Raw genomic sequence first — 60,948 nt, forward strand, 5'->3', positions numbered from 1 at the left:
TCCATGGTAGAATGATCACCTTCCGGGCAGAGTCTCTGGTTCAATTTCCGTCTGTCAGTGGAGGCTTGTGCGTTACTGTGACGCTGAGCAGGTTTCAGTGGAGCTTCCAAATTAAGACTGACGAGGAAGAAAGGACTGGTGATCTACTTCCAAAAACCAGCCTATGGGTCACAGCAGTCCAATCCACACCAATCATGGGAATGGCACAGGACTGAGTAACATTTTGGTCTGCTGTGCATGGGGTTCCCATGAGTCAAGGGCTACTAGATGGCAGCTAACAACAACAACAAGAACTTCATAACAACCTTTCTGAGCCTCAGCTTCTTAACCTTTAAAATGGATTGTTTGTGAGGATTAAAAAATATCACAATATACCTGGGCATAGACTGCTATACTGCCTGTTGTTGTTGTTGTTTGTTGTTAGATGCCACTGAGTCGGTTCCAGCTCACAGCAACCCTGTGTACAACAGAACGAAACGTTGACCAGTCCTGCACCATACTTACAATCGTTGTTAAGCTTGAGCCCATTGCTGCAGCCATTGTGCCACTCCATCTTGTTGAGGGTCTTCCTCTTTTTCACTTGCCCTCTACTGTACCAAGCATGATGTCCTTCTCCAGGGACTGATCCCTCCTGATAACATGTCCGAAGTATGTGAGATGTAGTATGCTTGGCATAGGGTAAATTCAATAAATGCCTTCTCCCCACTTTTATCTTACTGCTTCGGATCATGTGTCAGTCCTCTCTGTGGTCACACTTATAATGTAGTTGGACCATTGCTGCTTCCCACTGACCCACACACACAAATAAGAGATAAGACACTGGCTGAAGAGACAGACAAGTTTAATTTGGAAACCAAATATCTGCAAAACATGTGATCTAGGTGAAGCTAAAATCACCCTGTCCTCTAAGATTGGTATGAAACTTAATCAGTTAATGGCTGAGCCCCTAGCTATCATTCCGTGGGAAATCCAATGCTCTAACTAAGGTTTCTGCAAATTTTGGGGGTCTTGTGTTTTCCTGGTCATTTCTGGCTTCTAGTCCATGCCAAACTCACTGAGGACTCACCTCCTCTTCTTGCCCCTTCCCAAGTGAAGCTCAGCCCCTGCTCATAGAAAAAAAAAAAAAAATTTTTTTTGTTGTTTAAATAATAACCCTCAAACACTCATGTAAATATTTGAGCACATGACACACTTCACTAAAGATTTGACAATGGAGAGAGACTTAACTTCACAATAACAAAAGCAACTGAATATAAAATATTAGGCATCCTGTATTTCCCTCACCTGGCGTACAGAAAGATTTCTGTACTTTCTACTGGACTCTGGGCCTTCTTGGGCACATGAGAAACACACTGATGTGCTCTGCTAAGCGGAGAGATGTCCCTCAGGGCCTTGCTTTTTGCAGAGAATCTACCAGAGCATGTGTTATGGATTGAATTCTGTCCCCCAAAAACTTGTGTTGTAAATCCTAACCTCTATGCCTGTGATTATAACCCCATTTGGGAATGGGTTGACTTTGGTATGTTGATGACACAGGATTAGGGTAGGATGTGTCTTGAGTCAGTTAAACAAGGAAGCAAACAGGAAGAGACTGGAGAAGATCCACATGGAGATGTCCAAGGAATTAGGAAACAGAAGCTGCAAGACCTTATCCTTAGAGCCAACAGTGAGAGAAGCCTTCACCTAGAGCCAGTACCCTGAATTTGGACTTCTAAACTCCTAAACTCTGAGAAAATAAATTTCTATTTGTTAAAACCATCCACTTTGGTATTTCTGTTACAGCAGCACTGGATAACTAAAACAGGCTGTGAAATTTTAATCTTCCCTTCTCTGCACTGCCCACCCCCAGCTGTCTCTGTATGGAGAAGGAAGTAGTATATTTATCTTCCCACTGATGCATAACGTTCTTCCTCAAACCTGAACTGAAAACTTAACTTTTAAATAAACCTTTTTTCATCTGGTTACACGCAAAAACAGCAAATAGCAGAGCTTATTCTTAGCTTAGAACAAAGAACTTCAAATTAAAGTGAATGCCCTGTTTTTCCACATAAAAAAAACTTCCTACGCTTAACCACCCAAAAATGCATACTCAAACAGATGTTTGTATACCACTGTGCAGTATGATCCGTGTTAATTAGACATATACTTATTTCCTTGAAAGGACTCGACATCCAAATCTTCCACATTGAGCTTTGATGGATTTAACCAGTCTCAAATAAAAATCGCCCAAAATTCCAGTTGCAATTAAAAAAATTTACCCTGTAAAGTAAAACAATTGGAAGTTCCCATATTCAGAGACACTGGGAGAATACATAAAAATTTTATTTTGTAACCTTTACAAACCTCTCTAATTTATCCCTATTTCTCCTAAAGAGGGGGTTTCTAGTGCCCTTTTCTCTCCAAAGTTAGCTCCAAAAATCAACCCAGATCATGCTCCATTGCCATGTACACCCACAGAATGCAGAAGTAGTCAGTGACTTAAATCCAGTGGTGGACTCTGACTTATTTATTTGTCTCCTTGAAATCCATTGCATAAAATCTTTGAGATCAGAAATCATGTCCCCTGAAGAGGAGCGATCTAGTGACCGACCGATCTTCCCCCTTCTCCTCCTGGCAACCATACAAAGTAATAAGAAGAAGAAGAATTTTTTTAAAAACCTGCAAGATATTTTTCAGTAAAACCAAACATCAGAGAAAACCTGCAAATTCTGAATTCTTTGGAAATCATGCATAAGAAGTCGCGATGCTGTGGGAAAAGACAAAGAGTGTGGAAGGAGCCTAGCAATAACACAAGTGAGAAATCTCCAGCAAATATGCCCAGGAGAGGGTCCTAAAAGAGATATGGTCAGGTTTGAGATTGGGTTAAACAAAAGACAAGACCTTCGAAGTGCTTGGGAGTACCCAGAGAGGGAAGAACTCAGCAAACACCAATAAAATACACCTTCTAAAAGTTTTTTTTTTTTTTCTATAAGTTAGTACACCACCTGGGGAGGCAGGGATGGTCCCTTGGAGACAGTGGCCTACAAAAAATTGGGAGAAGTCCAGGGCTGAGTGTATAAATTCTCCTGGGCTAGGATAGCATCTGAGAGGCAAGAGAGCCATGACCATGCAGAGACACCATATTTTAACAGTCTGAGTCTGTTGTTGCAACAACGGAGAAGGGAGCCGTTGAGCTGTGAAGGCTGGAAAGCTGGCCTAGCCCCTCCGCCATCCATGGGAATCTCTTGAAAAGGCCCAAGAAAACTAAATTCATTACAATATAAGGAAAAAGGAAAGGAATATGCTCATCATACACCAAAAATATGAGCTGGAAAAATTGCAGTACAACTTTCTTACAGACAAGTAAAACTTAACAAAAAATATTGCTACAGAAATGTCTATCGAATGACTGACTGAGGAAAAATCAATTGAAGTTGTATTCAATTATGTGACGCTAGCCGTTGTGGAGCATCTAACTCTGCACAATCATAGTACAGAAACAATTTTGCTCTGAAGAAAACATTGTTTTTAGTTGCTGACACCTGGATTCCTATTCATGGTGACCTCATGTGTGTCAGAGTAAAACTATGCTCCACAGGGTTTTCAAGGAGCTTTCAGAGGCAGATCACCAGGCCTGTCTTCTGAGGTACATCTAGGTAGGTTGGAACCACCAACCATTCTGTTATTATTTGAGCACTTAACTGTTTGTGTCAACCAGAGATTCCTGAGAAATATAAGAGCCTGGAAATAATTCCATGAGTTGTACGAATTTTCTCATCATTTTTTTTTTAATTTTTGTTGTGCTTTTAGTGAAAGTTTACGAATCAAGTCGGTCTCTCATACAACAATTTGTGTACACCTTGCTATAGTTGCTCTCCCCCGCCCCCTGAATGAGACAACACACTCTTTCTCTCCACTGTCTATTTTAGTGTCCATTCGGCCAGCTTCTGACCCCCTCTGCCTTCTCATCTCCCCTCCAGGCAGGAGCTGCACACATAGTCTCATGTGTCTACTTGATCCAAGAAGCTCATTCCTCACCAGTATCATTTTCTATCCCATAGTCCAGTCCAATCCCTGTCTGAAGAGTTGGCTTTGGGAATGGTTCCTGTCTTGGGCTAACAGAAGTTCTGGGGACCCTGATCTCTGGGGTCCTTCTAGTCTCCCTTAAGTCTGGTCATTTTGCAAGAATTTGAGGTCTGCATCCCACTGCTCTCCTGCTCCCTCAGGGGTTCTCTGTTGTGTTCCCTGTCAGGGCAGTCATCTATTGTAGCCTGGCACCATCTACTACTTCTGGTCTCAGGCTGATGTAGTCTCTGATTTATGTGGCCCTTTCTGCCTCTTGGGCTCATAATTAGCTTGTGTCTTTGGTGTCCTTCATTTTCCTTTACTCCAGGTGGGTTGAGACCAATTGATGCATCTTAGATGACTGCTTCCTAGTGTTTAAGACTCCAGATATCACTCTCCAAAGTGGGATGCAGAATGTTTTCTGAATAGGTTTTATTATGCCAACTGACCTAGATGTCCCCTGAAACCATGGTCCCCAAACCCCCGCCCCTGCTACGCTGGCCTTCCAAGTGTTCAGTTTATTCAGAAAACTTTTTGCTTTTGGATTAGTCCATTTGTGCTGACCTCTCCTGTATTGTGTGTTGTCTTTCCCTTTACCTAAAATAGTTCTTGTTGACTATCTAATTAGTGAATACCTCTCTCCGTGTCTCCCTCCCCGCTCTCGTAACCATCAAAGAAAATTTTCTTCTCTGTTTGAACTATTTCTCGAGTTCTTATAATAGTGATCTCATACAATATTTGTCCTCTTGCAACTGACTAATTTAAATCAGAGTAATGACTTCCAGATTCCTCCATGTTATGAAATGCTTCACGGATTCATCATTGTTCTTTATCAATGAGTAGTATTCCACTATGTGAATATACCATAATTTATTCATCCATTCATCCGTTGGTGGGCACCTTGGTTGCTTCCATCTTTTTGCTATTGTAAGCAGTGCTGCAATGAACATGGGTGTGCATATATCTATTTGTGTGAGGGCTCTTATTTTTCTAGGATATATTCCAAAGAGTGGGGTTGCTGGATCATATGGTAGTTCTATTTCCAGCTTTTTAAGGAAGCACCAAATCGATTTCCAAAGTAGTACCATTTTACATTCCCACCAGCAGTGTATAAGTGTTCCAGTCTCTCCACAACCTTTATTATTTTGTGTTTTTTGAATTAATGCCAGCCTTATTGGTGTGAGATGGAATCTCATTGTAGTTTTGATTCGCATTTCTCTAATGGCTAATGATCATGAGATTTTCCTCATGTATCTGTTAGCTACCTGAATGTCTTCTTTAGTGAAGTGTCTGTTCATATCCTTTTGCCCATTTTTTAATTGCTTATTTGTCTTTTTGTAGTTGAATTTTTCCAGTATCATGTAGATATTAGAGATCAGACACTGATCTGAAATGTCATAGCTAAAAACTTTTTCTCAGTCTGTAGGTAATCTTTTTAATCTTTTGGTGAAGTCTTTGGATGAGAATAAATGTTTGATTTTAGAAGCTACCAGTTATCTAGTTTCTGTTGTGGTTTTTGTGCACTGTTAGTAATGTTTTGTATACTGTTAATGCCATATATTAGGGCTCCTAATGTTGTCCCTATTTTTTCTGCCATGATCTTTATCATTTTAGATTTTATATTTAGTTTCTCAATCCATTTTGAGTTAGCTTTTGTGCGTGGTGAGAGGTATGGGTCTTGTTTCATTTTTTTGTGGATGGATACCCCATTATGCCAGCACCATTTTTTGTATAGACTGTCTTTTCCCCATTTAACAGATTTTGGGCCTTTGTCAAACATCAGCTGCTCATATGTGGTTGGATTTATGTCTGTTTTCTCAGTTCTGTTCCACTGGTCCACGTATCTGTTGTTGTACCAGTACCAGGCTGTTTTTGAATACTTCGGCATTATAATAGTTTCTAAAATCAGGTAGAGTGAGGCCTCCCACTTTGTTCTTCTTTTTCGGTAATGCTTTACTTATCCGGGGCCTCTTTCCCTTTCATATGAAGTTGGTGATTGGTTTCTCCACCTCATTAAAAAATGTCATAGGGATTTGGATTGGAATTCCATTGTATCCATAGATTTCTTTTGGTAGAATATACACTTTTACCATGTTGTCTTCCTATCCGTGTGCAAGGTACGTTTTTCCACTTATGTAGGTCTCCTTTGGTTTCTTGCGGTAGTATCTTGTAGTTTTCTTTGTATAGGTCTTTTGCGACTCTGGTAAGATTTATTCCTAAGTATTTTATCTTCTTGGGAGCTACTGTAAATGGTATTGATTTGGTGATTTCCTTTTCAATGTTCTTTTTTTGGTGTAGAGGAATCCCACTGATTTTTGTATGCTTATCTTGTATCCTGATACTCTGCTGAACTCTTCTAATAGTTTCAGTAGTTTTCTTGAGGATTCTTTAGGGTTTTCAATGTATAAGATCATATCATCTGCAAATAGAGATACTTTTACTTCTTCCTTACCAATCTGGATGCCCTTTATTTCTTTATCTGGCCTAATTACTCTGGCTAGGACTTCCAGCACAATGTTGAATATAACAAATGCCTTCCATCATTTCAAACCTGCTCCTCAGCCCTTCTATGACACTGTCCATTTCTGAAATCTTGTTCTTTATCTTTTGGGTTTCTATTTGTTGTTTTTGTATGATTTCTAGTTGTGAATTTATTTTGGCATTTTGTTCCTGTATTATTTTCCTGAATTCTTCATTTTTTTTTTTTTTTTGGCTTGTATTTTCCATGAATTTGTCAGTCTTTTCCATAAATTTGTCTCTTTTTTGCTCATTTTTCTCTGCTTTTTGCTTCAACTCTTGGAAAGCTCTGAATATTAGAGATTTGAATTCCCTGTCAGGTAGTTCTAGTGCCTTTTCTTCTACTGGAAATTCATCTGGCGTTTTACTTTGGATGCCTACTGGAACCATCCTGTCTTTTTTTTTTTTTTTAATATGTTTTGATACTGTCTGCTGTCTTCAGGACATTCAGTAGTTGTGTTCTTCATTTCTTAATTGTAGATGTGTTTGTTTTGTCCTGTTTTTTTTTTGTTGTTGTTGTTTGTTTGTTTTATTTGGTTATATCTGAGCAGATGGGCTGTGGGTTCTTTGTTGTTTGCTCATCTGTGGTCACAATACTTTTCACCTCCTTACCCAAGGAAGGGGGGCCAGCCTCACAGCTATGGTACGGCAGGGCAGACCCAGCAGAAGGTGAGGGGCTGGAATGGGTTTTTTGTGGCATGTACTAGGGCTGACAGAGTGGGCCAGGAATCAGTGCTGGGTAGGTTTCAGTAGGCCGTGCCTATGCTACTTGGTGGTGTGATGTTCAGTGCATGGTGCAGGTAGGCAGGAAGGGGGGAGAGGTTGTGATGTATGGAGCTAATATGGGTACAGGAAAGAGGAGAGAGAAACAGAAGTCAAAAACAAACAAACAAAGGGGAAAAAAGTGCAAAGAGAACTTGCCATTGGAGTGGAGAGATGGGAAACCAAGAAATGGAGAAAAGAAAAAATGAAAAAAAAGAGAAAAAGAATAACTGGACAAAAATTTGGAAAAGAAGAAAAGAAAAGCCCCCAGGGGTCCCACCAATGCAGCCTCGAAGATTAGGGAAGTCTCCCAGACTGTGCAATGTAACATGGCTAGAGGGGGGTGTAGTGTCACACAGCACCAGGTATTCAGGAGACAGGAAAAGAAGGTAAGTATAGACAGATGAGAACTGAAAAATGAAAAGACAGGAAGGGAAAAAGAGAGAAGAAAGAAAAAAGCAATCCCCCATGACTGCACAGATTGGGGGAGTGGCTCCTAAGCCATACAGTGCAGCCTGGCTAGAAGGGGGTCCCAACTGCAAGAAGAGAAAACAAACAAACAGAACAAAGCAAAACAAAACAAGCAAAAAAAAAGCCCCAGGGATCCCACCAGCATGGTGCCGTGGGCCAGGGAGGGGTTTCCCAGTCGAGCAGGGCTTCACAACCTTTCAAGAAGGAGCAAAGATGGCACACAGAGTCAGGTGTTTAAGAGAAAGGAGCGGGAGGTAGTGGGAGGCACAGAAGAAACCAAAAGAGAGGGAAAGAAGCAACACCAGCTCAGCCACTGTGAGCAGGGTGAATCCAAGTGACCCAGGGCAGAAGCAGTTGCCTCCCTGCCAAGAGACTGTGGCTGGTGGGAAGCAGAGAAGGCCAAAGGGGAAGTGGAAGAAGGGTGGGTGTTGGGAAAGCCTATATCGCTCGTTACCTGGTGCCCTGTCTCCTGCTGGGAACTTCATGAAGCTGCTTTCCCCTAGTCCCTGTCCGCTGATCTGTGATGTGGGGGAGGCAAATCCAAGCAGCATGCACACTACACTTCCAAGCCAGCTGAACCACCACAGCCAGCCAGGAAGCTCAGAGGTAAAGCAGCAGGGAAAAGACGGGGGGTGGGAATGTGTGTATCACTGGTTAGCGGGTATTCTGTCTCCTACTTGAAGCCCTGTGAAGCTGCTTTCCTGTGCTCCCTGTCAGCCGATCTCCAAAGGAGTCTGAGATGGTGAATACCTGCTGCATTAGATAATAAGGAACCTCCACACTTATCTCTCCTCACTCTCTGTCTTCTGCCAGTTTCTTATTCCAATTGGTGTTTGGCTGAGTTCTTTATCTCTTCATTTGACACTTCAGGTTCCAGAAATGATGTTTGCCTCTGTTTAACTTAGTCTTTGCTGTGGAGGGATGGTGTGGTGTTTGTCTATGTCGCCATGTTGGCTGGAAGTGCAATGGCATTTTTTAATAAGATGGAGAAACAAATCAACAACTTCGTATGGAATGGGAAGAGGCCCCAGATAAGTAAAGCATTACTGAAAAAGAAGAACTAAGGGGGAGCCTCACACTACCTGATTTTAGAACATATTATACCACCTAGGTAGTCAAAACAGACTGGTACTGGTACAGCAGATACATAGACTGATGGAACAGAATTGAGAATCCAGACATAAATGCACCCACCTATGAGCAGCTGATATTTGACAGAAAGTCCATGAATTGGGGAAAAGATAGTCTCTTTAACAAATGGTGCTGGCATAACTGGATATCCATCCACAAAAAAATGAAACAAGGAGGCAGAGCCAAGATGGTGGAATAGACAGGCACTTCCGGCAAGCCCTCTTTACAACAAATACCCGAAAAAGAAGTAAAACAAGTATATTTGTGACAAGCTGGGAGCCCTGAGCATCAAAGGCAAGCTTAGACAACAAACTGAGAGGCAGGGGGAGGAAGAGACCCTTCAGAAGTGGAGAGGAGTTACCAGACCTGAATCGCAGGGAGCCCTCAGGCACCATTCCCGGAGCAGAGCCAGAGGCAGCTGTGGCAGGCTGGTACTAGCGTTCCGCTGCAGTTTCCTCAGGGAGAAATAGCCAGCCACACAGCCGACTCACACCTCTGGAACCTGAGAAGAACGGTGGTCTCAGCAAAAGCTAAGTACTTGGATATATTTTACTGTGCCCTTCCCCACCCCGAAGCTGGCTTTAGCAGCTGAATCCCTGGGCCTGAGATAGACCCTGGTGAGCACCTAGAGCCATCCTCCAGGTCTTGGGGAAGGAAAAAATTTGCAACTGGAGGGAAAAGATAATTTGCTAGCTCCATTAACCAGGGGAGCTCAGGAAAGAAGTGGCTCCTGTCCAGGCATAAACCATCCATGGACCTTGAGCACCTTTCCCTTCTGCATGGACATGTGTGGGCCTATTTTGGGAGAATAGGCCCTTCTTGGCAAACTCCAACCATTTCAGCTGTGCGGTGGAAAGGTGGGTGTTTGACATTTGACATTGCTTTGCCTGTTAAATAAGGTCCTCACCTACCCACATCAGGGACCTACGGACTGGTAGCTCCACTCAGGTCACACAGCTACCCGCAAAAGGGATCCAAAGATAACTGATACCTCCCAGTCCTTATAACCAAAAACTTTGGGTGCCCATGGTCCGTCTGCAGAACTCACCCACCAGCACGCTCTAGGAAACAGAGACATATTTTTCCTCAGAGACACTTGGAGGTCGGTTCTCAGCCCCCTACCTTGTTCAGAGCGTGACCCCTGCTACAATTAGATACTGGTATATACGCCAATCACCCCTGCCCCTCTAAGACTGTAGGACAGAGCCTGTACCACACACTTGATATCAGCTACCTGGAAACCTGAGCTGAAGTCACACAAGAAAACTGAATGGACTCCTAGAAAGATTTACCTGATAACAGCTCTAGCCAGCTGGGGAAAGGACGCCAGAGCTCCAAGGGCAAAAATAATCAAGCTGGCTCACTCAAGCAACCCATAGGGGTACACCAAAACAAAACACAGCAAGCAGCTATGACACAGTAAGCAAGCATAAACTAATACAATAACTTATAGATGGTTCAGAGGCAACAGTCAATATGAAGTCACATAAAGAAACAGACCATGATCACCTCAACAGGCTCTTAAAACAAAGAATCCAGGGATCTTCTAGATGAAAGTGCATTCCTGGACTTACCAGATGCAGAATACAAAAGTTTAATATACAGAACCCTTCACGACATCAGGAAGGAAATGAGGCAATACACAGAACAAGCCAAGAAACACACAGATAAAGCAACTGAAGAAATTAGAAAGATTATTCAGGAACATAATGAAAAGTTTAATAAGCTGGAAAAATCCATAGACAGACAGGTATCAGAAATTCAGAAGATTAACAATAAAAGTATAGAATTAGACAACTCAATAGAAAGTCAGAGGAGCAGAATTGAGCAGGTAGAAGCTAGAATTTCTGAACTTGAAGATAAATCACTTGGCACTAATATATGTGAAGAAAAATCAGATAAAAGAATTTTAAAAAATGAAGACACCTTAAGAATCATGTGGAACTCTATCAAGAGAAATAACCTACAAGTGATTGGAGTACCAGAACAGGGAGGGATAACAGGAAATACAGAGAAAATTGTTGAAGATTTGCTGGCAGAAAACTTCCCTGATATTGTGAAAGATGAGAAGATATCTATCCAAGATGCTCATCGAACTCCACATAAGATAGATGTTAAAAGAAAGTCACCGAGACGTATTATAATCAAACTTGCCAAAACCAAAGATAAACAGAGAATTATAAGAGCAGTGAGGGATAAACAAAAAGTCACCTACAAAGGAGAGCCAATAAGAATAGGCTCGGACTACTCGGCAGAAACCATGCAGGCAAGAAGGCAATGGGATGACATATTTAAAAAATTGAAAGAAAAAAAATTGCCTGCCAAGAATCATATATCCAGCAAAACTGTCTCTTAAATATGAAGGTGAATTTAAGACATTTCCAGATAAACACAAGTTGAGGGAATTTGTGAAAACCAAACCAAAACTACAAGAAATACTAAAGGGAGTTCTTTGGTTAGAAAATCAATAATACCAGGGATCCACCCAAGACTAGAACACTGGACAGAGCAATCAGAAGTCAATCCAGACAGGGAAATCCAAAAAAAAAAAAAAGCCCAAAACAGGGTAACAGCAGTGTTATTATATAAAAGAAGACATTTGAATAATAAAGAGGAACTAAGAAATGTAATCATACACCTTCCATATGGAGAGGAAGATATGATGATACAAAGAAATAAAAGTTAGTTTTAAATTTAGAAAAATAGGGGTAAATAACAAGGTAACCACAAAGGAGACAAACTATCCTACTTACCAAAAGAAAATACAAGGGAAAAACAGAGACTCAGCAGAAGCAAAATCAACAACAACAAATATGACGAAAAGACAATATATAAAGAAAATCTACTCAGCACATAAAATCAAGTGGGAAAAAGAAACTGTCAACACACAAAAAAAGACATCAAAATGATAGCACTAAATTCATACCTATCCATAACTACCCTGAATGTAAATGGACTAAATGCACCAATAAAGAGACAGAGAGTGGCAGAATGGATTAAAAAACAAGATCCATCCATATGCTACCTACAAGAGACACACCTTAGACTTAGAGACACAAACAAACTAAAACTCAAAGGATGGAAAAAAATATATCAAGCAAACAACAATCAAAAAAGAGCAGGAGTGGCAATATTAATTTCTGACAAAATAGACTTTAAAGTTAAATCCATCAGAAAGCATAAGGAAGGACACTATGTAATGATTAAAAGGACAACACACCAAGAAGATATAACCATATTAAATATTTATGCACCCAATGACAGGGCTGCAAGATACATAAAACAAACTCTATCAGCATTAAAAAATGAGAGAGGCAGCTCCACAATAATAGTAGGAGACTTCAACACACCACTTTCGGTGAAGGACAGGACATCCAGAAAAAAACTCAATAAAGACACGAAAGATCTAAATGCCACAATTGACCCACTTGACCTCGTAGACATATACAGAACACTCCACCCAACAGCAACCAAGTATATTTTCTTTTCTAGTGCACATGGAACATTCTCTAGAATAGACCACATATTAGGTCATAAAGCAAGCCTTAGCAGAATCCAAAATATTGAAATATTATGAAGCATCTTCTCTGACCAGAAGGCCATAAAAATGGAAATCAATAAAAGGGGAAAAAAATCAAACACTTGGAAACTGAATAATACCCTGCTCAAAAAAGACTGGATTATAGAAGACATTAGGATGGAATAAAGAAATTCAGAGAATCCAATGAGAATGAAAACACTTCCTATCAGAACATTTGGGACAGCAAAAGCAGTGCTCAGAGGCTAATTTATATCGATAAATGCACACATCCAAAAAGAAGAAAGGGCCAAAATCAAAGAATTATCCCCACAACTTGAGCAAATAGAAAGAGATCAACAGAAGAAACCCACAGGCACCGGAAGAAAACAAAAAATAAAAATTAGAGCTGAACTAAATGAAATAGAAAACAGAAAAACAATGGAAAGAATTAACAAGACCAAAAGCTGGTTTTTTGAAAAAATCAACAAAATTGGTAAACCACTGGCCAAACCGACAAAAGAAAAACAGGAGAAGAAGCAAATAACCCTAATAAGAAATGAGAGGGGCGATATTACAACAGACCCAACTGAAATTAAAAGAATCATATCAGATTACTATGAAAAACTATACTCAAACAAATTTGAAAACCTAGAAGAAATGGATGAATTCCTAGAAGCACACTACCTACCTAAACTAAGACGAACAGAGGTAGAACAAATAAATAGACCCAAAACAAAGGAGATTGAAAAGGTAATCAAAAATCTCCCAACGACAACAAAAAAAAAGCCCTGGCCCAGGTGGCTTCACTGCAGAGTTCCACCAAACTTTCAGAGAAGAGTTAACACCACTACTAAAGGTATTTCAGAGCATAGAAAAGGACGGAATACTACCAAACCCATTCTATGAAGCCACCATATCCCTGATACCAAAACCAGGTAGAGATACCAAGAGAAAAGAAAAGTATAGTCCTATATTCCTCATGAGTGTAGATGAAAAAATTCTCAACAAAATTCTAGCCAATAGAATTCAACAACATATCAAAAAACTAACTCTCCATGACCAAGAAGGATTCATACCAGGTATGCAGGGATGGTTCAACATTAGAAAAACAATTAATGGAATCCACCACATAAATAAAACAAAAGACAGGAATCACATGATTTTATCAATTGTTGCAGAAAAGGCATTTGACAAAGTTCAACAACACTCATTCATGATAAAAACTCTCAGCAAAACAGGAATAGAAGGAAAATTCTTCAACATAATAAAGGGCATTCATACAAAGCCAACAGCCAACATCACCCTAAATGGAGAGAGCCTGAAAACATTCCCATTGAGATCAGGAACCAGACAAGGATGCCCTTTATCACTGCTCTTATTCAACATTGTGCTGGAAGTCCTAGCCAGAGCAATTAGGCTAGACAAAGAAAAAAAGGGAATCCAGATTGGCAAGGAAGCATCTCTATTTGTAGATGACATGATCTTATACACAGAAAACCCTAAGGAATCCTCCAGAAAACTACTGAAACCAATAGGAGTTCAGCAGAGTATCGGGATACAAGATAAACATACAAAAATCAGTTGGATTCCTCTACACCAAAAAAAAACATCGAAGAGGAAATCACCAAATCAATGCCATTTACAGTAGCCCCCAAGAAGACAAAATACTTAGGAGTAAATCTTACCAGAGATGTAAAAGACTTATACAACAAAAACTACAAAACACTTCTGCAAGAAACCAAAAGAGACTTACATAAGGGGAAAAACATACCTTGCTCGTGGATAGGAAGACTTAACATCATAAATTTGTCTATTCTACCAAAAGCTATCTATACATTTAATGCAATTCCGATCCAAATCCCAAGGACATTCTTTAATAAGACGGAGAAACAAATCACCAACTGCATATGGAAGGGAAAGAGGCCCCGGATAAATAAGGCATTACTGAAAAAGAAGCACAAAGTGGGAGGCCTTACTTTACCTGATTTTAGAACCTATTATACCGCCACAGTAGTCAAAACAGCCTGGTACTGGTACAACAACAGATACATGGACCAATGGGACAGAATTGAGAATCTAGACATAAATCCATCCACATATGAGCAGTTGATATTTGACAAAGGCCCCCAAACAGTGAAATGGGGAAAAGAAAGTCTTTTTAATAAATGGGTGCTGGCATAACTGGATATCCATCTGCAAAAAAATGAAACAAGACTCATTCCTCACTCCATGCACAAAAACTAATTCAAAATGGATCAAATACCTAAATATAAAATCTAAAACAATAAAGATCATGGAAGAAAAAATAGGGACAACATTAGGAGCCCTAATACATGACATAAACAGTATACAAAACATTATAAAGACTGTAGAAGAAAAACTAGAATACTGCGAGCTCCTAAAAATCAAACACCTATGCTCATCCAAAGACTTCACCAAAAGAGTAAAAAGACTACCTACAGACTGGGAAAAAGTTTTTAGCTATGACATTTCTGATCAGTGCCTGATCTCTAAATCTACGATACTGCAAATTAAAAAAATGGGCAAAAGATATGAATAGACACATCACTAAAGAAGACGTTCAGGTAACTAACAGATATATGACGAAATGTTCACGATCATTAGCCATTAGAGAAATGCAGATCAAAACTACAATGAGATGTCATCTCACTCCAACAAGGCTGGCGTTCTTCAAAAACACACAAAGTAATAAATGTTGGAGAGGCTGTGGAGAGATTGGAACACTTACACACTGCTGGTGGGAATGTCAAGTGGTACAACCACTTTGGAAATCGATTTGGGACTTCCTTAAAAAGCTAGAAATAGAACTACCATACGATCCAGCAATCCCACTCCTCAGAATATATCCTAGAGAAATAAGAGCCTTCACACGAACAGATATATGCACACCCATGTTTATTGCAGCACTGTTTACAGTAGCAAAAAGATGGAAGCAACCAAAGTGTCCATCAACAGATGAATGGAAAATTATGGTATATTCACACACTGGAATACTATGTATCGATAAAGAACAGTGAGGAATCTGTGAAACATTTCATAACATGGAGGAACCTGGAAGGCATTATGCTGAGTGAAATTAGTCAGTTGCAAAAGGACAAATATTGTATAAGACCACTATTATAAGAACTTGAGAAATAGTTTAAACTGAGAAGAAAACTTTCTTTTGTGGTTACGAGGGGTGGAGGGAGGGAAGGTGGGAGAGGGGCATTCACTAATTAGATAGTAGATAAGAACTACCTTAGGTGAAGAGAAAGACAGCACACAATACAGGGGAGGTCAGCACAATTGGACTAAACCAAAAGCAAAGAAGTTTCCTGAATAAACTGGCTTCGAAGGCCAGTGTAGCAGGGGCAGGGGTCTGGGGACCATGGTTTCAGGGGACATCTAAGTCAACTGGCATAATGAAATCTATTAAGAAAACATTCTGCATCCCACTTTGAAGAGTGGCGTCTGGGATTTTAAACACTAGCAAGCAGCCATCTAAGATGCATCAATTGGTCTCAACCCACCTGGATCAAAGGAGAATGAAGAACACCAAGGACACAGGGCAATTACAAGCCCAAGAGACAGAAATGGCCACATGAACCAGAAACTACATCATCCTGAGACCAGAAGAACGAGATGGTGCTCGGCTACAACCGATGACTGCCCTGACAGGGAACTCAACAGAGAACCCCTGAGGGAACAGGAAAGCAGTGGGACGTAGACCCCAAATTCTCATATGGCCAGACTTAATGGTCTGACTTAGGCTGGAAGGACCCCCATGGTCATGGCCCCCAGACCTTCTGTTGACCCAGGACAGGAACCATTCCCGAAGCCAACTCTTCAGATATGGATTGGACTGGAAAATGGGTTGGAGAGGGATGCTGGTGAGGAGTGAGCTTCTTGGATCAGGTGGACACTTGAGACTATGTTGGCATCTCCTGCCTGGAGGGGAGATGAGAGGGTGGAGGGGGTTGGAAGCTGGGGAAATGGACATGAAAAGAGAGAATGGATGGAGAGAGAGGACTGTCTCATTAGGGGGAGAGTAATTGGGAGTGTGTAGCAAGGCATATATGGGTTTTTGTGTGAGAGGCTGGCTTGATTTGTAAACTTTCACCTAAACCACAATAAAAGTTATTTAAAAAAAAATGAAACAAGACCCATACCTCACACCATGCACAAAAACTAGCTCAAAGTGAGTCAAAGAACTAAATATAAAATCTAAAATGATAAAGATCATGGAAGAAAAAAATAGGGACAACACTAGGAGCCCTAATGCATGGCATAAACAGTATACAAAACATTAGGAACAATGCACAAACACCAGAAGACAAAGTAGATAACTGGAAGCTCCTAAAAATCAAACCCTTATGCCCATCCAAAGACTTCACCTAAAGAGTAAAAGATTACCTACAGACTGGGAAAAATTTTGGCTACAACAAATCTGATCAGTGTCTAATCTCTAAAATCTTTTTTAAAAAAACCCACTGCCATTGAGTTGAATAAGATACTGCAAAAACTCAACAACAAAGAGACGAATAATCCAATTAAAAAGGATATGAACAGGCACTTCGCCAAAGAAGACATTTAGGCAGCTAAAAGATACATGAGGAAATGTTCACGATCATCAGCCATTAGAAAAATGCAAATCAAATTTAAAATGAGATACCATCTCACTCCAACATGGCTGGCATTCATCCAAAAAACACAAAATAATAAATGTTGGAGAGGTTGTAGGGAGACTAAAATGGTATAAACAGTTGGAAATCTATTTGGCACTTCCTTAAACAGCTAGAAATAGAACTACCATATGATCCAGCAACCCCACTCCTTGGAATATATCCTAGAGAAATAAAAGCCTTTACGCAAACAGATATATACACACCCATGTTCATTGCAGCACTGTTTACAATAGCAAAAAGATGCAAACAACCTAGGTGCCCATCAACGGATATATTCACACAATGAAATACTATGCCATAATAAAGAACAACCATGAATCTGTGAAACATCTCATAAGATGGATGAATCTGGAAGGCATTATGCTGAGTGAAATTAGTTGCAAAAGGACAAATATTGTATGAGACCACTATTAAAAGAACACAAGAAAAGGTTTAAACCCAGAAGAAAACATTCTTTGATGGTTACGAGGGCGGGGAGGGAGGGAAAGGGGTATTCACTAACTAGATAGTAGACAAGAATTATTTTAGGTGAAGGAAAGGACAACACACAATACAGGGGAAGTCAGCACAACTGGATTAAATCAAAAGCTAAGAAGTTTCCTGAACACAACCAAGCACTTCAAGGGACAGAGTAGCAGGGGTGGGCATCTGGAGACCATGATTTTAGGGAATATCTAGGTCATTTGGCATAACAAAGTTTATTAAGAAAATGTTCTGCATTCCACTCGGGTAAGTGGCGTCTGGGGTCTTAAAAGCTAGCCAGCAGACATCTAAGATGCATCAATTGGTCCCAACCCACTTGGAGCAAAGGAGAATGGAGAACACCAAAGACACAAAGAAAATATGAGCCCAAAAGACAAAAAGGGCCACATAAACCAGAGACTCCATCAGCCTGAGACCAGAAGAATTAAATGGTGCCCCGCTACCACCAATGACTGCCATGACAGGGGACACAACAGAGAGTCCCTGACAGAGCAGGAGAAAAGTGGGGTGCAGAACTCAAATTCTAATAAAAAGGTCAGACTCAGTGGTCTGACTGAGACTGGAGGGACCCCAGAGGACATGGCTCCTGGACTCTCTGTTAGCCCAAAACTAAAACCAGTCCTGAAGTCAACTCTTCAGAAAAAGATTAGACTGGATTATAAAACATAAAATGATACTGGTGAGGAGTGTGCTTCTTAGCTCAAGTAGACACATGAGACTAAGTGGGCAGCTCCTGTCTGGAGGCGAGATGAGAAGGCAAAGGGGTTCAGGAGTTGGTTGAATGGACACAAGAAATACAGAGTGGAGAAGAGGAGTGTGCTGTCACATTATAGGGAGAGCAACTAGGGTCACATAACAATGCATGTATAAGTTTTTGTATGAGAAACTGACTTGAATTATAAACTTTCACTTACAAAAAGGCTTAGAAAGCTTAAAAAAAAGAAAAAAACTCCTTGGACAGTCAGGCAAAAAAAAAAAATCGATTTGCTTATAAGAAAAAGAATATCAGGTTGGCATTATAATTCTCCACAGCCTCATTCATCACCAGAAGGCAGTGGAACAAAACCTTTAAAACTCTCAAGAAAAGAAATTGTAAGCCAAAAATTTTGTATCCAGCCAAGTTGTCCTTTAGGCTTAAAGACTGCAGACAAATAGTTTTGAATATTCAACATCCCAGGGCTTATTACTTATATGGAAACTCTGGTAGTGCAGTGGTTAAGAGCTATGGCTGCTAACCAAAAGGTCAACAGTTTGAATCCACCAGGCACTTCTTGGAAACCGTATTGGGCAGTTCTACTCTGTCTTATACCGTCGCTATGAGTCAGAATTGACTTGACAGCAACAGGTTTGGTTTTGGTTTTATTAGTTACAGAAATCTTTCCTAAAAAACTTATAAACATTAATTTCTACTTTCTTTTCACTTTTTTAATGTCACTTCTAACATTGAATTACATATGTGGCTCACATTTGTGCCTTGCACCATATTTCTATTTGAAAGTATTAATCTAGATATCCTATAGATTAATAAGTTCAACTGCACAAAAACAAACCAAAAAAAAATCCTGTTAGAAAAAACAAATGGAAAATATATTTTCAACTCATGTCACAGAAAATGGCTTATCATTTTGAGATAAAAAGAGTCCCAGAAATTGAAAAAAAAAAAAAAAAACAACAACCCAAAGCTTCCAATGGGCAAAGAACACAGTTCAGAGGAAACAAAATACAAATGGCCCCTAAAAGCTAAACATATTCGGTACTTCTTACAATAGCAGAAATGCAAATAAATCTACTTTGGGAATCAGTATTTTAGCTAAATAAATTCTAGGAATAACTGTACACTTTATATGTTTCTGGTGGAAAGAACAATTTGATAGTATCTACCAAAATTACAACTGCATTTATCCTTTGACCAGACAATTTTCAGATATATCTGTACGCATATTAAATGACATTTGTACAAAGTTATTTATTTCGGTAATATTTGTATTAGAAAATATTTGGAAACAGTTCAAGTGTTTATCAATACCACTTGCCATTGAGTTGATGCCAACTCATGGCAACTTCACATGTGTCAGAGTGGAACTGTGCTCCATAGGGTTTTCAATGGCTGATTTCTTGGAAGTAGATTGCCAGGTCTTTTTTTCTGAGGCAACTCTGAGTGGACTAGAACCTCCACCCTTTCAGTTAGCAGCTGAGCACATTAACCATTTGTACCACCCAGGCACTCCATTCATAAATAGGGGATTGAGAAAATAAATCATAGTACATTTACTCAATAGAATACTAAGCAAGTGTAAAAAGAATTAAGAAGCTCTTTGTATACCAACTGAGTGAAAAAAAAAGCGAAGTGGAAAACAGTGTATATTGTATACACTTTTTGTGTGAGAAAGAGGAAAATAAGGGTATATATGAGTGCATACATAGAAACACAAAAAGGATACACAGGTTCTAATAAAAGTGTTTACCGATAAAAGGCAGAGGGGCAAGGAACAGTGGCATCTGCCTCAAAGGCAAGCAGCAAGGAAGCCAGTGTGGCTGGAGTAGAGAAACAAAGGAGGAGAATAACAAGAGGTCAGTGAGATCAAAGTTAACCACATCACATGATGCCATGTAGGTCCTGACATGGACTTTGACTTTCAGAGTGAGATGAGATGCCATTAGAGGATTTGAAGCTAACATATGACATGAACTAGCTTGACTCGATGGCACTGGGTGGGAGCTTATATGTTAAAAGGAGCATTTTAGCTGATATGTTGACAATAGGTGGTAAGAGGCCAGGAGCAATAGCTGGGGTCAGTTAGAAGACTCTTAGAATAATTCAGGTGGTAAATGAGGGTGGCTTAGACTACAGTGGAAGCAGTGAAAATTCTGTGAAGTGATAGGATTCTGTACATATTTTGGAGGTTAAGTCAATAAAATTTGTTACTAGACTGTATGTTAGATGTTAGAGAAAGACAAGACTCCTGGTTGACTCCCTAGTCCTGGCACTGGCTTCGTCTTCTTCCCACTGTCCAATGACACTGATAACCCAGTGCTCCTGTGGTCTACGGACTTCTCTCTACAACTGGCCTCTGAAGACAACTGGTGAGTCTCTGGTGTTTTTTGCTCTTGATTCTATTCCCTCCTTATTCTCTTCATCCTCCTCATTGTCATCCTTCTCCTTTTCCTTCTACCTAGATGGCCTTCAGAACTACCCTTACACTCATGTCTCTACATGATCTGAGGTGATTTCACATCATCAGATCATTTTGACTTCCGTCTTAATATTAAATGACAGAGTAATATGGCCTTTTGAAAAATCAGGCATTTCTTTACAAAACTAAGATTTCAAAAATCATGGTGACCCACCACAAGTCAAACTAATTGTTTTCTTCACTGTGAAAGTGAGCAAAGAGTTTGGGGATGTAATTGTAATGTTAGCGTTACCTGAACCAGTGAAAACATCATTATTTAGAGAAAATTTTAGCAGAAAGAACCAGTCTAGATATAACTGAAAAGTAAACCTTTGGAAGTGATCGTTTTCATTCTCTAAGATAATATCTGGAAACCTATGGCTGAATTGGACCAATCATCTGAAACTGAAAGGAATTGCCAACCCCAAGGTTGTGATGCATTGTCGAATTATTCTTGACTGTGCCATTCACTTAGGTATAGTAAATCCCTTAAAATGTTAATCCCTAGAGATTTTCCTTTCAAGTAATAGTAGCCACCATTTATTTATTATGATGGGTCAATCACTGAGCTAAATCTTTTTCATACATCACAAAACTTATAAGAAATGAATCACTGTTGGAAAATCACAGATTAGAAAATGACGTTCAGACTCGTAAAATAACTTGTCCAAGGTCACCCAGCTCATAAGTGGTGAAGCCAGTGACTGTTGGACTCAAGTCAGTGCTTTTAGCCACTGTAATACCTGTCCCTTTTCCTTAAGCATCGACTCACAGAAGAAATAAAAATGGCTTTCTCAAACTAAATTTTAATTTACATTTAATATGAAAACCATTTAGTGTTAATTATCTTCCTTGTCAAAAGTAATATCATTATGTGCTGAGACAGTTTGTGCCAATTTGTGTCAAAAGGAATAAACAATGGCAACTTTGGTGAAATATTTTCTGGTCACCTGTGTTCAGAAAGAAGAATCTTTAAAGATTAACAACCAAATTAATGTACATGAGTCACAAAGCTTCAGAAGTTGTAGACAAAGAGATTATATTTAAAAGTTAACCACTGTCTGGGGGATAGAAAGCATACAAGATGTTAACTTCACATTAATTCAAACTACAAATAAATTATATGAAATTCAATAATGCTGTTGTAGTTGTATACCATCAAGTTGATTCTGACTCACAGTGATCCTATAGGTCAGAGTAGAACTTCTTCATAGGGTTTCCTAGGCTGTAATCTTTATGGGAGCAGATCACCACCAGGTCTTTACTCCCTCAAAATGGCTGGTGGGTTCAAATCACACATATTTTGGTTAGCAGCTGACTGCTTTAACCGCTTCACCACCAGGGCTCCTTAAATTCAATAATATGTATGAATAATTAATAAATGAGAGTGATTTTAAGTTTAAAAACTCCCATTTGACTCCACTGCGTGCGACTTGCTTAGTATAACCAGCTGCTGCCAGTGATCTTTATCTTTAATTTTTGAGAGGAAATTTATGCAGAGCTATAAATATTTCCTTGTAATGTTTGCATGCTGATGTTGTGATGGTTAATTTTATGAGTGAACTTGGCTAGGCTATGGTACCCAGTTGTTTGGTAAAACACTGATCTAGTAAAAAAAAAAAAAAAAAATTTTTTTTTTTTTAGTTGCCATCATAAAGTAATTACACACCAAAACCAAATCCACTGCTGTCAAGTTGATTCAGACTCATGAAGACCCTAAAGACCAAGTAGGGTTTCCAAGGGTGTAAATCTTTACAGAAGCAGACTGCTGAATCTTTCTCCCACAGAGTGCCTGGTGAGTTTGAACCATCGACCTTTTGGATAGCAGCCAGGTGCTTAACCACTGCACAATCAGGGCTCCTATCGTAAGTAATTACATGCAATTAAATCAGTTGGCCTCAAGTAAAGCAGATTACCTTCCATAACGTGGGCAAGCCTCAACCAATCAATTGAAGGCCTTATGAGCAAAAAGGCATTTCCCTAGGGTGTATTCAGCCTCCAGACTATAAATAGACATTTTGTCAGCACACTCTTACTCTTCACTCTTCTCCTTGCCTGACCTACAGATTTTGGGACACAAGCCTGTAGGAGTTTCCAGCCTGTCACCTGACCTATGGGTTTGGGACTCGCCAGTCCCCCACAGTCACATAAGTCAATTTCTTGAAGTAAATCAATCCATCTTTCTCTGTGTGTCTTTCTTTCTCTCTCTCCCTCTCTCTCTCTATGTATGTGTATAAATACATATATACAGCTCTATATATAAGGACATATCTATAGATAAATAAAGATTTATGTATAAAGATTTATCTATCTATATAGTTGTTTATATACATATGTATAGATCGATCTTCATCCCTCTCTAGGTAGATAGATCTCTATATATATATGAAGAGAGAGAGAGATCACTGAGAACCCTGAATAAGACATATGTGTATTTGGCTGACCTGATTATTCTTTTGCCACTTATGTTCCTACTTCTCAGGCATTATTTTGCAAAGATAATATGGAAACGTTGCACCAGATCATGTGCCATCTCTGAGGAGCATGGTCTACAGTGCCAAACACTGACCGTAGACCAATCAAAATAAAGACCATCAAGAGCTTATTTGATTTTGTGAGCCAGAGGTCATTGGAAACTTTAGCAAAAGCAGTATTAGAAGAATAGTGGAGGCCAGATTGGAGGAGGTTAGGCATGAGTAGGAGGAGGCTAGAAAATGGATTCAGAGAGGGGTAAACTACTCATGAAAACAAGTTTGGCTGAAAGGACCTGAGTGTGTTAAAACTGCTCTGTTGAAAAGAAGGCAGTAAAGATGGAGTGATCAAAGGAAAAGAAGTAAGAGAGGGATAACTGAGAGTTTCTGGTGTCCAAGAAGGTTACAAGGAATGTTGCTCTTAGGACACTAATGAAAATCCATTGCAGCTGGGGAAGGGTACAGGAAAAAAATGCTTTACTCCAAAAGGAGGGCAAGAAACATGTGATGGACTTTTAACTATAGCTGGGAAAGGGGTAGGAGCACTGAAATATCCCAGATCCAGAAACATAGTGCCTGCCCAAAACAGAAGCTTAATCAGAATAACAGAAAGCACCCTTCACCCTGCACTACCAAGCTGACAAGTGTTAAGCAAAAAATAAGAATGGAACACCACTGAGAGAGTTACAAAAGCATAGAGATGTGTCTTCTCTGGGATACGGCACAAGGGGAAGACTTAAAGCTGACAGTGGAACAGACATTGAGAAAACCTTTTGACAAAGCAGAATTTGAAGCCTGTGTCTCACTGAAGATAACCATAACAACAACTCTCAAACACAGCTTAATTTCTAAATAGATTAATTCAAACCCCCACACTAAAGACCTAACAGAAGAAAAGGCATGCCCAGGCATGAAGACTATTTACCTCAGTATCTATTGTCCCACACAAGTTACCCAAATTTCAACAAAAAATTATGAGGCATATGAAAAGTCGTGAAGAAACAACACACCACCAAAAAACAAAGCAATATTGGAATCATCTGAATTTAAACCACAGAAATTTAAAATAACTACATATAGGGTCACTATGAGTCAGAATCAACTCAACAGCAGTGGGGTTTTATGTATTAAGATGCTAAAAGTTCTAGTAGAAAAGGTGGATGTGGACAACATGTCCCAAGATCAGATGGGTTATTTCAGCAGAGACATAGAAACTATAGGAAAGAAAAGAGATAAGTCAGGGGAAAAAGTAAATAAATTTTGGGAATTGTTTGTAGGGATGAGGATGAAAGGTGAGGGAGAATAAGGAGTAAAATGTGATAGTATTTGCTGCAGTAGAAAACATAGGAAGGCTAGTTTTGAGGGAAATGATCCTTAGTTCAAATTTAGACAATTTGAATTCAAAGGGTCAATAGAACATTCAACTGTATATATTCAGTATCAGCTGAAAATGGAGTTTTGAAATTCAAAAGTGACACCTGGGATGGGCTCAGCTGGACACAGATGGTTGTTGGAATCATTAGGATGAATAATGTGTATTCAGAATGGAAGGGCAACAAGACCAAAAAACTGGGGGAAAGCCAACATTTAAGGGGTGAGCAGATGAAAAGGAATCCATAAAGGAGACTGAGAAGGAGCAGAAACAATGTCAACAAATTTAAGTTGTAAACGGTGTAAAATACTGCAGGAAAGTCAAGTAAGATAAGTGATCACTAGATTTGGCAATAAAGCCATCATTGATATGCTAGTGATTCTGGTAAGATGTGAGATAGAAAGTTATATTGCAGTAGGTTGGGTGAGAAAAAAAGTAGAGACAGCAAGAGAAAATAATTTTTTCAAGAAACTTTACTATATATGTGAGAAGATAAATAAGACAGTAACTAGATGGAGATACATAGTCAAAAGGGGATTTCTTTGCTGTGGGGCCCATTTGAACACATTCAAGTGCTTATAGGAAAGATCTAGGTTGAAGACACAGAAGTGAGGGAGAGCTTAACAGATGACACGGGTTCATTGAAAAGACCAGTGCCTATGGACTCTCATTCATACATTCAGTGTTTATTTAGTATCTGTTATGTACTAGAAAATATGACATCGAACAAGACATAGCCCTTGCCTTCAAGGAATTTATGTCTAGAGAGACATACAGGCCAAAAAACAAACAAATCAAAAATGCCATATAGTATGATATGAGCTATAGAGTAATTACCAAGTGCCAGAGAAAAAAAAAAAAATTTTTTTTTTTTTTTTTTTTATAGAAGTATGTAGGAAAGATAACTTACTCAGTCTTAGGAAGTCAGAGAAAATTTTCTAAAGCTAGAAAATGTAGGGGAGTAGACAGGAACCATACAATTCCTAAACAAAGCATTTAGTTTATGAAGGTCAAGAGGCTAGCGAGACCACTAATCTTTCTAGGAAATACCATGAGCTCAATGTGACTGAGCCATGGCAGGCAAGAAGTGTGTTGAGTGGTGAGAGAGGATACTGAAGAAGGATATCAGATCTTGAAGGGCCTTGTAGACCATGCTAAGGCTTTTGAATTTCAGGCAGAAAAGTAAGAAAACATTAAAGTGTTTTGCCTGAGGAATGCCATGATCAGGTTATGCTTAGAAAGCTCATTGTGGCTACATGAGCAGAACAGATTGGCAGGTAGCAAGATTCCTATTAGGATGACTAGGAACGAAGAGGGAGGTGGTGGGGTAGGAGACCTGAATAGGACTGACACTGGAAAAAGAGGATTGTCAAGCCAGTTTGATGGTGGATTCAGAGCTAAAGATCATAGATTTGTAATGGATTGATTAGTGTAATTAAGTGAATCCCTCCATTAATATTCATCAGCCTAGGTACAGGGATGTAAAAGGCCAACATTTGGATGCCATGTCTGGCTTTATGCCAGTATAGTGTGAAGGAAGTACAACGGGTCAAGGGAGATGGGGATGTTTTCAGGAGGATTTGAAATGATAGTTGGTGTTGTCTAGGCTGGAGCACAAGGTAACTGGAGACAGAGGATGGTATATTAGGAGACTGTGGAGAGTTCAAGGACTAGAGAGCGGTCTTGATAGAATTAAAGGACTGGTATAGACACAGTAGCCAAGGAGAAATTTGAAAGAATGTAAGAGTGTGGTCAAAGAGGCAATTATTTAAATTTTAAGAATTTGTTCAAAGCGATGACAACTTTCAGGATGTGACTGTTGAGATTGGAAGAGGAAGGTGGGCTAGGTGAGCAGTTATGCCAAATATTGGCTTGAAGATTAAAAACAAAAGGAATATTTAGATGGAGAACGTTCATCAAAATTGAAAAATTGGATTTCAAACCCTAGCTCTGTAGCTTCTCTTTCTCTTTAAAGGGACTAGGTCACCTTTTATTCTGTTATACATGAGGTTCCCATGAGTCGGAGCTGACTCAATGGAAACTAACAAGACATTCTTCAAAAAAATAGTTATAATCTAGGCAACGTAAGAGATTGGAATGGAGGCAGCTTGCTGCCAACACTGCTTCTTCCAGGAAGTTTTTCATAGATGGAAGTCTACCTTGACCTAGAAAGACACTTGGAAATCTCCTTGGTCTACAGTTTTCAGGTTAATGATGGAAGCAAAGTGAAATGTGGAAATATAGCCCTCACCTCAAAGAATTTGAAGATATTGTTCCCTGAATTGCACCTGGAATCCACTTCCCTCACCTCCTCCAGTTCCCATCTCAGCATCACTTGATTGATTCATTTATCAAGTCTCTTAAATATCACTTTCTCAAAAAACTTTCTGACACTCCAAACTAGTTTAATTCTCCCTTTTATAAATTTTCATAGCACTTCATACTTTACTACTTGCTACTTATCACAACTGTAATTAAAGAACTACATGTGTAATATTTCTTTTCTGTTCCTTTCCTTTACTAGACCTAAGTTCTCTGAAAGAAAAGACTGTGACTGTGTCATTTATATTGGCATACGGTAAGCTGGTTCTAAGTGAGTAATTGACTAGAACCCAAAATGCAATAATTATGCCTTCCCCGTCCCTGTGAGGACAGTCTAAAGGAGAAAGTCTTTAAAATTTGTTAGAATAAAAATTTGTTCAATTTAGAAAAGCACGTTAAACTACATGCATCTGATTCTTGACTGCAGGCTCTGACGTGGTATCTTTGCAGATGAGGCCTGGACACGCTGCCAAAAACTCATGTGATACAAATGCATCAAGGTGGGGATCTATTTTTAGCTACAGCAAATTACCATTCCTTTATGCTCTCAGATTTTCATTTCTGCAAATAGTTCTCCCGTTCTTACATTTTTCAAAGTAAAGACTTTTTTTTTCCTTAAATGCAAAAAGAAGATAGTCTCTAAGACAAAGAGCATTTCCCCTTTAATCTTCACCCTAGCTCAGAAGTTCAAAGAGCTTTGTTTGAGCTCCTTGTTGCTTTTCCTGAGAATAGAGATGGTCACAAGGAAGAAATATCCTCCATCTTTTTTGTAATGACACTATAGACTCAAATTTGGATGGAGGAAACTCGGTCCAAAAAGAACAAAACAAAAATTTGACAGCCTAGTCAGGGACATGATGTTCTACAATGATGTTGTTGTTCTTGTTGTTGTTAGGTGCTGTCAAGTCAGTTCCAACTCATAGTGACCCTATATGACAACAGCACAAAACACTGCCTGGTCCTGTACCATTCTCACAATAGTTGCTATGTTTGAGTCCATTGTTGCAGCCACTGTGTCAATCCATTTCATCGATGGTCTTCCCCTTTTTTGCTGACCCTCTACTTTACCAAGCATGATGTCCTTCTCCAGGGATTGGTCCCTCCTGATAACATGTCCAAATCACGTGAGATGAAGTTTCGCTGTCTTTAGTTCTAAGGAGCATTCTGGCTATACTTCTTCCAAGACGGATTTGTTTGTTCTTCCAGCAGTCTATGGTATATTCAGTACTCTTCACCAACACCATGGTACAATTGGTTAATAAGAAACCACATTGTATAATTATAGGTTTATTTTGACTATATTTGTAAATGTGGTCATGTCACATAAAAACAAGCTACAAGCTCCCGTAATCAAACGCATTTCATGAAATATCAGAAAGATGATGGTGTACTTCAAAGACAAGTCAGGTAGCTTCCTGGGTTGACAAATGATGCAAGTGAGGTCAAAGCTGTCAGCTGAAATGTGCACAGATTAGGTGTTTCACGGACAGAAAATCCAATTTCAAGGTAGAGGGGAGTGAAAAGACAATAGGGGGCTGCATATCAGCATCCCCGGGTGCAAGTAGGCTGGGGCAGGGAAGGGAAGTGTAGTTTTTTTTTCAAGTATATTTGAAATATAATTTTTTTTAATATTGTTTTGTAATACAACTACAACCTAACATACACTTCTTGATTAATAAGGATATAGGAAAAGATTTCAGAATCACTAAGGAGGCATAAGATTTTTATACTTAGTAAGGAAGGCTTAGGCCTAAAAAGGCCAATCATAGAATAGACCAAAAGTGGGGTTAGTCTCCAGAATGTGGTTAGATCAGTACAGTCTTACCTTCCCCTTGTTTTTCCCTATTTGTTTTTTTTTTTTTTTTTCCTTTGCAGTAAAACACACCCAGGCACAGAGTCCTGCTTCCATCTCAGTCACTGGCAGAATAACAGCCCTCCAAATCCTTGCAGTCTAATCCCTGGAACCATTAAGGTTAAGGCTAAGGTCTCGAGATGGGAAAATGATCCCAGATCATCTGGGTGGGCCTAATCTAGTCACATGATTCCTTAAAAAGTGCAAGAGGAAAATGTTCTGCGTCCTACTTTGGTGAGTGGCATCTGGGGTCTTAAAACTAGCAAAGCACAGTCTAAGATGCATCAATTGGTCCCAACCCACTTGGAGCAAAGGAGAATGAAGAGCATCAAAGACACAAGGAAAATATCAGCCCAAGAGACAGAAAGGGCCACATAAACCAGATACTCCATCAGCCTGAGACCAAAAGAACTAGACGGTGCTTGGCTACCATCAGTGATCACCCTGACAGGGAACGCAATAGAGAGCCCCCGATAGAGCAGAAGAAAAGTGGGGTGCGGAAATCAGATCCTAGTGAAAAGACCAGACTTAATGGTCTGACTGAGACTGGAAGGAACCCGGAAGACATGGACCCTGGACTCTCTATTAGCCGAGAACTGAAATCATTCCCGAAGCCAACTCTTCAGATAGAGATTAAACTGAACTCAAAAACTAAAAAAAAAAAAAAAGACACTGAACTATAAGACATAAAATGATACTCATGAAGAGAGTGCTTCTTAGATCAAATAGGTACATGAGACTAAACGAGCAGCTCCTATCCAGAGGTGAGATAAGAAGGCAGAAAGGGACAGGAGCTGGTTGAATGGACACAGAAAATCTGGAGTGGAAAGGAGGAGTGTGCGCTGTCACATTATAGGGAGACCAAGTAGTGTCACATAACAACGTCTGTATAAATTTTTGCGTGAGAAACTAACTCGACCTATAAATTTTCACTTAAGACACAATAAATAAATAAGTGCAAGAGGAAGGCAGTCAGAGACATGGCATGAGAAGGACTCAACCTGCCATTGCAGGCTTTGAAGATGGAAGAAGGGCGCCATGAGAAAAGGAATGTGGCAGCCTCTAGAAGCTGGAAACAGCCCTGTAAACAGTGGGTTTACAACTAGCAAGAAAGTGGGGACCACAGTACCACAACTGCAAGGAAATAAATTCCACCAACACCTGAATGAGCAGGAAACAGATCCTTCCCTAGAGCCTCCAGAATAAAATACAGCCTGCCAACATCTTGATTTAGCTGGTTGAGACTGTATCAGACCTCTGATGTACTGAAAGGGAAGATAATAAATTTGTGTTATTTCAAGCCACTGAGTGTGTGATAATTTGCTATGGCAACAATAGAAAATACAACCTTTTTGCTCCTACCTTTCTCTGTGTTTGCAACGCCCTTCCCCCTCCTATCTTCACCTAAGCCCCACATCCTCTATGAAGACATCTCTAGCTTCACTGATGTCCTCATATTCTTATCCACAAGCATCATTCCTGGAAGCAGCAGTCAAGAAATCAAATAAGCCCTGGTGGTGTAGTGGTTAAGAGCTCAGCTGCTAACCAAAAGGTCAGCAGTTCAAATGTACCATCTGCTCCTTGGAACCCCTGTGAGGCAGTTCTACTCTGTCCTAGAAGGTCACTATGAGTTAGAATCGACTCCAGGGCAGTGAATTTGGAATGGGTTTTTTATCCACTTTATTGCCCTAATGACCTAGGACAGCTAATTATTTTTTATATCTTTGTTCTGTCTCCATAATTAGATTGTAAGACTCTTAAGGACAAAGATGATGTATCAGTAACTAGTACATTGTAAAATAGCCACAAATCTTTTCCCTCCCTGCATCCATGCTCTTGCAATGTGACTTTGAAGAAGTTGCCATTAAAAGGTGGGTTATATTCTTCTACTCCTTGAATCTGGGTTGGCCTCGTGGCTTGCTTTGGCCAAAATGCATTAGCAAATGTAGCAAAATTAGAAGCTAGAAAAGCACTTGTTCATGGGGCCTTGCCTTCTCCTGTTGCTCTTAGGAATCTTGAGACCACCATCATGTGAACAAGCCTGGGATAGCCCAGCTAGTCAACAGCCAGGCAACTGCCAGATAAGTGAGTGAACCATCAACCTCCAGCTGACTGCAGACTCATGAGTGGGTTTCACTTAGACCAGCAGAAGAACTTCCCAGATGATCCCAGCCCATATTACTAATGCGTAGAATCACGAGCATATCAACGACTGCTGTTTTAAGCCTTGGGGTGGCATGTTACACAGCAAAAGCTAACTTATACATAACCTCAACGCTCTGCATTGAGCTGCTGCTGAATAATTTTGGATGATGAGGAGGAGGATGACAATGACAAAAACAACAACAATGACAAAAATAATTTTTAAAAGCCATATTCACTCCTAGTAAAACAAAAGGATCAGTGATATAATTTCCATATCCTAATGCCAGGACATACCAATTAAGATGCTCCAACAAATGAATCCAGTGCTGCGGGTTCTCACTTGTCTGTGCCAAGAAATTTGGGAGACAGCCACCTGGTCAACTGGCTGGAAGAGATCCATATCTGTGCCCATTCCAAAGAAAGGTGATCCAACAGAATGCGGAAATTATCGGACAATATCATTAATATCACACACAAGTAGAGCTTTGCTGAAGATCATTCAAAAGTGGTTGCAGCACTACATTGACAGGGAACTTTCAGAAATTCAAGCTGGATTCAGAAGAGGACGTGGAACCAGGGATATCATTGCTGATGTCAGGTGGATCTTGGCTGAAAGCAGACAACACCAGAAGGATATCTACCTATGTTTTATTGACTATGCAAAGGCACTCGACTGTGTGGATCATAACAAATTATGGATAACACTGCGAAGAATGGGAATCCCAGAACACTTAATTGTGCTCATGAGGAACATATACATGGACCTATACATAGAGGCAGTCTTCAAACAGAACAAGGGGATACTGCATGGTTTGAAGTCAGGAAAGGTGTGTGTCAGGGTTGTATCTTTTCACCATACCTATTCAATCTGTATGCTGAGCAAATAATCTGAGAAACTGGACTATATGAAGAAGAATGGGCATCAGGATTGGAGGAAGACTCATTAACAACCTGCATTATGTAGATGACACAACCTTGCTTGCTGAAAGTGAAGAGGACTTGGAGTGCTTACTAATGAAGATCGAAGACTACACAGTATTCAGGACGGATTACACCTCAACATAAAGAAAACAAAAACCCTCACAACTGGACCAATAAGCAACATCATGATAAACAGAGAAAAGATTGAGGTTGTCAAGGGTTTCATTTTACTTGGATCCACAATCAACAGCCATGGAAGCAGCAGTCAAGAAATCAAAACATGCATCGCACTGGGCAAGTCAGCAGCAAAAGATTTCTTTAAAGTGTTAAAAAGCAAGATGTCACCGTGAGGACTAAAGTGCACCTGACCCAAGCCATGGTGTTTTCAATAGCCTCACATGCATGTGAAAGCTGGACAATGAATAAGGAAGACTGAAGAAGAATTGGAGACTTTGAACTGTGGTGTTGGCAAAGAATATAGAACATACCATGGACAGCCAAAAGAACAAACAAATCTGTCTTGGAAGAAGTACAACCAGAATGCTCCTTAGAAGCAAGGATGGCGAGACTACACCTCATATACTTTGAACATGTTATCAGCAGGGACCAGTCCCTGGAGAAGGACATCATACTTGGTAAAGTAGAGGGTCAGCAAAAAAGAGGAAGACCATCAATGATATGTATTGACACAGTGGCTGCAACAATGAGTTCAAACATAACAACAATTGTGAGGATGGTACAGGATGGGGCAGTGTTTTGTTCTATTGTACATAGGGCTGCTATGAGTTGGAAATGATTAGACAGCACCTAACAACATCAACAAAAATACAGACATCCTTTCCAGAATTAGTACTCCACATCCTACTTGAATTCCTCAAGTGTTGGAGAAGTCACAATTTTCTGAGACAGCCCCTACTATTTTAAGCACCTGTAACTGAGATAAAGTTAAGCTGAAATCTATTAAGCTGAAATTTACCTCCCACCTGCTGTGCCAAATTTTGCTTCTATAACCACGCACAACACATTTTCTCCTTCTTGTGCAGTTTGGCACCATGTTTATAAGCCTAAGCTTTGGAGTCAGCCACAATGGAGTTCAACTGTCAGCGCTTTTCCCTTCCCAGCTGGGTCATCTTGAGCAAGTCTATCTCTCAAAGAATCGGCATTCTCAACCGTAAAACTGGAGTAATAATACCTGTCTTGCAGGATGGTTGTGAAAATTAGAAAGCAGGTGTCATCAAGTCGATTCCACCTGATGGCAACCCCATTTTTGTCAGAGTAGAAATGTGCTCCGTATGGTTTTCAGTGATTGATTTTTGGGGGAGTAAATCACCAGGCCTTTCTTCCAAGAAGCCTCTGAGTGAACTTGAGCCTCCAACCTTTCAGTTAGCAGTTGAGCGCTTAATGATTTGCAGCACCCAGGGACTCTGAAAATTAGATAAAGGAACGTATAAAGTGCAAAACTTATTGTGTATTATCAATAAATGGAAGGTAATGTAGTTATTCTGCTTGATCATCTTTCAGATATTTGAAAACAACCTTATTTGTTTAGTCTTCTCCAGACTGAGCATATCTTCAGTCAATCTTCGGAAAACGGCAAAATTATTCTTTTCTGGATCTATATTTGTTTATGGCTTAAGTTTGCATTTAGATAAGATCTAGTTTAAATGATACTTGGCTAACACTCCCTGATACAACTGATAATTGGCCTCTTACCGGAAACAGGAAGAAGTTTTCTCTGATAAAACTGGTTTGAAAAACAATCATGACTTATCTGAGCTACTCCACTATGAGCCTTTTTATTCCTTCTGACTGTATGCTGGCTCAAAATCACAGAGTCTGTATTTTTAGAGAAGAATGCCTTTTTCTCACTCATCTGGTTTCCATGACAGGGGATTTTTGCTAAATATCCCTAGATTCTTACCCCAGCTTTTAGTCTACCCTTGATTTATAAGCAATAACCACTAGTCCAAGTTTTTCTCAATAACACAAGACCAAACACAGTGCTGTTGAGTCGATTCCAACTCATAGCCACCCTATAGGACAGGGTAGAACTGCCCCCATAGGGTTTCCAAGGAGCAGGTGGTGGATTTGAATTGCTGACCCTTTGGTTTGCAGCCAAGCTCTTAAGCACCGCACCACCGTGGCTCCTCTTTCTCAATAGGGTGGAGATCATTTAACAAAGTCCTGAGCCCAAGAAATGCAGTCTCTTTCTCCTTCCTTCTCCACCTGGACCAGTAAGAACAAGCTGACCTACTTATTCTAAGAACTAGACTGGTAGGGAAGGGGACAGTAAGCCCATTTTGACACTCACATTAAGTTACATCCTCCGACCTAGCTTATATTATTTACATATAATACAAGTGAGAAAATCAAAACCAAAATGAGATACAATCTCACCCAGCGTTACTGGCTTGAATCAAAAAAAACAAAATAATATTGGAGAGGCTGTGGAGAGTTTGGAACTCTTATGCACTGCTGGTGGGAATTCAAAATGGTACAATGTGGTGCTTCCTTAGAAAGCTAGAAATAAAAATACCGTGATCCAGCAACCCCACTCCTAGGAATATACCCTAATGAGAAATAAAAATAGACATAAGCACACCCATATTCATTGCAGCATTGTTCACAATAGCAAAAAGATGGAAACAACCTAGATGCTCATCCACAGATGAATGGATAAACAAACTATGGTGCATGTACACAATGGAGTACTACGCGATAAAGAACAATGATGACTCTGTGAAGCATCTCATGACATGGATGAATCTGGAGAGCATTATGCTGAGTGAAATGAGTCAATCGCAAAAGGACAAATATCATATGAGACCATTGCTATACAAGCTCATGCAAAAGTATACACACACACACAAAAATCCTTGATGGTTTACAAGAGAGGGAAGGAGTAGGGATGGAAAAACACTAAATAGATAATGGATAAGTGGTAACTTTGGTGAAAGGTAAGACAGTGCACAATACTGGGGAAACCAGCACAGCTTGTCCAGGGCAAGGTCATGGAAGCTCCATAGACACATCCAAACTCCCTGAAGGACCAAATTACTAGGCCGAGGGCTGCGGGAACCATGGTCTTGGGAAACATCTAGCTCAACTGGCATAACATAGTTTATAAAGAAAATGTTCTACATTCTACTTTGGTGAGTAGCATCTTGGGTCTTAAATGCCTATGGGCAATCATCTAGGATACTCCACTGGTCTCACCCCTTCGGTAGCAAGGGAGAATGAAGAAAACTAAAGACACAAGGGAAAGATTAGTCCAAGGAACTAATGGACCACAACTACCACAGCCTCCACCAGATTGAATCTAGTACAACTAGATGGTGTCCGGCTACCACCGACTGCTCTGACAGGGATCACAATAGAGGGTCCCAGAGAGAGCTGGGGGAAAATGTAGAAGAAAATTCTAACTCACAAAAAAAGAACAGACTTACTGGCCTGAGAGATACTGGAGAAACCCTAAGAGCGTGGCCCTTGGATACAGTTTTAGCTCAGTAATGAAGTCACTTCTGAGGTTCACCATTCATCCAAAGATTAGACAGGCTTATAAAACAAAAAGAGACTAAAGGGGCACACCAGCCCAGGGGCAAGGACTAGAAGGCAGGAGGGGACAGGAAAGCTGGAATTGGGAACACAAGGTGGAGAAGGGAGAGTGTTAACATGTGGTGAGGTTGTTAACCAATGTCATAGAAACAATGTGTGTACTAATTGTTTAATGAGAAGCTAGTTTGTTCTGTAAACCTTCACCTAAAATACCATAAAAAAAACTTTTAAAAAAAAAGTGATACTTTGGTTCACCATCTGCACACCCTATCTTCTTTTACTTGGTTCAAAACTCAGACAATGAAATCGGGGACTATTTATTACCCATCTCCAGAACCCCAATATGATCTGAACATAAATCTGGAGACAATCCAACTAGAAGACTGCTGATAGCTGAGGTAGCCAGAGTGCTGCTCTTATCTGTCTGCCTGCTGGTAGCTCTCTTACTATAATCAGTCATTGGTTGCAACTCCGGTAAACAACTGTAAGAGGGATGAAGACAGAAAGAAGCTTGGCAGGTTGTAGTTAGTGTGTTTGAGTTCCTTGTTGCAGCTACTGTGTCAATCTGTCTCATTGGGAATTTCCCTCACTTCCATTGGTCCTCTGCTTTACAAAATAATGTCCTTTTCTAGCAATTGGTCAAGCATACAAACGTTCATGAAGACGGCACAGGACCAGGTGATATTTCATTGGCATACATAAAGTAGCTACTAGTCAGAGCTCACTTGATGGCACCAGCAACAACAAATTACAGTTTTTCTACAAGAGCTTTTTTTTTCCTTTACCAAATTGGAGTTTCATAGAAGGATATAATGTCTACGTTTGATGCCTATGAATTTGAATAATGATTTTCTATACTTTTAAAGATATTTTTAACTGGCTTAAGGCACTGAATTTATAAAAATTAGGAAATATTTATGACATTTTTGGTTACCTGACTTGGAATCCTCTCCTCTTTTTTCACTCTGTGAAATGCCCAATTCCCATGATAAATTTCTTTTCCTAAATAATAGATATTCACAGCCCAGTTGTCTTTGTGGGCGACCATGTGACCTACTACTGGCCAGTGAGATGTAAGAAGAAATCTTTGGGGGGGAATGTCGTAGAGTTTCCTCTTCTACAAAAAAGACAAGCAAGGACAGACTTCTGTCTGGGAGCTGTCCAGGGATCATCTGTTGCTAGTTACAGCAGACAACTTGGAACTATGAAGCATTCCAAGGTTCGTGGCGTAGAATGGTGCAGAGAACTTGGGTTCCTGATAACATCATTATGTTACTGCACAAATTCTGGAAGCACCTACCTCTGGCCTTCTCTTTTAAGTGATAATTAAATGTTATCCTTAACTAAGCCATTTTCAATTAGGTAGTTTGTTACTTGTAGTTGAACATAGCCTAATCGCTACAAGTACTAGAGGCAAATACTATCTGTTGCTAGACTCTGCCTTTATAACATCTTATATCTGCTTACAATGATTCTTATACAAGTGAGTATATGCTGACTGTAATTATGTATAAACAAACACAGGGAAAGAGAAAAAAGAGTAGATGGAGACAGTAAAATATTAAGAGTGGTAATCTTTGTGCAGCGGAACTCTGGATTGTATATTTTCTTCTCTATTCTCTATTTTACAAAGCTTATATTAGAACAGGCATTAATTTTTAAATTAACAAAATCAGCTTTATTTTTAAGAAATAAAACTTTCACAGGGGCAAATTTTGGTAGCAATGGGGAAACTCGGCCATACCAACACTCCATAGAACTTGCATTCAGCGAAAAGCAGAATGCCTGCTATGGCACTCTTTCCCACAGGATGCTACATACTTTTCTACTTTCTGAGGATAGAAGAATGGGAAAATAGGCCTAATTTATCCCAGGAAAGATTAAAAATTAAAACATTTTCTAGCTAGTAAAAATAGCCGGGAATAGGGCTGGATGATCCAGAGCACTTTTTCCAGGTTTATTGTTTAGTGCACTGATAGAGCAGAGACATTTCCAGATGATTCCTCCCACCATAGCACCCAAGCACAATTGCAGAGCTACTGAATGGCAATGTTTAAGGCTTTTACACATCAAAAACACACAGCTTTGCTCTGCAAGGCCCTGGTAAATAATTGCACATCTTGGACAATTTGACCTTAAATGTAAAGTACTAATTAGGGCTGAAACAGCTTATTGTTGCTTTAGCCAGTGTGAACAGAACTTGGATATGACAGGAGTATAAATCTCCCCAAAATGACAACACTGACAGCACGCGATTCATACACATGGCTCATAATCCCATACATTATTACTCTGGGATATTCTTTGGCAAGATATGAGTTGGGAGCTAAGGTTTATTCTTAGATCTATTTCCCTAAGAGAAAAATAAACATGTAAGGGAAAGGACCAGGATTTTTTTTTCTTTCAAAATTACTGTTGTCATCAATTATAAACTTATATTAGCTATCTACTATACTTCAGGCAACCAGAAATACAAAAACTTAGAAGATAGTATTTTACTCTAAAAATAATTTAAAAGAAACCAAAACAAATTTTCTATCTAGTTTTGAAGACAAGACACACATATAGAGACAGAGATAATATGAGAATATGTGGTACGAACAAAGTGGCGCAAGAGTTCCGTAGAGGGAGAGCTTGGGGCTGGCCAAGCTGCAGCAAAAAAAAAAAAAAAACCTTTTGCCTTGGAGTTGATTCCAACTCATAGAGACCCTATAGGACAGAGTAGAACTGCCCCATAGAGCTTCCAAGGAGCGCCTGGCGGATTCAAACTAACCTTTCGGTTATCAGCCATAACACTTAACCACTACACCACCAGGGTTTCCAAGCTGTAGCAAGGAGGCGGAAATTAAGTGAGCCTTCCTTGAGGAAGGCTGGGGGTTAGGTAAGTGATGAGAAGAGAGGAAGACCAGGAAGGTACTTGAACATGAACCAAGGTTCAGCTACAGAGCATGGGCCATGTTTAGAAGGTGAACTATAGCCCAACTTGGCTGTAGTGAAGGACTCGAGTAGGAGAGAAATGAGCAATAATATTTTTGAAAAATTAGGGAATGATCACATCATGAAGGAAATCCCACACCCTGACAAAGAAAGTCTGATTTTATCCTACAGTGTGCTGGTTACTACCTTGTGCTCTGGACTCAGGCAAAGGTTTGAATCCCAGCTCCACCATTTAATCACTATGTGGCCCTAGACATGTTTGTTTCTTGCTTTTTTCTCTTTCTTCCTTTCTTTTTTTACTTTGGATTGGTTTTACTTTTTTTTTTAACTTTTCATTATGAAAAATTTCAAAGATACCCAAGAATTATACAATGAATCCCCATGTACCCGTCACTCCCCTTCAACAATCATCAACATCTGACCTGTCTTGTTTCATATCTTGATTCATCTACATCTTTCCCACTCCCTCCTCATCTCCTGCTTTAGACTTGATATATTTGGTATCTGGGGAAACCCTATGTGTGGCCCCTATTTAAAGGCTCCCTGCAGGTAGAGGAGCCAGGAAAGAAGGGTGCCACCAGGATGCCTGAGAAGGACATATATAAAAGCAATATTGTCCTTAAACTCAAGAAACTAGGATCCCAGGCTGAGTCTTATCCTTTAAATGGTCTGCTGCTGCCCACCTCCAGCCACTCCACTTCCCACAGGGCAAGTAGTTCCAAGGGCATGTGCCCACCTGAAGCTTGTACCCCCTCACTAGGCCCTCGTATCTGGAACTCAGGGGTTTTCTGCCCAAACAACCCACAGCTACTTCCAAGGCCTGTGTGGGCTCTGTCCTTTAGGGGGCCTACCCCGACTCCTGTGTGCGCACCACTAAATTCTAAAGGTGATCAAGTGGTTGCTGGAAAGTGGATGTGGGCAGGGCTTGGATTTGTGGGCTGAGTCCACACACCTATGCATCAGGCTTCTCAAGGTACCAGAAGAGACAGTGGTGGGGAAAGAAAGGATTTCCCCTTCTCCCTGAATATCAGGAGCTTCCATTTGTACTCTTGCCCCATATCCCACAAACATTAGGGACACACCTCTGAAAGTAAGGAACAGCTACAATTTTTCTCATTGATAAGTTCCGTTGTCAAGTCAGCTCATAAGCTGCTAAAGGGTCAGATCAGTATTGACTGAGTCCCTAAGAAAACACGATAAATGTTACACATGAACCAGTGAAGCTGGCCAATACGATTACCATCAGAAGAACAGATTTGTACTGAAATCACAAGGTCAAAGCATCCATGAACTACACTTCCATTGGCGAGCAGGCATTCTCAAGAGCTTTCTCTATCAGGTTCTGAGACACAAGGAAACTTGTCTTACCTGGAAATCTCCCTACAGCGTTCAAAACGAAAGCCAACTGCGGATGCCTCCGTACAAAACAAGATTCTTGTACGTCAGCATACTTCAATTTTGAAGGACAAAAGGGCTAGAAATAATACCTATAACCTACATTCTAGAATTTAACCATTAAAATGTGTGCGGGGGATGGGGGTGGGGGTGGGGGTAGGTCGTGGTGTACGATTACACAGAAAGACAAAAAAAGTAGATAAAAAGCAAAGTAGGGCAGCCCACAAGAGCAATTCGAATTTTTTTATTCCTCTGTGGATAATATGTGGTTTCCTTTAAACAAGAACACAATCTCCATTAACTTAATTTGTACACTCACAGCTAGTGCCCTGGTAAGGCAGTTTTAGACACATCATTGCTACTTTGAAAGTAAATCAGTCCTGTGGAGTTAATTACCAGTAAATACAACTTAAAGTAGGTCTCCCACATGGCACTCAGCCAGTATAAGTGATTCTCAGTGTTAGCCGGCAACATTACAAGACATCAGGTACACATCTGAAAAGCCAAGTTTATCGGTGTGATAAATGTTTACAGGAGCAACGGGAAGAAACTTTTGCAGCATCTGCAGTTGGCGCAAAGGGTAAATAGTCTCATTAAGGAAGATGTTTTCAACCGAAATTTTTTTAAATGCCTCTCACCCCCCCGGCCAAGAGAAAATTCTTCAGCTCTGTGTGTTGTCGTAGCCTCTTCCTTAAATAACTTGTTTACAGAAAAGAAATTATGCCTTTTTTTTTTTTAAGTGCTGGTGTGTGGATCCTAATTAATTATATAAAGTAGAAATAATTTCATGAACTAGAAATACAATTAATAAAGCCAGCACAAAGAAGTTACTTTTATCACTGATGCTTTGGAATAGCGTGTCTTCTGCTATAGTGTTCTCAAGGAGTGATGCAGAAAACCAGAGACAGAAGACAAAAACTCAGAGGACGAGCCGTTTGAACTTTAATTAAATATCCGAATCAAGAGAAATGGGGACAGATGAAACCTTAGTAACAAAGAAATGGTGCGGGCACAAAGTGAACAGATTAATAAAATGACTGCTGATCTAAAATTGGTGATCAATGTATTTGTTTTGTTTTTCTATAAACATGTCAAAGTTTCCTGCGATCCTATATTTATTCAAGTGCACAAGCGATTCTACTATTCTGGCTTAAAATGTCCAGGTGGACTGCCACCAAAGCCGGCAGTTTTTGTTCCTGATTTACAACATTGAGGCCCTTTGGCCCCAGATTTGTAGTTCGCAGTCAGAATACCGATATAGGATTCTTTAAAATGACTTTCTTCCCGTTTTAATCTTATAAAGTGGTTTCACATGATTTTGCATTTCAAATATTTCTAAATCAATTTAGAAAACCAAAGGTGAAAATGACAAACCTCAAATAATAGATTGTAGAACAGATTCCAATTTGAACTCTTCATTATATATCAAAAAAACAAACCAAACCCGTTGCTGTCAAGTCAATTCCAACTCATAGCGACCCTCTAAGACAGGGTAGAACTGCCCCACAAGGTTTACAAGGAGCAGCTGGTGGATTCAAACTGCCCACCTTTTGGTTAGCAGCTGAACTCTTAACCGCTGCACCACCAGGGCCCCTCATCGGATATAACGGAGTTTATTACACCTCCTTCCACAGACATGATATGAATGTTAAGTGTCATGGTAGTATATATGAACTATGTAAAAACAAACTGGCTTATCTAAACCCTAAAAGAGCACAGATGGCTTTGCAGAGCCAAACCATATCATTGATTCATCTTGACTGTGGTTCCATTAACCAGATAAAGTCCCAACCTGGGGTTTTCTCATACATTAGGTCAAGATAACTCTATGTAGCCAGAGGTGTCAGGAAGAAGTAAAATGTCCAGTGGTCCTTTGTATAATGGGTATTGCTCTAGTGTACCACATGCCCAGTAAGTTCTAGCATCTAGGAGCATGCAATGGCAGCTAATTTTAGCTATGCAGTCTTGGTATTATTAGAGTTTAATTATATCATGTGCATTGAGATAGTTTAAATGTTAAAGACAAAGCAGGCTTATTCTCCTTAGCAATCGTCAGAATACAGAATGTTCAAAGCTGCAATCACACTCATAAGGCAAGTAAATTGGTTACAAAATGAGGGTAGCAACAAGTGTGCATGCTATAGAAAATGTGAAACCTGTCCCTAAAATGGATAATTCCTGGTTTGTTTTCAAAATTCAGTTGCTGGCTCAGACCACTTCTTATCAAACTAGAAATTTTTCACTTTAATTAAAGTTCTATGCAGTTTTCAGTCTTGGGAGCACAAAAAGCTATTCGAATAAAAAATTCATGTGATTCCCCCCCCCCCCCCCCACTGGCTAAGTTCTGTCTTACAAGGGAATTGCTTTATAAAACCCTTTAAGAATGAAAGAGTTTGAGATTTTAATGACAACTCACACTGGTGTGTTCATCTGTGGCTTCACTCCTCTAGGTAAATATACAAAGGCTACACTATAATAACAGAGGCATCCTCAAGGAGAGATTACTTTCTAATATATTTCTTAAATATGATTCCTTCCTCAATATTACTTCCTTTGGCTCATGCACACTCAAGGTGCTTCATACGTAAGACGATGAAGGTGGGAATGGTAATAGTAATAAGGTTATCAAAGCTCTTGTTTTTAAGAGCAAGCTGCGTTGAAATATTATTAACCGGTTCTTTCAAAATGCCAGTTTGTAAGTTTGTGAAGTCTCCGGCGTTGTGATTTTAGGATTTCTCTAAAACACATAAAGGGTAAAAATCTGCTGGCCGTCCGAAATGACTTTTTTTTTAAATCAGTAGGACCGCATTTAGAGAAAGACCTTGGTCCAGGTACCCCACTGGGATCGAAGGCGAAATCTTCACACTGGCTTTTTGGGCCTCGCTGTGCGAGTCTTCTTTGGGGCAGGGGACACTTTGTGAGGGAAGGAGGAGAGGGCGGTCAAGGAAGTTGGAAGCCAGGAATCTCCGCCTCCCTCGGACCCGGTCCGGTCACCAATGCTGGCCGGCGGCGCGGGTGCCCAGCTGCGCCTGGGACACGGCGGGCATCGCGGTGGCGGCGACGGCTGCGGCTGCAGCGTCGCCGACGCCGGGCAGGACGGAGCGCACCGAGCGGCGGAACTCCTCGTTCCTCCACGTGTAGAGCAGCGGGTTGAGCGCTGACAGGGCGCAGCACAGAAGCCAGCTGGCCGCCTGCACGCCCCAGGGCACCGGCAGCGAGAAGCCGCTGGCCAGGCTCACCCACACCAGCGGCTGCGTGGCCAGCAGGAAGACGCAGCAGAGCAGCAGCACCGACAGCCCGCTGAGACGCCGCTGCGCCCGCCGTGGGTGCAGCACCGGCGGCAGCGGCTGGGCCTGCGCGGCGTGCGCTGCGCCACCGGGGCCCGAAGCGTGCGGGGCGCCCGGGAAGGCGGCGGCGGCGGCGGCGCAGCCGGGAAGCTGGTGCAGCAGGTGGAAGTTAAGGACGCTCACCCGCTTGACGCTGACGCGCACGCGGCGCACGATGCCCAGGTAGCAGTGCAGCAGCAGCGCCGTCTGCGCCAGTAGCGCCGCGGCGGCCAGCAGCGCCGGGTAGTGGACGCGTGGTGGCGCGGCGCCCGGGCGCGGCGCCCAGGGCGGGAGCAGCAGCACGAGGCCCAGGGCGAGCGCCCAGGACAGCCCCAGCATACCCGCCGTGTGGCGCCGCTGGTACAACGCCTGGTAGGTGGCAGGCGCCCGGGTGATGAGCAGGTAGCGGTTCAGGGCCACGAGGCAGTGGGACAAGAGCGACACGGTGAGCCCGAGGCCCAGCAGCCCGCCCCGCAGCAGGCGGTAACTGCCGCCGGCGGCGTCCCAGTCCCCGGGGGGCTCCGCGGAGCCGGCGGGCAGGAGCCCGAGAACCGCCTCCTGCGGCATCCAGAGAGCGCAGACACTGAGGTCGGCGGCGCAGCCGTTCACGATGAAGGCGTTGCTGGTGGTCTGTAGCTTTCGGAAGGAGGACACGAGATAGATGACCATGCCGTTGGCCAGCGTGCCCCCGATGGCCAGGCCTGAGTACAGGAGGGACACGGGGATGCGCCGGCCCGCCCACGACTCCTCTTCCTCGCAGAGCAGCAGCAGCGATCCCCCGGTGGTGGAGGAGGTGGACGTGGAGGAGGAATTGGTCATTGTGGCCGAATCTTCACACCTCGCTAGCTAGCGTCGGCTTCTCGCAGTGCAGCCCATCATGACACTTGCCTGCTGGGAGGGCAAAGACATTTCCCTCAGCCTTCTGCCACCGACACAAAAGACTGAAGCACAATAATGGGCTGGGGGAGGGGGAGAGAGGGAGCTGAAGCACGGGGGTGGCAGATGACAGGTACCTGCCTCGGAAAAGTCTCCAGTGCTAGGGCAAAGGCCTCTTTGCATTCAGCAGGCACCGGACAGAGCAATGCCAAGAACATTCTCCTCTTCTCCCCCAATACACACACACACACACACACACACACACACACACACACACAATCCAGGGTATTGCAGGCTGGAGCGCCTAGTTTCCAGAAGAAAGCAGGGATATTTCAGCTGGGAAAAATGCCAGGGGAAAGGAGTGGATGGTACCTTGTTTGGGGGCTGGTCCTAAGCTGGCGGTAGTAGAGGGAGGAATGCCAGCAAATACCTCCTCAGTAGCAGCATCTGTGGTCCAGAAATCCACAGGAGGCACTCAGCTGGGATCAGTGCCAGGAGCAAGTGCCCGCTTCTCCCAACCAGTCTCCACACAGATGGTCCCAGGCAGGAACCAGCAGCTGCAGGGAGACTTATCAGCTGGCAGCAGGGCTGGGGAAAGGAAAGTGGGGGGCTGCAAGCCCAGACAGGGTGTGCAAGGCAAGCAGCAGCAGCAAAAATGCTTAGCTGCAAAAGCAGAAGCCGAGCTCCAGAGGAGCGGCACCCTGTGCTCAGAAGCAAGATTGGTGGCTGATGTGGTGAACCTACCTGAAGCTCTCTCCTGCTCAGTTATACATCAGCCAGGCAAAAGGCAGCCTTTCCACACTGGGTATGAATTATGCAATAGCTTCTAACTTGTGAAAGGAAGAGAAATATCTTGCTCAGAAAGTCCTGTAATTAACAAGTTTTTTTTTTGTCTTTGCTCTCTCTTTCTCTCAATCACCTATTCTTCACCCTGCTTTCATTTTTTTCTTCTGTCCTTTTAATGTTAGAATAAAATTTAATATACCCCAACCTATTTTATCCCAGTCAGACACATTGCAGGGGCAAGTTTTTTCTGAGGTGTAAATACACTTCCAATACCCAGAACTGATCTCTTCATTCCCACATTTGGAGAAAATAAATTTTTAAGGAGAGTTACTTTATATTTTAATTGAAACTTTTTTTTTTTTCGGTGAGGTGGAACATGGGTAATTGTCCACAGAAAAATCTCCAAGCCTCAATTTAAATCATAATTTCAGTTTTTCTCATCACCAAACTCCTCTCCAAAATTTGGCTTGCGTTTCAGTAACAAAATGGCTAGAGGACAAAATGAAATGGTCAAAAGGTTAAAAGTGGGTGTCAAGGGGCAAAGCAAAGAAGCTGAATAATACATGGTATGAACAGCAATGATGGCTCTTCATTTCAAAATTTGTGTGTGTGTGTATGTGTGTGTGTGTGTGTGTGGTTCCATCTTATATAGGGATTTGCAGTCTAATGTAGGAGTCTTCTTTAATGAACACTCATTTATCTATTGTGCATGGGAACTTTTTCATAAAAGGTATCCCCCCAAATAAGTACTTTTTCACTGGGAAAATCATTTATTTGAAAATATAATTCAGTATGAAATATGTTAACAGGACATAATGGAAAAAAATGCTGGATAGGATTTCAAGGCCTGTGGGTTCTAAGGTCGACATCTACCAGCTGGCCTTATGATGGATCATTTTCCTCTTGTCAAATAAGAAGCTTCAACTTAATGACTTTAAAGGCCCTTTCGGCTCAAACTTTCTAGAATACCCATTCATAAATTTGGCATTTCTTTTCTGTTCCCCACTTGAAATGTACCTTCTTTATCTGACATATAAAGTAGTCCTGGGTCACATGACAGGAGCCCATTCCAGTCTGTCCCTAAGGTTAACATTTCAGAATGAAACACAAAACACACCTTGTCTGCTTTCCTCTTTCTGTTTCAAAAACAAAATGGTTAGTTAACGGCTGTTAAGAAATCTGATGGGACTAGGGCTAAGCATGACTTGTTGAATTTCATCCATTTAGGCTGTATCTAAAGAGAATTGATTGGAGAGTTTAAAGGGAAGAACCAGAGATTTTCTTTACAGAGGATTGAAGTTTCCATTATCAACTTTATTGATGTTAAGGAAAATTTGCCATCATCTTTTGCCTGTTACCATTTGTCTGTATTGAAGCTTTCAGTACATCAAGCACAGCAAGCCTGCAGGAGATTCTTCTAATCCTTTATAGTTAAACCTCGCCATTGAAACAAAAAAATTTCTCTCACATTAACTTAGTCCTAAAGAACTTCCTAATAGTCTATAGTAGTGAGATATTTGAGTTCCAGGTCCTTAGTCTCAGATGCTGCTTCATGTGTTGTCTGTGGGAATGTACAACATCCCGGCCGGGAGACTCCATATACTCATATTTCTGGTAAGGTGGGACATGTCTTCTTTAGCCCTGGCCTCACAGGGGCTAAATTTTTGTTTGTTTTTTGGATTTATGTTACTGAACTTATATAGTATGTTGTTGCTGTTGTTTGGTGCCGTCCAGACGATTCCATCTCATAGCAACCCTATGTACAGTAGAACGGAACACTGCCTGACCCTACACCATCCTCGCAATTGTTGCTATGTTTGAGCCCATTGTTGCAGCCACTGTGTCAGTCCTTCTCATTGAGGGTCTTCCTCTTTTTTGCTGACCCTCTACTTTACCAGGAAACCTTGGTGGTGTAGTGGTTAAGTGCTACGGCTGCTAATCAAGAGGTCGGCAGTTCAAATCTGCCAGGTGCTTCTTGGAAACTCTATGTGGCAGTTCTACTCTGTCCTATAGGGTTGCTATGAGTCAGAATTGACTCTGGCAGTGCACTTGGTTTTGGTTTTTTGCTACTTTACCAAGCTGTATACATATAGCTCACTTTCCTTTCCTAGAGGATGTGTTCATTTTCTGATTCTACTTCCTATCTCCCATTGAATTCTCACCCCTCTTAGCTCTCACCACTCCATTAATACAGCTTTGGCTTAGGCCAGCAGTGGCCTTTAATTAGCAAATCCAAACCAAGACCAAACCCACTGCCATTGAGTCAATTCCAACTCATAGCAACCCTATAAAGACAAAGTAGAACTGCCCCACAGGGTTTCTAAGGAGCGGCTGGTGCATTCAAACTGCCGACCTTTTGGCTTACAGCCCAGCTCTTACCACCGTGCCACCAAGGCATATCCAGTGACTCCTAAATCCTCATCCTCCTTGCCTTTGACTCTGGCAATAACATACCCCTCCTCGACTCAGTTTCCCCCTTGGTATCTATTTATCCTACTTCTTCTCTGCCTACTCCTTTGCAGTCTCATTCATTGGTTCCCCACCTGTCATGGGCCCCTTAATATGATGTTCCTTAGTGCTCTATTCTTAACCCTCTTCTCACCCTACTTTCTCTCCCTAAATGAATGATCTCACTCAATTCCATACTTTCCACTGTTGCCTATAGGCAACCAAAAAGGTTCTTTCCTACCATCCTTACTTTTCTCCAGAGCTGCAGACTTTTGGAACTCTCCACTAGGATGGCCTAGACACTCTGCCTTTCTTGCGCCTCATCCTGTTTTTTCTCTTACGATCACTGTTTTGGTTAATGATATCCCCATTAAGTTACCCTAACTAAAAAAAACCTGGAGTTATCTTCAACATCTCTCTCTATTCAGATCACCTTATATTCAGCCCTTTGGTGAAGGAGAGATCCCCTATCCTAAATAGTACAAGATGCTGAAACACACAACACTTGGCACTAGACAGAGGAGGCTGATAGCAGTTTATTAGTCATGTATACTCACATTTCAGTGGAGAAGGACACCACATACCATGCAGAACCACAAGGAGGTCTCACTCAGGATTAGAGTAGGGGCTATGGGAGGCAAGCTTTGTAGTAGTAACAAGAGATTGGGGTGCCCCCTCTTTCCCGCAGGACGACGTGATTGAATTGTTTGAGTAATTCTGCAGGCTATCAGGAAAGTGAAGCCCATTAGGTTTAGAACTACATGGAATGCAGCTGGTCTGGCTGATAAAGGAGCTAGATGGGTAGGGAGTCTTTCACTCTGGGTGGAGGGCATATCTGGCAAGAGCAAGGGAATTCCCAGTTAGGTCTCTGAGACTCTGAGGCTCAAAGATGTCAAAGCAGCAAATGAAATTTTAGGCCTTACAATGCACTCCTTCATCTTGAACATTTAATCTTTCACCAGGTTTGGAGATGGAACTGCTCTTCAATTTTTTTTTTTTTTTTCCTGCTTCTGTCTCGTTTAGGCTCTTATCATCATTCACCTGGAATTTTATAACTTCCTAACTGCTTGTTGCACTGCAGATCCACCTCCTTGTCAGCTGCTCCTGAAGCATGAATCATCTCAATCTCCTCCTTTTTTGGGGGGGAGGGGACACTCAAAATATGTTGGCTTTGCAGTGTCTTCCCCCACGTGTCTGTCAGTTTGCCGTACTGTGGGGGCTTGTGTGTTGCTGTGATGCTGGAAGCTATGCCACCGGTGTTCAGATAGCAGCAAGGTCACCCATGGAGGACAGGTTTCAGCTGAGCTTCCAGACTAAGACAGACTAGGAAGAAGGACCCGGCAGTCTACTTCTGAAAAGCATTAGCCAGTGAAAACCTTATGAATACAGTGGAATATTGTCTGATATAGTGCTAAGTTGTCAGGAAGGATCAGTCCCTGGAGAAGGACATCATGCTTGGCAGAGTACAGGGTCAGCAGAAAAGAGGAAGACCCTCAATGAGGTGGATTGACACAGTGGCTGCAACAATGAGCTGAAGCATAACAAGGATTGTAAGGATGGCGCAGGACCAGGCAGTGTTTCGTTCTGTTGTGCATAGGGTTGCTATGAGTCGGAACCGACTCGATGGCACCTAACAACAACAACAACAACGTCTTAGTTTCCTAGTGTTGCTCTAACAGAAATATCACAAGTGGGTGGTTTTAAGGGACAGAAATTTTCTCACAGTTCAGGAGACTAGAAGTCTGAATTTAGGGCGCCATTTCTGGGGGAAGGCTCTCTGAGCTCTGAGGAAGATCCTTGTCTCCTGGCGTTCCTCGGTTCCTTGATCATCTTCATGTGACAGCTATCTTCTCCTGTTTGTGCTTGCTTGTCTCTGTGTCTATTTGCTTATAACTCAGAAGTGATTTGTCTGAGAACACACCCTATACTGACATTGCGTCATTAGCATAAAAAACCTTATTCCTAAACACACACTTGGGGCCAGGGGGTGCACAATTTAATCCATGGCATACAGTTTTATTATAAGAAAGGGACCACTTTAGTACCTCCTAAGGAATAAAAAACAAAAAATCTTTCTCAGGTGGGAAGGCACTCAAAAGATGACTAGGGAGGAGCTGCCTCCTCAAAGTAGAGTTGATGTTAATGACATGGATGGAGTCAAGCTTTCGGGACCTTCATTTGCTGATGTGGCATGACTCAAAATGAGAAGAAGCAGCTGCAAACATTCATTAATAATCAGAACATGGAATGTACAAAGTATGAATCTAGGAAATCATCAAAAATGAGATGGAATGCATAAACGTCAATATCCTAGGCATTAGTGAGCTGAAATGGACTGGTATTGACTATTTTGAATTGGACAAGCATACAGCCTACTATGTCAGGAATGACATCTTGAGGAGGAATGGTGTTGCCTTTATTGTCAAAAAGAACTTTTCAAGATCTATCCTGAAGTACAGTGCTGTCAGTTAATACAACTATTATTGAAATTTATGCACCAACCACTAAGGTCAAACATAACGAAATTGAAGAATTTTACCAACTTCCGCAGTCTGAAATTGATCAAACATGCAATCAGGATGCATTGATAATTGCTGTTGATTGGAATGCAAAGTTGGAAACAAAGGAGGATCAGTAGTTGGAAAATATGGCCTTGGTGATATAAATGATGCCAGAGATCGCATGATAGAATTTTGCAAGACCAACAACTTCCTCATTGCAGATATCTTTTTTCAACAACATAAATAGTGACTATACACTTGGACCTTACCAGGTGGAATACACAGAAATCAAATCGGCTACATCTGTGAAAAGAGACAATGGAAAAGCTCATATCAGTCAGGCCAGGACAGACCATCAATTGCTCATATGTAAGTTCAAGTTCAAGCTGAAGAAAATTAAAACAAGTCGATGAGAGCCAAAGTACAACCTTCAGTATATCCCACCTGAATTTTTAGAAACCATCTCAAGAACAGATTTGATGCAGTGAACACTAATCACTGAAGACCAGACCAGACGACTTCTGTAATAACATTAAGGATATCATACATGAAGAAAGCAAGAGGTCATTAAAAAGACAGAAAAGATCAAAATGGGTGTCAGAAGAGACTGAAAATTGCTCTTGAACATCGAGTAGCTAAAGCAAATGGAAGAAATGAAGTAAAAGGGCAGAACAAAAGATTTCAAAGGGTGGCTTGAGAAGACAAAGTAAAGTATTTTAATGACATGTGCAAAGACCTAGAGTGCATTCACCATACCTATTCAATCTGTATGCTGAACAAATAATTCAAGAAGCTGGACTATATGAAGAAGAATGGGGCATCAGGATTGGAAGAAGACTCATTACCAACCTGTGCTATACAGAGGACACACCCTTGCTTGCTGAAAGTGAAGAGGACTTGAAGTACTTACTGATGAAGGTCAAAGACTACAGCCTTCAGTGTGGATTATAACTCTACAGTAAAATTAAATAAAAAAAAAAATCCTCACAACTGGACCAAGAAACAACATCATGATAAATGGAGAAAAGATTGATGTCAAGGTTTTCATTTTGTTTGGATCCACAATCAACACCCATGGAAACAGCAGTCAGGACCTCAAACAACGTATTGCATTGGAAAAATCTGCTTCAAAAGACCTCTTTAAAGTGTAAAAAAGTGTTATTAAGAGCCATCACATGAATAGACATATGCACACCTATGTTCATTGTAGCACTGTTCACAATAGCAAGAAGATGGAAACAACCTAGGTGCCCAACAACAGACAAATGGATAAACAAATTATGGTATATACACACAATGGAATACTACGCAACGATAAAGAACAATGATGAATCATGAAACATCTCACAACATGGATGAATCTGGAAGGCATTATGCTGAGTGAAACTAGTCAGTAGCAAAAGGACAAGTATTTTATGAGACCACTATTATAAGAACTCAAGAAAAGGTTTAAACACAGAAGAAAACATTATTTGATGGTTATGAGGGTGGGAAGGGAGATAACTAGACAATAGACAAGAATTATCTTCGGTGAAGGGAAGGACAAAACACAATACAGGAGAAATCAGTACAACTGGATTAAACCAAAAGCTGAGAAGTTTCCTGAACACAACCAAATACTTTGAGAGACAGAGTAGCAGGGGCTAGGGTCTGGGGACCACGGTTTCGGGGGACATCGAGGTCAATTTGCATAACAAAGTTCATTAAGAAAATGTTCTGTAACCCACTTTGGTGAATGATGTCTGGGGTCTTAAAAGCTTGCAAAAGGCCATCTAAGATGCATCAATTGGTCCCAACCCACCTGGAGCAAAGGAAAAAGAAGAACACCAAAGACACAAGGAAAATATTAGCCTAAGAGACCAAAGGGCCACATAAACCAGACTCCATCAGCCTGAGATCAGAAGAGCTAGATGGTGCCTGGCTACCACCAATGACTGCCCTGACAGGGAACACAACAGAGAGTCCCTGAGGGAGCAGGAGAAAAGTGTAGTGCAGAACTCATATTCACTTAAAAAGACCAGACTTAATGGTCTGACTGCGGCTAGAGGAACCCTTGAAGACATGGCCCCCAGATTCTCTGTTTACCCAGAACTAAAACCATTCCCAAAACCAACTCTTCAGACAAAGATTAGACTGGACTATAAAACATAAAATAATACTTGGGAAGTGTATGCTTCTTAGTTCAAGTAGATATATAAGACTAAATGGGCAGCTCCTGTTCAGAGGCAGGATGAGAAGGCAGGAAGGGACAGGAGCTGCTTGAATACACACAGGAAACCTGGGGCGGGAAGGGGGAGTGTGCTGTCACATTATAGGGATTGTCACTAGGTTCACATAACAATAAGTGTATCAATTTTTGTATAAAAAATTAACTTGAGCTGTAAACTTTCACCTAAAGCACAATTTAAAAAAAAAACAAGTGTTAAAAAGCAAAGATGTCACTTTGAGGGCTAAGGTGTGCCTGACCCAAGCCATGATGTTTTCAGTTGCCTCATATGCATGTGAAAGCTGAAAAATGAATAAGGAAGACCAAGGAAAAATTAATGCCTTTGAATTATGGTGTTGGTGAAGAATATCGAATATACCATGGACTGGCAGAAGAACTAATATGTCTGTTTTAGAAGAAATAGAGCCAGAGTGCTTCTTGGAAGCAAGGATGGGAGACTACGTCTCAAGACTTTGGACATGTTATCAGGAGGGATCAGTCCCTGGAGAAGGACATCATGCTTAGTAAAGTAGAGGGTCAGCAAAAAAGAGGAATATCATTGATGCAATGGATTGACACAGTGGCTGCAACAATGAGCTCAAACATAACAACCAGCTGCGAGGATAGCACAGGATGGGGCAGTATTTCATTCTGTTGTATGTAGGATTGCTATGAGTTGGAACTGACTGGATGGCACCTAACAACAACAAGGAATAAAGAAAAGAGCCCTGGTGGCACAACGGCTAAGCACTAGTCTATTAACCAAAAGGTTGGCAGTTCAAATCCAACTGCTGTTCCATGGGAGAAAAGACCTGGTGATCTGATCCCATAAAGATTACAGTCTAGGAAACCCTATGGGGCAGTTCTGCTCTGTCCTATGGGGCTGCTATGAGTTGGAATCAACCTGACAACACACAACAATAACAGCAAGAAATAGAGCTCTCTGCCTGTTTGCTAAACTTGTTGTGTTATATCTTTTAATAGTTTTAATTTACTCAGCCAGTTTTTATTATGACTTGTTACTATGAGTTGTGTACTCTCTAGGTGCCTCTTGCTGTCAGGCTGGCTTTTGATGTTGCTGTCAGTGTACCAGCCACTAATAGGTGCCTTCTCCCTATGATCTGTATAATGTGCTATGGGCAGGGAAAGCAGATGTCACATTTTACTAGCACTGGGTACAAAATAAAAATAACTAGACTCTGAATGAGACCAAGATTCCCCTATAAACATGGCTAAAGGGCATCGGTTTTGTGGCAGGCCTTAGAAGAAATAAAATGACTTGGGTTTTTTTGGGCTTACTTGTGATTCTCACTTATACTCCAGATTGCAATTTATGGATATGCAGTCCTCGGACAACTGATTTCTTACTTTGCACATTCCAAAACAAAGTTCCAAACCATCTTTCCAGGATTTATAAAAGAGGTGGCCAGAAACCACTTTTGAACATTTGCCCTCTCACCCAGATCAAGGGTGTACAATGTTGAGGTTTGTTAGAAATTAGGGAATTCTTTTGGTAGATATTGGAGCACTGAGAAGGATATTCCCTCACCCAAGCATAGCAGAGAGAAGGAAGGCACTTTCCTCTCACCTCAAGCTAAATGAAAGGAGCTACATGGGAACTTAAAGAAATTGATCCAGGAGGTGGAGCCAAGATGGCAGAGTAGTCAGACACTTCCTGTGGTCTCTCTTAAAATAAAGACCCCAAAAAACAAGTGAATCAATTATATATAGCAATCTAGGAACCTTGAACATCATAGACAAAGTTAAGGAGTCAGACTGAGCAGGGGAAGGAAGAGACAGTTCAGAAGCAGCGAGAATTTGCCAGACCTGACCTGGACAGCACTCTGCAGATTCGATCGCCTGGCGAGCACTGGCTGAAGCAATCAGTAGCACTTGGGACACGTTTTCCACACCAGGAGAAACCAAGTAGCGGAGAGTCTGAGCAAGCCAAGGGAACCAGGGAGAAGCAGCACTGAATCTGTGAGTTAAGTGCAAGCATCTAACCTACCATGCAGAATCAAAAAAAAAAAAAACAAAAAAACCCTTCCCCTCTCTGGGAAGTACCTCGCTTTCCCATAAACCTGCTTGCTCTCCACTCTGCTCTAGTCCTGGTCTTGCGTCAGCAATTGTCACACCCTCTAGGCCAGAAGTGGGCCGCGTCATGTGCCCCGAGCCTTTCTCTCAGCTTTGGAGAGGTAATGAATTAACAAAAATGAAAAAATAACCTGCCAGCTCCCCTAAGCCGAGAACTCAGGGCAGGCACAGTCCCTTTGCCTAGGCACAGGCATAAGGGGTCCACGAACTTTGAATGCCTTTCATCCCTGCCTAGCCCTGTACGGGCCCATTTCAATAGTGCAGACCCTCAGTAGCACAGTACAACAGGTTATATACCTGAAGCCTATTTTCAACTGCAACAGCTAAAGAGGAATGGCAGAATCGTAATATTTGACACCACCCTGCCCATTAAGCAGAGTCCTCACCTACCCTGAGGATTAGTGGCTCCACCAGCTCCCTCTAGCCACCCACAACAGGGGTCCGGGAATAAGTGGTGCTTCCCAGTCATTACAGCTAACAGCACTGGGTGCCCAATGTCTAGCTGTAAAACCCACCCACCTACGTACACATGCCTTCCACCCAGGCACTCTGGGGTAGCCATCAGCCTCCTACCTTGCTCAGCACATAACCCCCTAGTGCAGCCAGATACCTGTCCCTACACAAATCACGACTATGTAGCCCTGCCCATCTAGGAGCTATGAGAGCTGCACCACATACTCAGTGACTGATGACCCAGACACATCAGCTGAACCCACACAAGAAAAGTAAATGGATTCCTGGGCTCACACCTAGTAACAGCTTTAACCACCTGGTGACAGGGCATGAGAGCTACAAAGGTGCCGATAACCAAAGTAACTCACACAACCAGCCTATTTGGGAATAACAAAACAAAACAGAACGAGAAACTAGGACACGGTAAGCAAACATAAAATAAATAAATAGCTTATTGAAGACTCAGAGACAATAGTCAATATTCAAGCAGATAAAGAGGCAGACCATGATGGCTTCAGCAAGTGACCAAAACAAAGAACTAAGAAATCTCCCAGAGGAAGAGCAGATCTTAGAGTTAGCCAAGGTAGAATTCAGAAGATTACTATACAGAGCTCTTCAAGAGATCAGACAAAATGCAGACCAAGCCAAGAAACACAGAGACAAAGCAACAGAGGAACTTAAGAAGGTTATACAAGAGCATAATCACAAATTTAACAGGCTGCAAAAACCCACAGAGAGAAAGCATAGAGAAATCCAAAAGACTAACAATAAAATTTCAGAATTAGACAACTCAATAGAAAGTCATAGGAGCAGAACTGAGGCAAAGGAATTCAGAATTAGTAAGATTGAAGACAAAACACTTGAAACCAATTTATTTGAGGAAAAGTCAGGTAAGAGAATTTTTTTCTAATGAAGAAACCCTAAAAATTATGTGGGACTCTATCAAGAGGAATAACCTACAAATGCTTGGAGTACCAGGACGGGGCGGGGGGGGGGGGGGGATTACAGAAAATACAGAGAATTGTTGAAGATTTGTTGGAAAACTTCCCTGATTTCGTGAAAGATGAGAAGATATCTATCCAAAAACTTCATCAAACCCCACACAGGGTAGATCCCAAAAGAAAGTCATCAAGACATATTATAATCAAACTTGCAAAATCAAAGATAAACAGAGAATTTTAAGAGCAGCTACAGATAAATGAAAAGTTGTCTACAAAGGAGAGTCTCTGACTAATAAGACTAATCTCTGACTACTCAGCAGAAACCATGCAGGCAAGAAGGCAACGGGATGCATATATCAAGACTTGAAGGAAAAAAAATGCCAACCAAGAATTACATATTCAGCAAAACAGTCTCTTAAATATTATGGTGAAATTAGGGCATTTCCAGATAAAAAGAAGTTAAGGGAATTTATAAAAACCAAACCAAAATTACAAGGAATGCTAAAGGGAGTCCTCTCTGGATAGAAAATCAACAACATCAGATAACAACCCAAAACTAGAACACAAGACAGAACAACCAGATATCAACCCAGATAGGGAAGTCACAAAAATCAATCAAAGCTAAAACGCTGAAAATAGGGACACAGAGACATCAATATGTAAAAGATGACAACATTAAAACAAAAAAGAGGGGCTAAATAATGTAGTCATAAAGCTTTCATATGGAGAGGAAGTCAAGGCAGTATCAAGACATAAAAGATTGGTTTAAACTTAGAGAAATGGAAGTAAATATTAAGGTAACCACAATGGAAGCTAACAATCCTACACATCGAAATAAAAAAGAAGAAAAAGACTCAGCAAATACAAAATTAACAGCAATGAAAAAGATGAAGAGAATATACATAAAGAAAAACAACTCAGTACAGAAAATTAAGTGGAACAAAGAAACTGTCAACGACACACATGCACACACACAAAAATACATCAGAATGACAGCACTAAAACCCATACTTATCAATAATTACGCTGAATATAAATGGACTAAATGCACCAAAAAAGAGACAGAGAGATACAATGGATAATGGATAAAGTGGCAGAATAGATAAAAAATACAATCCAGCTATACGCTGCCTACAAGAAACACACCTTAGACTCAAACACAAACTAAAACTCAAAGAAAGGAAAAAAGTATATCAAGCAAACAACACTCAGAAAAGAGCAGGAGTGGCAATACTAATCTCTGAAAAAATAGACTTTAGAGTAAAATCTACCATAAAGGATTAGAGAACACTATACAATGATTAAAGGGTCAATACATCAGCAGGACATAACCATAATAAATATGTATGCATCCAAAAACAGAGCTCCAAAATACATAAAACAAATTCTAACAGCATTGAAAAGAGAAATAGACAGCTCTGCAATAATAGTAGGAGACTTCAACACACCGCTTTCAATGAAGTACAGAATGTCCAGAGAGAAGCTCAGTAAAGACACAGAAGATCTAAAAGCCACAACCAATCAACTTGATCTCATAGGCATATACAGAACACTCCACCCAACAGCAGTCAAGTATGCTCTTTTTCAACATACACGGAACATTCTCCAGAATAGACCACATATTAGGCCACAAAGCAAGCCTAAACAGAATCCAAAACATCAAAATATTACAAAGCATCTTTTCTGACCATAAAGCCATAAAAGTAGAAATTAATAACAGAAAAGGCAAGGAAAAAATATCAAATATATGGAAACTGAACAACACCTTGCTCAAAAACTACTGGGTTATAGAAGAAATCAAGGACAGGATAAAGAAATTCACACAATCAAATGAGAATGAAAACACACCCTATCAGGACCTTTGGGACACAGCAAAAGCAGTGCTCAGAAGTCAATGTATACCAACAAATACATACATCCAAAAAGAAGAAAGGGTCAAAATCAAAACATTAACCTACAACTCAAACAAATAGAAAGAGGGCAGCAAAAGAAGCCCACAGGCACCAGAAGAAAGGAAATAATGAAAATTAGAGCAGTATTAAATAAAATAGAGAATAGAAAAACAATGGAAAGAGTTAACAGGACCAAAAGCTAGTTCTTTGAAACGGTCAACAAAATTGATAAACCATTGGCCAAACTGACAAAAGAAAAACAGGAGAGGAAGCAAATAACCCATATAAGAGATGAGATGGGCAACATCACAACTGACCCAACTGAAATTAAAAGAATCATAATAGAATACTAGGAAAAATTATACTCCAACAAACTTGAAAACTAGAGGAAATGGAAAAATTTCTAGAAACACACAAACTGACACAAACAGAGGCAGAACAACTAAACAAACCTATAGCAAAAGAAGAGATTGAAGACGTAATATAAAAACTCCCAACAGAAAAAAAGGCACCTTGGCCCTGACAGCTTCACTGGAGAATTCTACCAAACTTTGAGAGAAGAGTTAACACCACTATTACTAAAGGTATTTCAGAGCATAGAAAAGAATGGGATACTCCCAAACTCTTTCTATGGAGCCACCATAACCCTGATACCAAAACCAGGTTAAGACACTACAAAAAAAGAAAATTACAGACCAATATACCTCATGAACTTAGACACAAGAATCCTCAAAAAATTCTAACCAATGGAATTCAACAGTATGTTAAAAAAATAATAATAATAATAATTCACCATGACCAAGTGGGATTCTTGCCAGGTATGCAGGGATGGTTCAACATTAGAAAAACAATTGATGTAATCCATCACATAAATAAAATGAAAGATAAGAACCACATGATCTTATCAATGGATACAGAAAAGGCATTTGACAAAGTCCAATACCCATTCATGATAAAAATAGGAATAGACGAGAAATTCCTCAACATAATAAAGGGCATTTGTACAAACCCAACAGCTAACATCATCCTAAATAGAGAGAGTCTGAAAGCATTCCCTTTGAGAATGGGAACCAGAAAAGGATGCCTTTTATCACCACTTTTATTCAACATTGTGTGGGAGGTCTGAGCCAGAACAATAAGGCAAGAAAAAAGAAATAAAGGGCATCCAAATTGGTAAGGAAGAAGTAAAGTATCCTTATTTGCAGGTGATATGATCTTATACGGAGAAAACCCCAAAGAATCTACAAGAAAACTATTGGAACTAATAGAAGATTTCAGCAAAGTATCAGGATTCAAGATAAACATACAAAAATCAGTTGGATTTCTCTACACCAAAAAAGAGAGCTTCAAAGAGGAAATCACCAAATCGATACCATTTACAATAGCCCCCAAGGAGATAAAACAACAGGAATAAGCCTAACCAGAGTCACAAAAGACATGTACAAAGAAAACTATAAGACAATACTGCAAGAAACCAAAATACACCTATGAAAAACATACCTTTTTCATGGAAAGGAAAATTCAACATTGTGAAAATGTCAATTCTACCCAAAGCAATCTAGAGATACAATGCAATCCCTATCCAAATTCAAATGGTATTTTTTAACCAGTTGGAGAAACAAATCACCAACTTCATATCAAAGGGAAGAGGCCCAGATAAGTAAAGCATTACTGAAGGAGAAGAACAAAGTGAGAGGCCTCACATTACCTGATTTTAGAATATATTATACCACCATGGTAGTCAAAACAGTGTGGTACTGGTACAATGACAGATATATAGATCAATGGAACAGAATTGAGAATCCAGATGTAAATTCATCCACCTATGAGCAGCTGATATTTGACAAAGGCCTAAAGTCCATTAAATGGGGAAAAGACAATCTCTTTAAAAAATATTGCTGGCATAGCTGGGTATCCATCTGCAAAAAAATGAAACAAGACCAATACCTCATACCATGTACAAAAACTAGCTCAAAATGGATCAAGACCTAAATATAAAAATCTAAGATGATAAAGATGATGGAAGCAAAACTACAGACAATGCTAGGAGCCCTAATACATGGCATAAACAGAATACAAAACCTAACTAAAAATGCACAAACACAAGAAGAGAAACTAGTTAACTGGGAGCTCCTAAAAACCAAACATTTATGCTCATCAAAAGACTTCACCATAAGAGTAAAAAGACAACCTACAGACTGGGAAAAATTTTTTGACCATGACACATCTGATAAGGGTCTAGTCTCTGAAATATACAAGATACTGTAAAACCTCAACAACAAAAAGACAAATAACCCAAATAAAAAATGGGCAAGTGATATGAACAGGCACTTCACCAAAGAAAGCACTCAGGCAGCTAACAGATACATGAGAAAATGCTCAAGATCATTAGCCATTAGAGAAATGCGAATCAAACTACAATGAGATACCATTTTACCCCCAACAAGGCAAGCATTAATCCAAAAAACACAAAATAATAAATGTTGGAAAGAATAAATGCTGGTGGAAATGGTACAACCACTTTGGAAATCGATTTGGTGCTTCCTTAAAAAGCTAGAAATGGAAGTGCCATAAAATCCAGCAATTCCTCTCCTTGATTCCAATATTCTAGAAAAATAAGAGCCAACACACGAATAGATATATACAGACCTATGTTCATTGCAGCACTGTTCACAATAGCAAAAAGGATGGGAACAACCTGGGTGCCCATCAACAGACTAATGGATAAACAAATTATGATAGATAGAAACAGTGGAATACTATGTAACAATAAAGAACAATGGTGAATCCACGAAACATCTCACAACATGGGTGAATCTGGAAGGCATTATGCTGAGTGAAATTAGTCAGAACAAAAAGACAATTATTGCATCAAACCACTAGCATAAGAGCTCAAGAAAAGGTTTAAACACAAAATAAAACATTCTTTGATGGTTACAAGGCTGGGGAGGGTGAGGGAAATTCACTAAGTTGATTAAAAAAAAAAAGCAGACAAGAATTATCTTAGGTGAAGGAAAGAAAAACACACTATAAAGGGGAAGTCAGCACGACCATACTAAACCAAAAGCTGGGAAGTTTCCTGAACACAACCAAACACTTCGAGAGACAGACTAGCAGGGGTGGGGGTCTCGGGAACGTGGTTTCAGGGGACATCTAGGTCGATTGGCATAACAAAGTTTATTAAGAAAATGTTCTGCATCCCACTTTGGTGAATGATGTCTGGGGTCTTAAAAGCTTACAAGCAGCCATCTAAGATGCATCAACTGGTCCCAACCCACCTGGAGCAAAGGAGAGTGAAGAACACCAAAGACACAAGGAAAATATTAGCCCAAGAGGCAAAAAGACCACATAAACCAGACTCCTTCAGCCTGAGACCAGGACTACATGGTGCCCAGCTATCACCAATGACCACCCTGACAGGGAACACAACAGAGAGCCCCTAATGGAGCAGAAGAAAAGTGTGGTGCAGAACTTAAATTCACTTAAAAAGGCCAGACTTGGGAGACGGGGCCAAGATGGCAGACTAGGTAGACGCTACCTCGGATCCCTCTTGCAACAAAGACTCGGAAAAACAAGTGAATCGATCTCATACATAACAATCTACTAGCCCTGAACAACAAACACAGATTTAGAGACGGAGAACAAACAAATACGGGGAAGCAGCGACTG

At 40.7% G+C, this 60,948-nt stretch overlaps 1 protein-coding gene across 1 annotated transcript; it reads right to left on the bottom strand.

Annotated features, from left to right (window-relative positions):
- Nucleotides 1-42,746: 42,746 nt before the first annotated feature.
- On the bottom strand, nucleotides 42,747-44,576 carry GPR88 (G protein-coupled receptor 88). Its single transcript, XM_064282487.1, has one exon. It carries the CDS (start codon nucleotides 43,899-43,901, stop codon nucleotides 42,747-42,749), a length of 1,155 nt encoding a protein of 384 aa, XP_064138557.1. The 5' UTR covers nucleotides 43,902-44,576.
- Between the last annotated feature and the right edge of the window lie 16,372 nt (nucleotides 44,577-60,948).

The sequence above is a fragment of the Loxodonta africana genome, chromosome 3, assembly GCF_030014295.1.
Source record: "Loxodonta africana isolate mLoxAfr1 chromosome 3, mLoxAfr1.hap2, whole genome shotgun sequence".
NCBI classification, from domain to species: domain Eukaryota; kingdom Metazoa; phylum Chordata; class Mammalia; order Proboscidea; family Elephantidae; genus Loxodonta; species Loxodonta africana.

What these genes read in the sequence shown, in the direction of transcription:
- GPR88 (XM_064282487.1), bottom strand. Translation starts at nt 43,901, where the DNA reads ATGACCAATTCCTCCTCCACGTCCACCTCCTCCACCACCGGGGGATCG.